A 60948-nucleotide genomic window follows, 5' to 3' on the forward strand; every position below is an offset into this window, starting at 1 on the left:
CGAAAGTATTCGGCCCCCTTTAACTTTGTGACCTTTTGCCACATTTCAGGCTTCAAACATAAAGATATAAAACTGTATTTTTTTGTGAAGAATCAACAACAAGTGGGACCCAATCATGAAGTGGAACAACATTTATTGGATATTTCAAACTTTTTTAACAAATCAAAAACTGAAAAATTGGGCGTGCAAAATTATTCAGCCCCTTTACTTTCAGTGCAGCAAACTCTCTCCAGAAGTTCAGTGAGGATCTCTGAATGATCCAATGTTGACCTAAATGACTAATGATGATAAATACAATCCACCTGTGTGTAATCAAGTCGTATAAGTGCACCTGCACTGTGATAGTCTCAGAGGTCCGTTAAAAGCGCAGAGAGCATCATGAAGAACAAGGAACACACCAGGCAGGTCCGAGATACTGTTGTGAAGAAGTTTAAAGCCGGATTTGGATACAAAAAGATTTCCCAAGCTTTAAACATCCCAAGGAGCACTGTGCAAGCGATAATATTGAAATGGAAGGAGTATCAGACCACTGCAAATCTACCAAGACCTGGCCGTCCCTCTAAACTTTCAGCTCATACAAGCAGAAGACTGATCAGAGATGCAGCCAAGAGGCCCATGATCACTCTGGATGAACTCCAGAGATCTACAGCTGAGGTGGGAGACTCTGTCCATAGGACAACAATCAGTCGTGTATTGCACAAATCTGGCCTTTATGGAAGAGTGGCAAGAAGAAAGCCATTTCTTAAAGATATCCATAAAAAGTGTAGTTTAAAGTTTGCCACAAGCCACCTGGGAGACACACCAAACATGTGGAAGAAGGTGCTCTGGTCAGATGAATCTAAAATTGAACTTTTTGGCAACAATGCAAAATGTTATGTTTGGCGTAAAAGCAACACAGCCCATCACCCTGAACACACCATCCCCACTGTCAAACATGGTGGTGGCAGCATCATGGTTTGGGCCTGCTTTTCTTCAGTAGGGACAGGGAAGATGGTTAAAATTGATGGGAAGATGGATGGAGCCAAATACAGGACCATTCTGGAAGAAAACCTGATGGAGTCTGCAAAAGACCTGAGACTGGGACGGAGATTTGTCTTCCAACAAGACAATGATCCAAAACATAAAGCAAAATCTACAATGGAATGGTTCAAAAATAAACATATCCAGGTGTTAGAATGGCCAAGTCAAAGTCCAGACCTGAATCCAATCGAGAATCTGTGGAAAGAACTGAAAACTGCTGTTCACAAATGCTCTCCATCCAACCTCACTGAGCTCGAGCTGTTTTGCAAGGAGGAATGGGAAAACATTTCAGTCTCTCGATGTGCAAAACTGATAGAGACATACCCCAAGCGACTTACAGCTGTAATCGCAGCAAAAGGTGGCTGTCATGACTTGGTCTTAGTATTTTGTGTTTTTGTTATTTATTTGGTCAGGCCAGGGTGAGACATGGGTTTATTTTTGTTGAGTTTTCGTATTGGGGTTTTGGTAGGCATTGGGATTGCGGCTGAGTAGGGGTGTCTAACATAGGCTATGGCTGCCTGAGGCGGTTCTCAATCAGAGTCAGGTGATTCTCGTTGTCTCTGATTGGGAACCATATTTAGGTAGCCTAGGTTTCACTGTGTGTTTTGTGGGTGATTGTTCCTGTCTCTGTGTTTGTTGTCACAAGATAGGCTGTATAGGTTTTCGCGTTTCGTTTGTTGTTTTGTATATTTAGGTATTTCATGTATCGTTCATTTTGCATTTAAGAACATGAGTAACCACCACGCCGCATTTTGGTCCGACTCTCTTTCAACAGACGAACGCCGTTACAGAATCACCCACCACACCCGGACCAAGCAGCGTGGTGACAGGCAGCGACAGCAGAAGCAGCGAAAGGAGGAATGGACATGGGAAGACGTTTTGGATGGCACGGGTTGTTACACTTGGGAGGAGATACTGGCCGGAAGAGATTGCCTCCCATGGGAACAGGTGGAGGCACTTAGGAGAGCAGAGACAGCCGGAGAGAGGAGCCGACGATACGAGGGAACACGGTTGGCAAGGAAGCCCGAAAGTCAGCCCCAAAAATGTATTGGGGGGGGGCCTCAGGGAGAGTGTGGCAGAGTCAGGGTTCAGACCTGAGCCAACTCCCCCTGTTTATCGTGAGGAGCAGCGATCACAGGACTTCTGGACTTGGGAGGAGATATTGGACGGAAAAGGACCCTGGGCACAGCCTGGTGAATATCGACGCCCCAAAGAAGAACTGGAGGCGAAGAAAGCGGAGAGGCGCTGGTATGAAGAGGCAGCACGGCGACGCGGATGGAAGCCTGAGAGTCAGCCCCAAAAATGTATTGGGGGGAGATCACAGGGAGTATGGCTACGCCAGGTAGGAGACCTGCGCAAACTTCCTGTGCTTACCGGGGCTAAAGAGACCGGGCAGGCACCGTGATATGCTATGGAGCACACGGTGTCTCCAGTGCGGGTGCATAGCCCGGTGCGGTACATACCAGCTCTTCGTATTGGCCGGGCTAGAGTGGGCATCGAGCCAGGTAAGATTGGCAGGCTCGGTGCTAAAGAGCTCCAGTGCGCCTGCACGGTCCGGTCTATCCAGTGCCACCTCCACACACCAGTCCTCCGGTGGCAGCTCCCCGCACCAGGCTTCCTGTGCGTGTCCTCGGTCCAGTACCACCAGTTCCAGCACCATGCACCAGGCCTTCAGTGCGCCTCGCCTGTTCAGCGCAGCCAGAGCCTTTCTCTTCTCCAGTGCTGTCGGAGTCTCCCACCTGTTTAGCGCTGCCGGAGCCTCCCGCCTGTTCAGCGCAGCCAGCGCTTTCCTCCTCTCCTGCGCTGCCGGAGTCTCCCGCCTGTTTAGCGCAGCCAGAGCTTTCCTCCTCTCCTGCGCTGCCGGAGTCTCCCGCATGTTCAGCGCTGCCAGAGCTGCCAGCCTGCATGGAGCAGCCTGAGTTGCCAGCCTGCATGGAGCAGCCTGAGCTGCCAGCCTGCATGGAGCAGCCAGAGATGCCAGCCTGCATGGAGCAGCCTGAGCTGCCAGCCTGCATGGAGCAGCCTGAGCTGCCAGCCTGCATGGAGCAGCCAGAGCTGTCAGTCTGCATGGAGCAGCCAGAGCTGTCAGCTTGCATGGAGCAGCCTGAGCTGTCAGTCTGCAGAGAGCAGCCAGAGCTGCCAGTCTGCATAGAGCTGCTAGTCTGCATGGAGCAGCCTAAGCTGTCAGTCTGCATGGAGCAGCCAGAGATGCCAGTTTGCATGGAGCAGCCAGTCAGCCATGATCTTCCAGATCTGCCAGTCAGCCAGACTCTTCCAGATCTGCCAGTCAGCCAGACTCTTCCAGATCTGCCAGTCAACCAGACTCTTCCAGATTTGCCAGTCAACCAGACTCTTCCAGATCTGCCAGTCAACCAGACTCTTCCAGATCTACCAGTCAACCAGACTCTTCCAGATCTGCCAGTCAACGACTCTTCCAGATCCGCCAGCCAGCCAGGATCTGCCGGAGCCAACTACCTGCCTGAGCTTCCTCTCAGTGCTGAGCTTCCTCTCAGTGCTGAGCTTCCTCTCAGTGCTGAGCTTCCTCTCAGTGCTGAGCTTCCCCTCAGTCCCGAGCTTCCCCTCAGTCCCGAGCTTCCCCTCAGTCCCGAGCTTCCACCTCAGTGGATGGATGGATGGATGGATGGATGGATGGATGGATGGATGGATGGATAGATGGATAGATGGATGGATAGAATCAGCAGATGTTTTTATCAAAGAGACGTAAAGTAATTTGTGCATACATTTCACATATGGGTTGTAGCAGGAACCAAACACACTAACCTGGCATTACACACGCCATGCTCTACCCACTGAGCTACAAAGCACCTGTAACCTTCAACCTAACCCCTAGCCTAGCTAATGTTAGCCAGTTACTCAACGTTATCCAGTTAGCTCAAATTCGTAATATATCATACATTTAGAAAATGTGTAACATATAATACTTTAACAAATTCATAACATATTGTACGTTTTGTAAATTCACAACATATAATACAAATTATATTTCGTAACATATCATACATCGACAAATAAATACATACCATACGAAACGTAACATATCATACTAAATGAAATGTCTCAGATTTACGTACAGAATAATATGACATGCTCTGACACCAGGATGCTATTTGACCACTTTTACTACCTCCGGCCTATTATTACCAGTACAGTAGGGTGATGGGTGAAAACATGTTTCGGTCTCAGCTCATGACAAGACCCTAGGTAGGGTGATCACTGATACACTTGACAAAGTTCATACATTGGTTTAACAAATATATTGTATATCATCTGACAGTGCGTCATGTCACAATCTGAATGGTACCGCCAGTGGTAGGACGGCAGAGCCAGGAGCGCTGCTTGTTTGAGAAGAGGTAGAAGAAAATTTTTAGAGGGGTCCTTACGGAAAATTAATTCAATACCTTCATTGTAATTTGTCATATCCTCAAGGATGTTGCACACTTACACATTTCATCTATGCCTTTACGAGTAGATGCATACAAAAAGCAAATAACAACCACCAAAGTTTTGTTTTGCACAGTAACACAGCCAAACCACCCAAGATCACTGGCAGCTTCATCATTGACACTGATAATCAGGTGGGGGCTTAAAGGAGGAGGTGACATGACATGCGGTGAAACAAATAACTTGGTTATAAAACAACCGATCCCCCACAATGGTGGAATACAACCGCTCCATCAGTCTGACCATCAACAACATGACTGAGTCTTTTCTAGCGCTTATTATTGTACCTCAGGAGTTGATGACAAAACCGTTGTTGGATCAGGTCACATTATTGCATTTGATGGTACAGTATGTTCTCTTCAGCATCCCATTATGGTTTCATATTTGCTTTTCTCAACTATTGACAATTTTGTGTTGCATTTACACAGAGAATCTGGATGAGTCTTCAATATGTCTTCCTGAGTCTTCTGGGCAGTCCTGGGTGCTGACGGCCATTTTGTTTTCTCTCAGTGCTGCTGTCGCTGCTCTGCTCGCCTTTTTTGGACCTGGATGTTTGAGAGAAAAGGCTAAAGTTAATTCTCAAAACTTCAAACACCCTTTATGTATTATGAACATATTTTTTTATCAAATATGTTACAATGTAATTTTTTTTAAACTGGTCAATCAATAACACTATAAGTTTACTGCTATAACCCTAACACCCTAATTAATAATATGTGCATAAAACCTTTTGAATCACATGATGACAACAGTTTCTTTGTACCCACAGGAAAAAATGAATTTGAGCGCCCGAAAAATTTTGTTTTACAGGGACAATGCACAAAATTACTGTAAAAGTGACCGTTTTAGCCAGCAATTTTTTTACTGTAATCCCTGGGCAGGTTATTAAAAACAATTAAAATGACAATACAAACAGACAATGAGCGCCAGCAGAGCAGCACAGAATACAACTGATAAAATAATGTATATGTTGAAAGATAAGGATAAAATAATTCCACTCTGAAACCTTATAATTGTATGAAATTGATTAGAACCATAAAATGATAATCTGATGATGTGTGTAGGTTTAGTCAGAATTAGATTAAACAATGTGTCTGTATAGTGGAAAAACACAGACTGTCTGAGCAAGGCGTAGCTTAGGATTTTAACTTGTATGTGGGTGCCCAGGACAATACCGAAGAACAATTAAAACTGTGTTTGGACCGACCTGGCTAGGCCTCAGAGACTTGGGAGAGGACAGGGAGTACTTCTCAAGGTTTCCCTAATCTCGGGGGAATGGAACTGTCGGCTGGGTAGTGATACACAGTGGTGAGAACTATGGAGATAAAACTCACCTACTGTTTGTGTGGAAGTATGTGCGTAGGATACCCACTGTTTGTGTGGAAGTATGTGCACAGCAATAAAATGGATGTCTTTGCATAATGGACTTTAGAACATTCTCTGAATAAACTGTACTAAACTGTACATAAACTGAGTCTTTGACTAATTATTATTAAACCCATGGTCTTACAAACCTCGGGGATTGGTCAAAGCTATTGATTGATTGATAGTTATTATCATTGGGATTGAAAATTCTCGTGACAACAACAGGACACAATAAGATAATAGCTTCATCATCCCCATAGGGAAATGTTCATTGCCGTACTATGCATATATATATATATATATATATATATATATATACTGTATATAAAAACTATTTAGACAAGGACATACACTGACAATTAAGGAAGAAGATGTACAATTCATGAGGGCACTCTTAGTCAACTACAATGTCACACTTGTAGGCCAGCCCATGGTCATTTACTCATATACATGCTTCTATACCTGCATTGCTTGCTGTTTGGGGTTTTAGGCTGGGTTTCTGTACAGCACTTTGAGATATCAGCTGATGGAAGAAGGGCTATATAAATACATTTGATTTGATCTTCGGCTGACCCCATAGGAAACCCCTTTGAAGAACCCTTTTTGGTTTCAGGTAGAATCCTTTCCACAATGTTTCAAAATGGAACTGAAAAGGATTCTACTTTGAACCAAAAGGATTCTCCTATGGGGACAGCCCGATGAACCGTTTTTTTCTAAGAGTAGTTTTTTTTTTTAATTCAGAAGCTTTATTGTCTCTGGGACAAAGGATTGCCTGGCTCTATTCCTTTTGTACCCTGGTGCCCTGTAAGGTCTCCCCGAGGGGAGTAGCTCAAACTCTCGGTAAAGAGGATGTCTGTGGTCCATCAGTACCTTGTGGGTCGTAGTGAGGGCTCTTTTGTCATAAATGACCTCCAGACCTGTCTGCTTGAACCCCAGCACCTTACTTGTTACAGAGATAACAATTTTCCTTAGCATATTTCTCTGAGAAATGTCCATACCAGCAGATGAAACAAAAAAAAGGAAACAAACTTGTGGTTAATTGTCCCCCACGATGAAATCAGGGAGAGGACTGTGGATCTGTCTCTGGGCGTTCTTCCATTTTAAAGTTGAATGCAAAGGCCTTTGGGTATCTATGTTTAACATATAGTAGCAGAATACACATAATACAATATGCTTGTTTCATTTTAACAGGGAGAGGAGGAAGGAGTGCATTACAGCTCCATACATTTTTCTAATGGAGATCGCAGAGGGAAAGGGAAGAACACGCATAACTAGTGTGATCCTATGTATTTGTTTATTAGCTGCAGTTGTAGATGGAACATGCTGATATGATATTTCTTAATGTTAGTACAGCTACTGGTATAGATATTGTTTATCTGGTACTGTATTGTTGTAGTTAAAATTCCTCCTGTAAAATGTACATCGTTCTTTTGCTATGAAGCCCTTATATGTCTCACACTGTACTGGTTGTCTACGGCATTCAGCAAGGCCCTGTGTTTGTACCGCTATACTTCTGCAAATCATTAGTCATAGCATATTTAGATTTTACTATAATGTCACCACACTGTTGTATTGATTTGATGATGCATTTTGATCGTTTATTTTATATCTGTATCTATATATATATATGTTGTATCTATACACTACAGGTCAAAAGTGTTAAAACACCAAGAGATTACTAGGAGTGTGCAAAGTTGTCATCAAGGCAAATGGTGGCTATTTGAAGAATGTTGTTGTTTAACACTTTTTTGGTTACCACATGATTCCATGTGTTATTTCATAGTTTTGATGTCTTCACTATTATTCTACATTGTAGAAAATAGAACAAATAAAGAAAAAACGTTGAATGAGTTGTTGTTATAAAACATTTGACCAGAAGTATATATATATATATATATCTATACACTACTTCAAACATATTTATTACAGATTGGTAATAGCAAAAATAGATAAATAATGATACTAAATGGAAGACAAACCCAAGTCTATTTCACTGGTCATCTGTTGTTGAATGTGTTACTGTAGAAAAGGTGTGAAACCACATACTGAAATATACTTTGCAACCAGCCAGGGGAGTAACAGGAAGTCTGCTCACATACTAAACTACTATCAAATGTTTCTCAAAGATTTGACACTTTGTCTGAATTTTGTCTTAATGTAAAACTTTATTATTAAAGATTGTATTTACTTGCCATTATTGTCATTATTACAGGTCTAGAACATGGTCCCAGCAATGATAAAGTAAAGCCCCGCCTTATCTCAGCTCACGGGTCACCATAGCAGCACCCACCCGTAGCACGCGCTCCAGCAGGTTTATCTCACTGGTCATCCCCAAAGCTAATTCTACCTTTGGCCGCCTTTCCTTCCAGTTCTCTGCTGCCAATGACTGGAACGAACTTCAAAAATCACTGACCTGGAGACTCATATCTCCCTTACTAGCTTAAAGCACCAGCTGTCAGAGCAGCTCACATATCACTGCACCTGCATATAGCCCATCTGTAAATAGCCCATCCAACTACCTCATCCCCATACTGTATTTATTTATTTATCTTGCTCCTTTGCATCCCAGTATCTCTACTTGCACATTTATCTTTTGCACATCTACCATTCCAGTGTTTAATTGCTATATTGTAATTACTTTGCCACCATGGCCTATTTATTGCCTTACCTCCCTTATCTCACCTCATTTGCATATGCTGTATAATAACTTTTCTACCGTATTATTGACTGTATGTTTGTTTACTCCATGTGTAACTCTGTGTTGTTGTATGTGTCGAACTGCTTTGCTTTATCTTGGCCAGGTTGCAGTTGCATAACCAAGTGGAAAGGTAGTAATTACTAGTTGGGAAGTCATAACTACCAGTTGGATGCATTCACGTGGGTTGAATTAATTGACAATGCAGATTGGTCAATGACCAAAGAGCTGCGTCAACCAAAAATGTTGTGCTTTGTTGTTGTATTTAACTGCCCAAAAATGCTGTTTTAGAGGTCATTTCGTTAGTAGGTGACGTCAAAGCTCAGGGATGATAGAGGAGTTTCCCACTAGTAATTACCAGTCAGAGGGGTGTTCAAGTCGATTCTTCCAAGTCGTATGTGGTAAATACCCACTTGGTTATGAACGCAGCTTAAGAGTGTTTAACCGCTGTTGGAAGGAGTGGAGGACCAAGGTGCAGCGTGGTATATGTTCATCTTTATTATTTGAACTGAACACTGATTAACAACACACACAAAAAACAACGAAGAGCACGAACGAAACAGTTCTGTCTGGTGCAGAAAGACACAAAACAGAAAACAACTACCCACACCACACAGGTGGGAAAAGGCTACCTAAGTATGGTTCTCAATCAGAGACAACGAAAGACAGCTGCCTCTGATTGAGAACCACACCCGGCCAAACACACAGAAATAGAAAACATAGAACCCACAACATAGAATGCCCAACCCAACTCACGCCCTGACCAAACCAAAATAGAGACATAAAAGGATCTCTAAGGCCTCCTGGGTGACAATCAAATGAAATCAGCCAAGACCTCAGAAAACAACTACAGACCTCCACAAGTCTGGTTCATCCTTGGGAGCAATTTCCAAATGCCTGAAGGTACCACGTTCATCTGTACAAACAATAGTATGCAAGTATAAACACCATGGGATCACGCAGCCGTCATTCCGCTCAGGAAGGAGACGTGTTTTGTCTCCTAGAGATGAACATACTTTGGTGCGAAAAGTGAAAATCAATCCCAGAATAATAGCAAAGGACCTTGTGAAGTTGCTGGAGGAAACAGGTACAAAAGTATCTATATCCACAGTAAAACGAGTCCTATATCGATGTAACCTGAAAGGCCGCACAGCAAGGAAGAAGCTCCAAAACCGCCAAAGAAAGCCAGACTAGGGTTCACAACTGCACATGGGGTGTAGCGGGGTGCGTAATGGGCGGCAGAGAAGTCAGGCGCAGGAGAGCAGAACTTGGTAATAACTGGAGATTTATTAAGCAAAACCATCGGCATCCAGAACAACAAGAGTAAATGGTCACAATAACCCGCCGTGCACTCCAAGGGAACGTGCACAAGCACTACAATAAACAATCCCACACAAAGACATGGGGGGAACAGAGGGTTAAATACACAACAAGTAAATGAGGGGATTGAAACCAGGTGTGAGGTAAAACGACAAAACAAATGGAAAATGAAAAGTGGATCGACGATGGCTAGAAGACCGGCGACGCCGAGCGCCGCCCGAACAAGGAGAGGACCTGACTTCGGCGGAAGTCGTGACATGGGGACAATGATCATACTTTTTGGAGAAATGTCCTGTGGTCTGATAGAACAAAAATAGAATTGTTTGGCCATAATGACCATCGTCATGTTTGGAGGAAAAAGGGGGAGGTTTGCAAGCCGAAGAACAACATCCCAACCGTGAAGCACGGGGGTGGCAGCATCATGTTGTGGGGGTGCTTTGCTGCAGGAGGGACTGGTGCACTTCACAAAATAGATGGCATCATCTCAAGACATCAGTAAGGAAGTTGAAGCTTGGTTGCAAATGGGTCTTCCAAATGGACAATGAACCCAAGCATACTTCCAGTTTTGGCAAAATGGCTTAAGGACAACATAGTCAAGGTATTGGAGTGGCCATCACAAAGCCCTGACTTCATTCCTATAGAACATTTGTGGGCAGAACTGAAAAAGCAAGGAGGCCTACAAACGTGATTCAGTTACACCAGCTCTGTCAGGAGGAATGGGCCAAGAGTGAGGGGTAATGTCACGTCCGCTCCCGCTCTTCCCTTCCCCTGGCACTTGAGGGCGCCAGATTACCCTGCATCACACGCTCCTGCCATCTCTCGTCACTCGCATCAGCTTTATTGGACTCACCTGGACTCACTTATTACATGTTAATTTCCTCCCCTATATTTGTCTGCTCCCTTGCTCTGTTCCCTGTTGATGCAGGGAAATTATACTAGATTACTTTAGAAAAAAAATTGGTGTTGACTGATCAGATCAAATGATGACATAAAGAGCCGTTGTGTTGAAACGCTGTGCGATGTTTAACAGTGAGAATCGCAGAATGACTAAATGACTGAGAGTTTGACTGTGTGATATTAGATTGCTTCTTGTGTAAATATTTTCTGTCTGGATTTTAATGATTTGTATGAATGATTTGCGTTGTATTGTTTTTGTCTTTTGAATTTGTTTCTGACACTGTTCCTGTCTCGTCTCTGTCCATTATAACGAAATGTTTTACTCCCCATACCTGCTTCGTCTCTCCAGCGTCATTCCGCGTGACAAAAAGCTGAAGCAAATCATTCTCTCTACTATTATTCTGACATTTCACATTCTTAAAATAGTGGTGATCCTAACTGACCTAAAACAGGGAATTTTTACAAGGATTAAATGTCAGGAATTGTGAAAAGCTGAGTTTAAATGTATTTGGCTAAAGTGTATGTGAACTTCCCACTTCAACTGTATCTCTTACACTGTACTGGTTGTCTATGGCATTCAGCAAGGCACAGTGTTTGTACCTCTATACTTTTGCATATCATTAGTCCGAGCATACTTGGATTTTACTATAATGTCATAAAACTGTTGTATTTTACAATCCAGTTAACCTTCTCTGATGATGCATTTGATAATTTATTTTATATAATTGTGTATATACACTAAAATATAAACACAACATCAAGTCAAACTTTATTTGTCACATGCGCCGAATACAACATGAAATACTTACTATGGTCAGGGGTACTGCCCTGACCATAGAGAGCTGTTTATTCTCTGTTGGTTGGGGCGTGATAGTGACTAGGGTGGATCATCTAGGTGATTCATGGTTTATGTTGGCCTGGTATGGTTCCCAATCAGAGACAGCTGTTTATCGTTGTCTCTTATTGGGGATCATATTTAGGCAGCCATTTCCTCATTGTGCTTGTGGGATCATGTCTACAGATAGTTGCCTGTGTGCACACCAGTAGCATCACATTTCATTTTTGCTTGTTTGCTTGTTTGTTTGTTTGTTGTGACAGAACAGCATATTTTATAATTATTATTGTCCCCAGCACAAGGTGCACCTGTGTAATGATCATGCTGTTCTTGGCAACGGGGGAAATGTTCACTAACACGGATATAAACTAATTTTGGAAAGCCTTGTGTGTCACGCCCTGATCTGTTTCACCTGTCTTTGTGATTGTCTCCACCTTCCTCCAGGTGTCGCCCATCTTCCCCATTATCCACTGTGTATTTATACCTGTGTTCTCTGTTTGTCTGTTGCCAGTTCATTTTGTTCCTCAAACCTACCAGCATTTTTCCTCTTGCATTGTCCTCAGCATTGTCTATATTCCTGTTTTCCCGGTTTTGTCCTTTTTGCCTGCCTGCCGTCCTGTACCTTCGCCCTCTTCTCTGGATTACCGACCTCTGCCTGCCCTGACCTTAAACCCGCCTGCCGTCCGGTACTTTTGCCCCACTAGTCTGGATTACCGACCTCTGTCTGACCTGACCCTGCCTGCCGTCCTGTACCTTTGCCTGCCTTTGTTCTAATTAATAAACTTTTGTTACTTCGACATTGCCTGCACCTGGGTCTTACCTTCAAATGTGATATTGTGTGCACATGGAACATTTCTGGAATCTATTCAGATCATGAAACATGGGACCAACACTTTGCAAGTTGCTTTTATATTTTTGTACAGTGTAAATATATATATAAAAAACTGGGAACAGATTCATTACAGATTGGTAATAGCAAAAATGTATACATAATGATACTAAATGGATGACAAACCCAAGTCTATGTTAATGTTCATCTGTTGTTGAATGTGTTACTGGAGAAAAGGTGTGAACCCAGAAACCAAAATATATTTTGCAACCAGCGAGGGGAGCATCATAAGTAACAGGAAGTCTGCTCAAATACTAAAACTATCAAATGTTTCTCAAAGGTTTTATAGTCATTATTACAGGTCTAGAACATGGTCTCAGCAATGATGTCAGTTTAAGGTTTCAGTGAAGATTTTAAGACATGGATTTCCAAAACTTGTGTTTCTCAATTTTCTCTCTTATTCCATTGTAACATCTTCAGGATTAATGGTTTAAATTCAACGACTGTCACAGTTAGTCCTGGGGACACCGTTTTTCTGGACTACAATGTAAAACACCATGAAGAAACCATTTGGTACAGACAGCGATGCGACAAGGTGCCCTTCCTCATAATGTCTACTACCACAAAGACTGGAGGAGGGAATATTCAACATAAAGGTTCTGGAGGTTTTTCTACTAAACATCTCCAAAGCAACAAGTCTGATCATCAACGACATCACTGAATGTGTTCTAGGACTCTACTATTGTACTTCTAATGGAAAGGTTTAGTCTGGCTGCATCCTTAGCTATACTGGTGATGGTATGTACTAAATAGCGTAATTTAACTTTCTTGCTATTTCTCTGAATAGATTGATGAGTAAAGTCTATCAATGGAAATGTATATTTCCTTGAAACAGATCAGACCAGTGGGTCAAAGACATCGTCTCATTCTCAGTCTACTGATGCTCTGTCTTCAGCAACTCCGTCCTCTGATCAGTGCTGGATGCTGGTGGCCATCTTGTCTCCTTTCTGTGTCATCTTTGCTATGGCTGCTCTGCTCTCCTCTGTCGGTGCCTGGTGAATCTATAAAAGAAAAGGTCAAGCTTTTTTACTAAAAGGGATTTGTTATTGGCATGCAAGTGTTGTTCTGTGTTTATTTGGAAATATTGGAGGGTTTACCACTGTTTATTCATGATTGATTGATAGTTCAGAATATTTGATATGATCAAATTAAATATGTATTTGCATATTTACCAATTAAATATATTTTGTAATTCTCTTCAACTACTTTGCTCCATGTTTATGCAAAAGATCTCTGATGAAATAACATCTAATTAGCATAATAAATACATCCTCATACAAATCCATCAGTTTAAGATAGAGCTATTTTTGCATTAGACGCGTCTCAATCCGCCTATGTCGCAATTCCGCATCTGGAGTGAAAGGTGACAGAGCTAGAGCGGTGTTTGTCAGACCATGAGACATCCCGAACATCGGTGTTCTCACAAAATCGTATGCAGCCTCTGAATGGTTTGGCCTCTCACGAACACAACGTTATTAACCGTTTTGCTTTACGACCCCCACAAGCGTCTTGGGGCTCATCTGAAGTCGGTACAACCTATTTGCCAACTTCTGACTGTATTGTCCTAACCAGTTTGGGCCACACACTAATATGACCCCTCTGTGGAAAGGTGAGATTCTCACGACCATGTACATGTTCTGCTCCAGGACACCTACATGGCTCACAGGACTTGTCTGAAGGTCCCCCGGCACCAGTTTAAAAAATGAATGGAAGTATATTTGGAGACAGGTTTAGTGCCAAAAATAAGGGGTTAAATACATGTTAAAAAATGTATTTCCTTTCTTTCAGATACAGGACAGACACCTCAGAACAAACTTGCTTTAGATTTTTTGTAGTAAATCTGTTATTCGATGCATTTGCATGGGCTGATAACAGTAATGTCACGGTTTTCATATGGTGAAGGAGAGTCGGACGAAACTGCAGCGTGTATATTGCGATCCATGTTTAATCAAACAACGTAAACACGAATAAACACAAACACTACAAAACAATACGAAAACAGCCTATACTTGTGTCAACTAACACAGCACAAGGACATCAAGACACTCAGGACAATCACCCACAATACAACCAAAGAATATGGCTGCCTAAATATGGTTCCCAATCAGAGACAACGATAAACACCTGCCTCTGATTGAGAACCACTTCAGACATCCATAGACTCTCCTAGAACACCCCACTAAGCTACAATCCCACTAAACTACACACCACATACAAAAACCCATGTCACACCCTGGCCTGACCAAATACATGAAGAAAAACACAAAATACTTCGACCAGGGCGTGACAAGTAAGGACAAAAATCCTGAATATTTTTGTTCCTTTTTTGGGGGGGGGATACTTCAAGGGGTCTTAAAATTCATAATCAAATAGCAAAATTATCCTTCCTATGACCTTATTAAAACAATTCTATTTAGCTTAGTGGAAATCCCCCCTGCGCTATTTGATGCTCTGTGAGAGAGGTTGGCATGCTAATGCTATTTTGGTTGAGGTTGGGATTTCAGGTCCTATAATATTTGGAATATAGTTATTTATGACAACAGTGGTTTATATTCAATGCGTTATATTCTCTTCCGGTGTAATTTCCTACTTGACACAGTTTTTTTCCCTTACAGACAGAGGATGAGGAACTGACCTACAGTACATTACACTTCTCTAACAAAGGTCAAAGAGGCAAAGGTAGGTATCCGATGCAACACATTTTAAGGGTAGAGCGATGTGTGGTCTGACTCAGAAGGTGCCAACAGTTTTACCACAAGAAGTAAATATAAAAGTACTATTCTAATATTAAAATAAGAAAACGAGGCAGATCTGTTGATAATAAACTAATATTCAGGTATCATGGGGGCTCGTTCCTTAAATGTGTTGCAACGTACTGTTGTTGGGAAAATGGTGGAATGGTAAGTCACATGTGTTAGTTACAGTGCTTGGCAATAAAACCCTGTTTGAATTCATTCTGCTTCCAGTGTTGTACTTGCTATCCACACCACCTTGCTATTACTTAATGTACTACTACTACTAAATATTAGACCACTTTAAATTAGACTACTTTTGAGGACCAAAAACATCTTACAAACTTTGGAGTTCATTATCGCTGAGAAATGTACATAATTAAGAAAAATATGACTATACAGTGTCTATTGTAACGGATTCTTCTTACATGTCATCCTTGCAGACTATATCTGTATTTCTGTGCATGGGTTTACCATGAATGTGAGAAACCACATTTCCAACCACTGAGAATCACATAGGCTGGTGTCAACAGCTGGCTTCTCACATCTCTCAAACATAGGTCTTCTCATAAAGACACTTTTCTCATAAAGACGCTGTTTTCTTCACAATTGTGAAGTACAGGATGTTATTTCCAACCACAACAGCTTTTGTTAGACAAAGAGGTTGACATAGCAAGCCACACAAGGCCAGCATACATGTACAACATGTATATGAATATATACAGTACCAGTCAAAAGTTTCATTCAATGGTTTTTTTTGTTTCTACAATTTTCTACATTGTAGAATAGTGAAGACATCAAAACTCTGAGATAACATACGGAATCATGTAGTAACCCAAAAAGTGTTTGTTTTTTTAAAAACCGAAATATATGTTATATTTGAGATTCTTCAAAATGTCCAACCTTTGCCTTGATGACAGCTTTGCACACTCTTTGCATTCTGCTAACCATGTTCACCTGTAAAAAATAAAAAACCTGTAAAAAACCCTTGAATGAGTAGGTGTGTCCAAACTTTTGACTGGTACTATATAAATAAAAGAGAGGTACTAAATTACTGCTAGAGTACTCTCATTAAAAAAAAACAATAAGTGTAATTTTAGATTTAAAAAATAACCACCCACAACTGACAGTGGGAAAACAGGCTACCTAAGTATGGTTCTCAATCAGAGACAACGAAAGACAGCTGTCCCTGATTGAGAACCATACCCAGCCAAAACCTAGAAATACCAAACCTAGACATACAAACAATTTACGGTAAGGGCGTGACAGTAGTGCATCACTATTATCCATTTACCAGGACTGGAGGAGTTGGAGATATGTTACAACAACCTCCCTGACATATTACTTAAGATTAAATTACATTAAATGATAGCTTTGAAGCCGGAGAATGTGGAGGCTTGTGTGAGAGCGATCTGTGCCCTGCACAACTACAACAAGAGGAAATTCCAGGGCAAGGGGTCGCAAAGGTCAACCCTGGTGGAGGAGAGGCGTCCAAGAGCAGGCCTGCAGGTCACCCAGGCAGGGGGCAACAACACAACCAGGGTGGCAAAATTAGTGAGGGAGACACTGATGGAGTACCTCATCTCTGAAAACGGGTGCGTTCCATGGCAGAACAACGTCTGATCCTACTCTCCTTCGTAATGTCACTCAGAAATCAAACTGCTTTTTCAAGAGACACCCACCACTTACCAAAAAGAACAAAGTAAATTCCATTACATCACATTGTGTGTCTTATTTCTCACCTACATTGCATTCCCCAATCAGTAAAAAGTGAAGCTTATCCAACTTCATGGATGTTTGGAAACAAAAGTGACAAAAATGTACATAAGATGGATAAAATAATATAAAAAAAAATACACTACTACTGAGCCAATTACAAGGGCCACCAAAGTCATACAGATGTATCCATTGAATTATTTATATTCATAAGGAAGTAGAGTCTGTGCATAACAACAGTTGACATGGAGAGATGTAAGCTGTCAGATGTGAATCGTTTCCCCAGTGACATTTAATAGTTCATGTTGAATTGTAGGCCTGTTATAATAACATTGTTAGAACATAAGATGAAAAAAGTTGTGATAAATAAATAAGCTAGATATGTTAGGCTACACTATTATAGCTGTAGTTTAGTATATAGCCATTAGTTAAAATTAGAGATGGAAGCCTATTGGAGGAAACTGAAATAAGACAAACTTTTCAAAAAGTCACAGAAGTCACATTGGGGAACGAATCAGTACAGAGTTCTCTAGTGTGTACATCAACCAATGTTAATTTCATATACAAACTAAAACCTACAAAAACACCCTGTCTGTCAGTAGAAGATGTTTTCATTTTTCTCCACCATTGAAGATAAGCTCACTGATTACTAACGCACCACAAACCACAGGAACACTAATAGTAGAGAAATAGATCTGTTCCCTTTTCATAAGACCACATCATTCAGTGAAGACAAATATTAGAAGTGTAGGAACAAAAGAGGGCACTGTAACACAAATAAACATTTGTGGCCAAAAAAAAGTTGGGCTTCACAGCTAGGGCTTGATTCATTTAATACAGGGATGGGTAACTGGCGTCCATCAAATTAAAGGTTATTGGTCACATACACATATTTAGCAGATGTTATTGTGGGTGTAGTGACATTCTTGTAGGCCCGCAGACTAATTTCACAAACAAATGTATTAATATATGTATATGTACAGTGCCTTCAGAAAGTATTCAGTCCCCTTGACTTTTTCAACATTTTGTTACGTTACAGCCTTATCCTAAAATGTACTAAATATATACAAATCCTTAGCAATCTACACACAATATTCCAGAATTTCAAAGTGAAAACCTTTTTTTTTTTCTTTTTTTTTTTACATTTTTGCAAATTCATAAAATAATTTGAACAGAAATACATTATTTACATAAGTATTAAGACCCTTTGCTATGGGACTTGAAATTGAGCTCAGGTGCATCCTGTTTCCATTGATCATCCTTGAGATGTTTCTACAACTTGATTGGAGTCCACCTGTGGTAAATTCAATTGATTAGACATGATTTGGAAATGTATTATTTCTGTTTTTTATTATTTAATAAATTAGCAAAAATGTCTAAAAACGTCTTTATGCTTTGTCATTATGGGGTATTGTGTGTAGGGGGAAAATAACAATTTAAATTGTGTGGGGGGGAAAATAACAATTTAATCAATTTTATTATAAGGCTGTAACCTAACAAAATGTGGAAAAAGTCAAGGGGTCTGAAATACAGTGCATTCAGAAATTATTCAGACACCTTGACTTGTTTGGTCAATCTACACGCAATACCCCATAATGACAAAGCAAAAACAGGTTTTTAGAAATCTTTGCTTATTTATTACAAATAAAAAACTGAAAAATCACATTTACATAAGTATTCAGGCCCTTTGCTCAGTACTTTGTTGAAGCACCTTTGGCAGCGATTACAGCCTTGAGTCTTCATGGGTATGATGCTTCGAGCTTGGCACACCTGTATTTGGTGAGTTTCTCCCATTCTTCTCTGCAGATTCTCTCAAGCTCTGTCAGGTTGGATAGGGAGTGTCGCTGCACATCTATTTTCAAGTCTCTCCAGAGATGTTTGATCGGGTTCAGGTCCGGGATCTGGCTGGGACACTCAAGGACATTGAGAGACTTGTCCTGAAGTCACTACTGTGTTGTCTTGGCTGTGTGCTTAGGGTCGATGTCCTGTTGGAAGGTGAAAAAGGTCCTGTTTGTGGAAAAAGTCAAAGTGTCTGAAAACTTTCCAAAGGCACTGTATCTGTGACCAACAGATGCTTATCTGTATTACCAGTCATGTGAAATCCATAGATGGAGGCCTAATACATATATTTAAATGTTATTATTTCCTTATATGAACTGTAACTCAGTAAAATCGTTGCATGTTGCGTTTATATTGAGAACAAGTGAAGTTTTCCATAAACTTTTAATTAATAATTTAGGATTTTATCACTTGACATATCAATCCTATAGTGGGAAGGATCCTATAAATCAAAACTGAATGCCTGTAACACTCCGAATAAATGAACAATGTGCTGAAGATTTGTCTCTGGTCATGCAACTATAATACAGGCTGGATGTCTAAACAAAGTCAATTCTGAATATCAATAGATTTTTAGATTAATTCTCAATGACAACGGTCTCGGACTGATTTACCACTCAACTGTCTAGTACCCGGGTCAATGATTATATCATTGACTAAGTCTCTTTCCTTGTAGAATGTTGACAGCTGAAAAGAAGACATTGTATTGCTATGATGCTCAAACTTAACTAAATAGCTACATTCACCGACACAGGATAAACTTTAACCCTCATGCTGGCCCTGACCAAACAGGTAAGTTGCCTCTCACTTTAGCTGCATTTCTCCACATGGACAGACAAACAAAACTTGGGGAAAACACTACCCAACAGGCGGGGGCGAAGGACACCGTCTACCAGCCGCCCCCCGCGGACTAGCTAGGTTGCTAGTTAGCTAGCACCCGGTGTCACCCCCTCCTGCTCTGTACCGGAGAAAACCGTGGCTGACAGATGGGGGCGAGGACACGGTGTACTAACTAGCTAGTTTGAGTTAACGACATCGTGTTCTAGCTAATTAGCTAACATACGGTTGCGCCCCCGTCTGCTGTGAGTCCTCCTTGCTAGCTAGCTGGAGCGACAGTGCTCAAGAAGCGGAGCAAAGGAACACTGTCTACAGTGTATGTCTAGCATGCTACCATTATCGCCCCAGACTCTTCGTCTGTGGTTTACCTAACGCCACCTACTGTACTGGAGGCATGCCTGTACTAAATTTATATTTGACCAAATGAAGTATAAAGAGGGGTTCCTACAAATGCAGGAATGCCCCGAATGCGGGCCGCAATTGCACCCTTCTCGAAAATCTTGTTTATCTTGACCTTCGGCTCCAAAAACTGCTCAAACAGACCAGTCGATTTGCACTGACGTGCTCGAACGTGCGCGTCCTCGCTATTTAGTGACAAAGATGGCGGCCGCCGCCGGATCAGGTAATCTAATTTCCCGTCCACACATATGTGATATTCATTTGAGGAGCTTGTATTTTACGTTTAATTGAATAGCTATATTACATTCCGTTATGAAACATTAATATCAAAGATATTCCACAATTTCCCGAGACATGTTTACTAGATGAATGTGGGTGAGTTCGCTCAGCCAGTATTGCTAGCTACTAACTAGCTAACGTTAGCGCAGTTTGTTCTTCTCCGACTATTTGTAACTCTCGACCAACTCACTTGGTGTATTTAAAATAATAATTGATTCTGCCATAATTTGTATATACAAATTGTATTTGTGGTTCCAGTGTGGTTCAGCCATCGTCTGTGTATTCGTCTAACTTACTAGCTAGCTTATTCAACTGCAGCGTCATGTTTCTGCGCAGCTAACGACGCTAACATTACTAGTAACGTTAGCTGGTACCAGTGGCAGCTGAACCAGAGACAACTTACAAATCGAGCTTGACGGAACTAGTATACATGTTTCGAATAACTGAAATACCTAACTATAGCTGGCATCTGTCAAAATGCATGTCTCCAACTGTTTATTAGCGGTTAATTAAGTCAACGGGGTGGGTATAATTTGTGGAACGTTCCAACAGGAATCTGTTCCAAAAACGTAATAAAGTACAAAGTTGCCAACAAACAACGCATACAAAGTAACTTAGCACGATCAATTCACCTAGCTAACTAGCTGCCGCATAGGCATCAACTCTAAACTTAGGCCATACCCGGTCGCTATACAACTTTGGATGCGTTGTTTGTTGGCAACCTTGTTATTTACTTAGTTATTGGAACAGATTCATGTTGGAACGTAACACAAATTATACCCACCCAGTAAAATGAAAAGTAACGAGAACTAGCTAGTTATCTATTATAGATAAGAGTAGTTTTACATTGTTAACTAGGTAGCCCCGCACCTCTGATTCAGAGGGGTTGGGTGAAATGCGGAAGATGCATTCAGTTGCACAACTGACTAGGTATCCCCCTTCCCTTTTCGATACCTAACTAGCAAGTGCACTTTGGCCATCAGCTACACACCCACAACTTGAGAAAGTGATGGCTATGGCAATGGCATGTGTCAGATTCAGAGGTGCGTGAATAATATAGGACAGCTAGTTACTTGGTTCCTACTAATAGTATTTGATTAGCTAACATACAATTAGCAGAGGAGGGTTGTGTTAAATGAATCGCTATCAAAATTCATAGAATTAGGCCTGGCTACATGTTTGCCTAACATTTTGATGAAAGGAATGGAACAATCTAACAGAGTACTGCAGTTTTGCTCCACACATTATAGATCCTAAGTGACTTAAAACCTCTCAAGCATAATCCGGTTTTTACATTTCATGTCTTTCTGTATAAACTGTATTACAATGAACAGTATTTTCAACCTTGCTCCACACTTTGCATTTTTTATGAACAATTCAACAGAACCCATTGAGTCAACTTGGCACCCAGAGCAGTGAATTTTCAGTTTACGTTGTAGTAACTACTAGAAATGTGTGGTTGAAAAATGTCTGCTTTGAACCTTGTATGTTTTAAAAGTCATCAAAGTTCCCCGTAACTTCCGGCTACTGGAGGAGCTGGAAGAGGGCCAGAAGGGTGTTGGAGACGGGACAGTGAGCTGGGGACTGGAGGACGACGAGGACATAATGCTGACTCGCTGGACAGGCATGATCATAGGGCCTCCCAGGGTAATGGAAAACCAATGACTCGCACACACAAACGCCATAAGGCCTCTCAGGGTGACAGACCAAACACTGTCACGCCACAGAAATCCTTGCTTTCTCAGTCCTGGTTTCCTCAATTCTTCTGAAGTGCATTGTATTTCCTTGTCTAAATTATAAGCATTGAGGAAGTGAGAAAACAAGGATGTCGCAAATGGATTTGACAGCTAATGCCATTTTTTTCTGACACAGCAACGTCACTTTTCACATCTATAGCCACAGTTGACGATCAATATGGAGTCACCTCTATTTTAACCCCAATTGAGGAATGGAAACATGGAACATTTTAGAGGATGGGCTGCTGCTCAATCATAGCCAAGAACACTGCTTCAGCTAAACCATGCACACCGCAGGTCAGCTCTAAACCATGCTCAAGTAGCAGGTGAAATCGCTAGCTAGTTAGTTAGCTGTTTGCACTAATAGCAGCCATCATTGTGTGATGTCACCCACCCTGAGACCTAAAGTAGTGTTGCCCTCGCCCAACCTAAACCATGATTTTGTCAGCTTATGAAGTACATGTGTTTTTGTTGTTGATGCTTGTGAGCATGAACAAAGAGGATAAACATAGCATAAATCACCTTTCTCCCAGTGGAGGAACCAATAATTTACAGTGCCTTCTGGAAAGTATTCAGACCCCTTGACTTTTTCCACATTTTGTTACGTTTACATCCTTATTCTAAAATAGATTTTTTTTTTTAAATAATCCTAAATCTGCCCACAATACCCCATAATGACAAAGCAAAAATAAGTATTCAGATCCTGAGGTATGTGATTCGATATTGAGCACAGGTGAATCCTGTTTCTGTTGATCATCCTTGATTGTCGTCCACCTGTGGTGAATTGATTGGACATATGGAATCACGGCAGTCTATATAAGGTCCCACAGTTGACAGTGCATGTCTGAGCAAAAACCAAGCAATGAGGTAGAAATAATTGTTCGTAGAATTCTAAGATATGATTGTCGATGCACAGATCTGGTGGAGGGTATCAAAACATTTCTGCAGCATTGAAGGTCCCCCAAGAACACAGTGGCCTCATTCATTCTTAATTGGAAGAAGTTTGGAACCACCAAGACTCTTCTTAGAGCTGTCCGCCCAGCCAAACTGAGCAATTTGGGGAGAAGGGCCTTGGTCAGGACAGAGTTCCTCTGTGGGGATGGGAGAACCTTCCAGAAGGACAACCATCTCTGCAGCACTCTACCAATCAGGCCTTTATGGTAGAGTGGCCAGACAGAAGCCACTCCTGAGTAAAAGGAACCTGTTAGCCAGCTTGGAGTTTGCAAAAAAGGCACCTAAAGGACTCCGACCATGAGAAAGAAGATTCTCTGGTATGATGAAACCAAGATTGAACTCTTTGGCCTGAATGCCAAGTGTCACGTCTGGAGGAAACCTGGCACCCCCCCTACGGTGAAGCATGGTGGTGGCAGCATCATGCTGTGGGGCTGTTTTTCAGGGACTGGGAGACTAGTAAGGATCGAGCGAAAGATGAGTGGAGCAAAGTACAGAGAGATCCTTGATGAAAATTTGCTCTAGAGGGCTCAGGACCTCATACTGGGGAGAAGGTTCACCTTCCAACAAGACAATGACCCTAAGCACACAGCCAAGACAATTCCGGGTTGGCTTCGGGACAAGTCTCTGAATGTCCTTGAGTGGCCCAGCCAGAGCCCAGACTTGAACCCGATCTAACATCTCTGGAGAGACCTGACAGTAGCTGTGCAGAAACTCTCCCCATCCAACCTGACAGAGCCCGAGAGGATCTGCAGAGATTCATTTTTAGAAATAACCCATATACAGGTGTGCTAGGCTTGTAGTGTCATACCCAAGAATACTTGATGCTATAAATCGCTGCCAAAGGCACTTCAACAGAGTACTGCGTAAAGGGTCTGAATACTTGTGTAAATGTTATATTTCCGTTTTTATTTTTATAAATTAGCTGAAAATTCTAAACCTGTTTTTACTTTGTCATCGGGTGTTGATTGATGATGGAAAAAAGCTATTTAATACACTTTAGAATAAAGCTGTAACGTAATAATGTGAAAAGTCAAGTAGTCTGAATGCTTTCCGAAGGCGCTGTGTGTATTTCAATCACACAAAACATTGGGAGGAAGATAACGTGAGTGCGACAGGAATATAATTGAAATAGAAAAATTCTAATTCTATTGGGGGCGTTCTGCAAACAAAGGAAGAAACATCCATGAGTCAAAGAACCACATGCTTTCTGTCCCAGATGCATCTCTGTTTTGCAGGCTCTTTTTAATTAACAACATAGGCCAATACTAAACTGGAGCCAGCAGGCCAATCATAGGTCTTCAACAAGCTTACTTACTGTCGTGGCTCACCGCTCATGATGATAACCAAGACAGCTACCCACTACCACGTGACAAATAAACTTTGATTTGATTTGACAGCTACCCACTATCATGCAGGCTTTATCTTTAACTAAAACCTGTTTCAGGAATTAAATAATTAAATCTTGCCTTCTTTCTGATGTCTTTCTTCCAGACAATCTACGAGAACAGGATGTACAGTCTAAAGGTAGAATGTGGACCCAGATATCCTGAGTCTCCCCCCTTTGTCCGATTTGTGACCAAGATCAATCTGAATGGCGTGCACAACTCAAACGGTGTGGTAAGTCTCAGGTCATAGATGTCCTGTTGTTCGGGTTGGATTCAGAACCTTTTTTGTATTTTGGAGTATGTGGCCTGAAGGCCTTCAGCTTGCAAAGCACAGCGGATTCATTACCTACAGACGCAGGACTGGTTTTCCAGACCCAGATGAAGTCCTAGACTAAAAAGCACTTGAAACTCTACTGAACATGGGTTTTAGTCCAGGAATCTGTGTTTGTTTGAGGATACTTTTGTCCTTGTCTGAGCTGAAGGCACCAATGAGCATTAAACAAATATAATAAATTAGCCAAGGTTTGAAACCCAATTTTCTTCTACGGAGGCCATAGCGGTCTTAGAATACTCATACTAACCATACTATTTGCGATGTAAATTGAGTGTAAAGTAAGCTTATTGGTCATAATATGGGTAAAGTTAGTATACCCAGAACTACATTCGCCAAAGTATACAAGCAGTGGACACTATTTCTGTGCTCTTAGGGACCATAATGCAATTCTTCATAAAATGGGCGTGGCTTCACAGCGGTCTCGGATTTCAAGAAATGCTGGAAAATATTCAGCCGAAGTCCGAGAGCGGATACAAATTCATTTCTTTAATTAATTATGACAAGTGTTAAGAAAATGTTGAGCAATGTAATAAAGTACTTTTCAAATTAGTTTCCTTACACGTTATGTTGACTGGGAATTTGTTTGCTACTCCATCCTTGCGACCCGCATATCATTACAGCAGTATGTGCCAGTAAGTTAGCTAGCTACCTAATGTTAGTTGGCTACTAATACATAGAACTTGCCAGTATATTAACTATATGCTATCTAACTACCCAATATTTATTGACTTGATTATTCCCATTTTTAGCGTTGCTAAATGCTATAGTCGTGCGTTCTCAATGGACGTTCGGGTGCGTTCGTACATTCACTCTGGCTTTCTACTCTGATTTCAGAGCACTCTCGTCCGTGTGTGCCAGTGCACAGAATGACTGATGAATTTACCAACACTCAACACCAGTTGAATATGGCCGGTGTCAGTTATCGTTGGCAAAAAGGCGTAATTAAATTGTTGCCAGTAACAGTTTGTCACCAAAGCTCTAGATAACATGAAAACAGCCTAACCAGCTCTGCTTGATTGATTAAAATGGTCAGAGTGAGGTATTCTCTCACTTAAGTCTGGAAGTAGCTAGCAAGTTAGCTTGGGTGCTTGACTGACGTTGTGAGGTCAGAACGCTCGGATTAACCTTACTCCTCGGCCAAAGTGTTTAGTGACGCCTGGCAGAGTGCGCTCTGAACGCTCCGAGAGCGAAACACTCAGAATTACGAACTCTGGCACTACGGATTGAATTTAATAACACACCTGAAGTCGTAGAATTTCTAGCTAGTAATTTAGGCTAACAAGAGGTTGCGTAGCAACAGCATCAACTTGTCCAGTAGACAGGCGAAGCGCTAGTACGCTTAACTGAAGGTATACCGTTCGTTTACACTATACTAAAATTAGCTGTGTGTGTGTATATATATCTCACACTCATTAAGTTTGTAGTATGTTAGTATGAGTATTTGAGTACAGCTTATGTATTTTCCAAGTTGTGTGCGAGTCTCTTACATGGCTGTAACCTCCCCTCAGGTGGACACGCGGGCGGTGGCGGCACTGGCTAAGTGGCAGAACTCGTACAGCATCCGTGTGGTGCTGCAGGAGCTCCGGAGGCTCATGATGTGTAAAGAGAACATGAAGCTCCCCCAGCCGCCCGAAGGCCAGGTCTTCAGCAACTGAGCCCCCTTGCCCTGACAAGCCCTGCTATCCCTACTCTCCCTCACTATCTCCATCGACACGCACACACACACACAGTACATGCACTCGCACTGATTCAATGCTTCCTCACATCTGCACACTCACACGAACCCCCCCACACACACACAGCGTTACGTACCCCTTATTTTTCTGAGACTCTTGAATACTCTGTCCTCACGTAAGCTCTCTTTTGCCAGGCCCCTCTCACCTTCTGTCCTAAATGCCATGCCCACTTTCTCTCGCTCTCTCTCTCTCTCATTAGACAGAGATGGTTGCACAGGTGAACTCCACCCCCCCCCATCATCTCCCCAACTGTGCAGACCAGACGTTACGATACAAATTACTGTACATCTTACTAATCTTTTTTTCCCCTTATTATTATTTGTGTTCTACATCCAGATTGTAAAATAACATAAATTATCTTATTGAGTGTACCTATCTTATGTGTGTGCTGGATTCTTCAACCCAAGGGTGGTGGCATTTACTCTGTACTGTAGTGTGTAGCAGGGGTGGAAATCAAGATGACTTGCTGCACCGCAAAAGAAAAGTAGATCCCGTGGCCCCACTGAAATGTGGACAGTTAAAGTTGTAACTGTTCTGCTCTTAATGTCGCTGCAAGACTCTAGTTTTTATCTGATTCTGCTTGCCCTGTTAAACTATGCAGTGGCTTAGGATACACTGCATAGTCTTGCCAGGGTCTGTTTCTGAAATCAAACAAGTGAACCCCCCCCCCCCTTATGTCTTATTTTTTGAACCACTCTTGGTGAAACGGCAAGGGAGGAAATTAAAAAATGTATTGGTGTTTTTCAGGCCAGCATTGGTCTAACCAGCTTCTCAATCCCGATTATGTGAATTTCTGGGCCTTGGCACATGTACGGTACATGGGATTAGGCATTCAACACTGTGTGTATCAACTGGGCACTCTCGGTTCATCGCCCACTCCTATTTTAAACCTCTGGCCTCTCTGCCATGTGGATTGTTACGCTTTGTGATTGAATGGGGAGGAAGTACATTTTGAGGGGAGGGGTTAAATTACATTGGGTTTCAAATACTTATCTTATGTGCTTGGCACCTTTTTCAGGTTCACATTACTAGGTGAAGAATGAGTTAGTTTTTTGTTTCATCTTTAGGGCTGACTTGTGTATGTTCGTTGAGGTTATCTCATACAGTGGGCCCACTGAATGCAATGTATGGCTTTAGATGTTTATTTTTTAACCGGTGTGATTCTGTAGTCTGGGTGATGGTGACCTGTGCATGGTTTTATTTGAATTAAACATAATTACTTTTGCATGTGTTTGTCTCCTTGTGATTCTCAATCCATTTCGGCATGGGCGGCATTCCGTCGCACAGTGGAATGATAACATTGTATTTGAAATATCTAAAATGAGTATGTGTTATCACATGTCTTACAGAATGTGTATTTTTATTGTACAGGAACAATGTTAAGACGCTAAAGAGGTATCATTCTGATTTTTTTTTAAGTATAGTTAATTTAATATATTTACCCTAATCTTAAATTAGCATTAGCATATTCTAAATATTTTTCATTAGCAGTTCAATTTTATAGAGAGAATTGAGGTGTAAACTACCAAACTTGAGGGTTCTGTTTTTCACTATCAAATTATATACAATGCATTCGGGAAAGTATTCAGACCCCTTCTATTTTTCCACATTTTATGTTATAGCCTTATTCCACAATGGATTAAATAAAAATATAAAATCCTCATCAATCTACACACTACCCTATAATGACAATGCAAAAACAGGTTTTAGGACATTTTCACAAATTTACAAAACTTATTTACGTAAGGTATTTTTCTTTTCCATGTGAGGTGCATCCTGTTTCAATTGTTGATCCTTGATGTTTCTAAACTCAGCAAAAAAAAAAATGTCCCTTTTTCAGGACCCTGTCTTTCAAAGATAGCTCGTAAAAATCCAAATAATTTCACAGATCTTCATTGTAAAGTGTTTAAATACTGTTTCCTGTGCTTGTTCAATGAACCATAAACTAATGAACATGCACCTGTGGAATGGTTACGACACTAACAGCTTACAGACGATAGACAATTAAGGTCAGGGTTATGAAAGCAGGACACTAAAGAGGCCTCTACTGACTGAAAAACACCAAAAGAAAGATGCCCAGGGTCCCTGCTCATCTGTGTGAATGTGCCTTAGGCATGCTGCAAGGAGGCATGAGGGCTGCAGATGTGGCCAGGGGGATAAATTGCTATGTCCGTACTGTGAGACGCCTAAGACAGTGCTACAGGGAGACAGGACAGACAGCTTATCGTCCTCGCAGTGGCAGACCACGTGAACAACACCTGCACAGGATCTGTACATCTGAACATCACACCTGCGGGACAGGTACAGGATGTCAACAACTGCCCGAGTTAAACCAGGAACGCCTATGGGCACAAACCCACCGTCGCTGGACCAGACAGGACTGTCAAAAAGTGCCAGTCGGGGTTCTGTCTTACCAGGGGTGATGGTCGTATTCGCGTTTATGGTCGAAGGAATGAGCGTTACACCGAGGCCTGTACTCTGGAGTAGAGGTCGACCAATTATGATTTTTCAATACCGATACAGATTATTGGAGGACCAAAAAAAGCAGATACCGATTAATCGGCCAATTTAAAAAATAATATATATATTTTTTATTTGTAATAATGACAATTACAACAATACTGAATGAACACTTATTTTAACTTCAAATCAATTTAGCCACAAATAAATAATGAAACATGGTTCAATTTGGTTTAAATAATGCAAAAACAAAGTGTTGGAGAAGAAAGTAAAAGTACAATATGTGCCAAGAAAGAAAGCTAACGTTTAAGTTCCTTGCTCAGAACATGAGAACATATGAAAGCTGGTGGTTCCTTTTAACATGTCTTCAATATTCCCAGGTAAGAAGGTTTAGGTTGTAGTTATAGGAATTATAGGACTATTTCTCTCTATACCATTTGTATTTCATTAACCTTTGACTATATTGGATGTTCTTATAGGCCCTTTAGTATTGCCAGTGTAACAGTATGGCTTCCGTACCTCTCCTCGCTCCTACCTGGACTCGAACCAGGAACACAACGACAACAGCCACCCTCGAAGCAGCGTTACCCATGCAGAGCAAGGGGAACAACCACTTCAAGTCTCAGAGCGAGTGACGTTTGAAACGCTATTAGCGTGCACCCCGCTAACTAGCTAGCCATTTCACATCGGTTACACCAGCCTAATCTCTGGAGTTGATAGGCTTGAAGTCATAAACAGCGCAATGCTTGAAGCACAGCAAAAGAGCTGCTGGCAAAACGCACGAAAGTGCTGTTTGAATGAATGCTTACGAGCCTGCTGATGCCTACCATCGCTCAGTCAGACTGCTCTATCAAATCATAGACTTAATTATAACACACAGAAATACAGCCTTAGGTCATTAATATGGTCGAATCCGGAAACTATCATCTCAAAAACAAGACGTTTATTCTTTCAGTGAAATACGGAACCGTTCCGTATTTTATCTTAACGGGTGGCATCCATAAGTCTAAATATTCCTGTTACATTGCACAACCTTCAATATTATGTAATAATTACGTAAAATTCTGGCAAATTAGGCGGCCCGAACTGTTGCATATACACTGGCTCTGCGTGCAATGAACGCAAGAGAAGTGACACAATTTCACCTGGTTAGTATTGCCTGCTAACCTGGATTTCTTTTAGCTGAATATGCAGGTTTAAAAATATATACTTCTGTGTATTGATTTTAAGAAAGGCATTGATGTTTATGGTTAGGTACACATTGGAGCAACGACAGTCCTTTTTCAAGAATACGCATCGATTATATGCAACGCAGGACACTCTAGATAAACTAGTAATATCATCAACCATGTGTAGTTAACTAGTGATTATGATTGATTGATTGTTTTTTATAAGATACATTTAATGCTAGCTAGCAACTTACCTTGGCTTACTGCATTCGCGTAACAGGCAGTCTCCCCATGAAGTTGCAATGTAATCAGGTGGTTAGAGCGTTGGACTAGTTAACTGTAAAGTTGCAAGATTGAATCCCCGAGTTGACAAGGTAAAATCTGTCGTTCTGCCCCTGAACAAGGGAGTTAACCCACCGTTCCTAGGCCGTCATTGAAAATAAGAATGTGTTCTCAACTGACTTGCCTAGTTAAATAAAGATTAAATAAAGGTGTAAAAATATATATTTTTAAATAACATTTAAAAATTCATCCAAATCGGTGTCCAAAAATACAGATTTCCGATTGTTATGAAAACTTGAAATCGGCCCTAATTAATCAGCCATTTGATTAATCGGTCGACCTCTACTCTGGAGGGGGATCGATTTCGAGGTGGAGGGTCCGTCATGGCTGAGGTGGTCTGTCACAGCAACATCGGACTGAGCTTGTTGTCATTGCAGGCAATCTCAACGCATATGGTACCCTTCCTGCAGGCTCATCCTGACATGACTCTCCAGCATGACAACGCCACCAGCCATACTGCTCGTTCTGTGCATGATTTCCTGCAAGACAGGAATGTCAGTGTTCTGCCATGGCCAGCAAAGAGCCCGGATCGCAATCCCATTGAGCACGTCTAGGACCTGTTGGATCGGAGGGTGAGGGCTAGGGCCATTCCCCCCCAGAAATGTCTGGGAACTTGCAGGTGCCTTGGTGGAAGAGTGGGGTAACATCTCACAGCAAGAACTGGCAAATCTGGTGTAGTCCATGAGGAGGAGATGCACTGCAGTACTTAATGCAGCTGGTGGCCACACCAGATACTGACTGTTACTTTTGATTTAGACCCCCCCCCCCTTTTCTTCAGGGACACATTATTCCATTTCTGTTAGTCACATGTCTGTGGAACTTTTTCAGTGTATGTCTCAGTTGTTGAATCTTATGTTCATACAAATATTTACAAATGTTAAGTTTGCTGAAAATAAACGCAGTTGACAGTGAGATTTTCTTTTTTGCTGAGTTTACAACTTGGAATCCACCTGTGGTAAATTCAATTGATTGGACATGATTTGGAAAGGCACACACCTGTCTATATAAGGTCCCACAGTTGACAGTGCATGTCAGAGCGAAAAACCAAGCCATGAGGTCAAAGGAATTGTTCTTCGACCTCATGAGACAGGGGACATGATTGTGTCGAGGCAGTAGGGTACCAAAACAATTTCTGCAGCATTTTCTGCAGCATGGAAGGTCCTCAAGAACACGGTGTCCTCCATCATTCTTAAATGGAAGAAGTTTGTAACCACCAATATTCTTCCTAGAGCTGGCCGCCCTCACAAACTGAGCAATTGGGGTAGAAGTGCCTTGGTCAGGGAGGTGACCAAGAACCCGATGGTCACTTTGACAGAGCTACATAGTTCCTCTGTGTAGATGGGAGAAACCTCCCGAAGGACATCCATCTCTGCTGCACTCCACCAATCAGGCCTTTATGGTAGAGAGGCCAGACGGAAGCCAGTCCTCAGTAAAAGGCACATGACAGCCTGCTTGGAGTTCGCCAAAAGGTACCTAAAGACTCTCAGACCATGAGAAACAAGATTCTCTGGTCTGATCAAACCAAGATTGAACTCTTTGGCCTGAATGCCAAGCATCATGTCTGGAGGAAACCTGGCACCATTCCCACGGTGGATCATGTTGGTGGAAGCATCATGCTGTGGGGCTGTTTTTCAGAGGCAGGGACCGGGAGACTCGTCAGGATCGAGGGAAAGATGAATGGAGCAAAGTACAGAAAGATCCTAGATTGAAACCTGCTCCAGAGCACTCAGGACCTCAGACTGTTGTGAAGGTTCACCTTCCAACAGGACAACGACCTGAAGCACACAGCCAAGACAACGCAGGAGTGGCTTCGGAACAAGTCTCTGAATGTTCTTGAGTGGCCCAGCCACAGCCCGGACTTGAAACCGATCGAAAATCTCTGAAGACACCTGAAAATAGCTGTGCAGCGATGCTCCCCATCCAACCTGACAGAGCTTGAGAGGATCTGCAGAGAAGAATGGTAGAAACTTCCCAAACACAGGTGTGCCAAGCTTTAGCATCATACCCAAGAAGAGTTGAGGCTGTAATCGCTGCCAAAGTTGCTTCAACAAAGTACTGAGCAAAGGGTCTGCATACTTATGTAAATGTTTAATTTCAGTTTTTTTTATAAACTTGTTATTGGTTTGCCATCATGTGGTATTGTGTGTAGATTAATTAGGGAGAAACCCAATTTAATACATTTTCAAATAAGGCTATAATGTAATAAAATGTGGAAAAAGTCAAGTAATATATGCCATTTAGCAGACGCTTTTATCCAAAGCGACTTACAGTCATGTGTGCATACATTCTACGTATGGGTGGTCCCGGGGATCGAACCCACTACCCTGGCGTTACAAGCGCCATGCTCTACCAACTGAGCTACAGAAGGACCACAAGTGGTCTGAATACTTTCTGAATGCACTGTAAAATACATTTAACAACAATATAAAAATGCTATAGGGACACATATTAGCTTACATCATTGTGTTTTTGTAACCATTTATAATTGAGCAATAAGGCCCGAGGAGGTGTGGTATATGGCCAATACACCACTACAAAGGATTGTTCCTTTTTTTCTCTCTCTCCTTTATTAAACAGGTTTTTCTCATTGAGATAACATCTCTTTTCCAAGAGAGACCTGGTCCAATAGCAGCACAGGGAACAACGTTTCAGACAAAACAACTTACATACACTAACACAACATTAAACAAAACTATTAACACACATACAGTACAACAAAAACATTTTACGTTAAAAACACGAAAGTCTTGACTAAAAACAGCTGTCCTAAAGATAATTGCACTCTTCTATGATATATACATCGATCAAGTGTTTAAACTCCACCGACGAAACAAGATCATCAAATGTTCAAATGTTCAGGAGAGAATTCCAGGACCACGGAGCTGAGTAACAAAAACTATTTCTACCATGATCTGTTCAAATTTTTGGTGCTGTTAGAAGCAAATGAGAATGGGACCTTAATTGATATTTATTTATTGACCTGGCTGAAAAAGAACAGAGATAAAATTGCATTTGTACCTAATATGGCCTTACAAATCAGTGTATACCAGTGTTTAAGCCTACGCAAGGTCAATGACGACCAGCCAACAGCATTGTAGAGATCACAATAATGTGTTAGACGTTTTTGATTTGTAATGAACCTGAGGGCTGCATGATACACTGAATCAAGTGCTCTCAGGGTAGTGGTTGAGACCTGCATATATATAACATCACTAAAATCTAATACCGACAGTAATGTACATCGTATCAGCTCCTTCCTGGCCTCAAAAGAAAAACAAGCCTTATGCCGGTAATAAAAACCTATTCTCAGATTGAGCTTCCTTATCAAGTTCTCTACATGCACAGTGAAGCTCAGCTTGTCATCAACCCACACACCCAAATATTTGTACACTTTAACTTGCTCTATAGTATGTCCAGCCAATTCAGCAATGACATTATTAGTAACATGCCTGGCATTTGCAAATACCATGCATTTTGTTTTACCCGAATTAGGAACCAGCTTTAAATCATACAGATTAGGTTGTATGATGTTAAATGCTCTTTGGGCATTTTCAAAAACTAAAGATAAACTACTACGACTTGAATAAAGAACAGTATCATCTGCATAAAAATTAACATCCGCTGTTTCAATAAGATCCCAATGAATGAACAACAGTGGGCCCAAATTATAACCTTGCGGAACACCTGAGCACATCTCTACGGACACTACGGATTTACAACCATCCGCCATTACACATTATGTGCGATTTGATAGGTAATTTATAAACCAATCTAGAGCATGACCAATAATTGCACAACATTTTAACCTTTGCACTAACACAGCATGGTCCACAGTGTGAAAAGCCTTCGACAAATCAATAAAGACAGACACACAATGTAACTTCTTATCAACAGCACAGTGGATGTCATTTAAAACCTTCAATGTTGCTGAAACAGTGCTGTGGCCAGACCTAAAACCTTATGCGCAACATGGAGTTCCTGGACAGCCCTTAGCCATGGTATATTGGCCATATATCACAAACCCCAGAGGTGCCTTATTGGTATTATAAACTGGTTACCCAATGTAATTAGAGCAGTAAAAATAAATGTTTTGTTATACCCATGGTATACAGTCTGATATACCACAGCTGTCAGCCAATTTCCATTCAGGGCTTGAATCACCCAGTTTATAATTAAACACAGCAAATGTGGCCCAATATGTAATCCCTATGCTAATTTGATTAAAAAGATTGCAGACATCTGCAAACTGAAATCTCAGGATGTCCAACAAGTTCCCCTGGGTCTTTCTGTGGCAAATGTCAAATGTGACACTAGGCTTTGACGGAAAGACTTCTGTAGCGTCATGCAGATTTTCATGATACTGGAAGGATGGACGTCCTGATTTGACACTGGTCTTTCTCATTTGTCAAAGCCAGAGAGGGTGAAGTAGCCACCCACCCAGAGAGAAGATTTGGGGAAGACCAATTGGGGGAGAAAAGTCCTTTATGAAGTAAGTGGTCATCCGCTGAGTAGGAAACATGTCTGCTCAGAAAATGGGGATTGTTCTCGTCCATCTTGGTACAGTGACTTGCAAGGTGCAGCATCTCTATGGGAAGCAGACCACTGGTCCTCATTCAACAGCTGTTCCCCTTTGGCCGCCGGGCTCAGCCACCGCTCCTCTCCTGCGAGGCCAACGTAGAGATGGAACAAAGAGTTACGTGACCTGGGCGGTTTTTAGGGGAAAGCAGCACAAATTCATCACAATGGGAGACACAGCTGGGGGTGCCCCAGTCTCCTATGGGCTATGTCACACAATATGGAGAACTCTGTGAACTCAAAGGAGTGCCAAAATTAGAGTACACCTCATTATATCAGGGCCTGTATTTATAAAGTTCTTCATAGTAGAAGTGCTGAATAGGATCAGGTCCCTCTTGTCCATGAAGTCTCATTCTTTATGATCTAAAAGGCTAAACTGATTCTAGATCAGCAGTCCTATTCTGCAATGGTTTATGAATATGGCCCCAGCAATATATAGGTTTTCAATCAGGATTTTGGGGGGGTATTGTGGTTTAGGCAATCATTCACATCAACAGCAAATACTTAGAATCACATGATTTAAGATCAGCTAGGCTTATGTGATTTTCCATCAGAACATCTCATTGTAAAAATTATAAGGAAAGTAGACTGTTCTTTTTCATTGAACCATTGGGTAACCCTTTACTTAAAGCCTGAATGAATAATGCATTATGATGCAGGTATTATGCATTGTAAGACCTGTTATGAGCATGTATGACCCCTGTATAATGTCTTATAATGTCTTATCTTATAATCAGTCAATCAATCAATCAATCACATTTTATTTATATAGCCCTTCGTACATCAGCTGATATCTCAAAGTGCTGTACAGAAACCCAGCCCAAAACCCCAAACAGCAAGCAATGCAGGTGTAGAAGCACGGTGGCTAGGAAAAACTCCCTAGAAAGGCCAAAACCTAGGAAGAAACCTAGAGAGGAACCAGGCTATGTGGGGTGGCCAGTCCTCTTCTGGCTGTGTCGGGTGGAGATTATAACAGAACATGGCCAAGATGTTCAAATGTTCATAAATGACCAGCATGGTCGAATAATAACAAGGCAGAACAGTTGAAACTGGAGCAGCAGCACAGTCAAGTGGAATGGGGACAGCAAGGAGTCATCATGTCAGGTCGTCCTGGGGCACGGTCCTTGGGCTCAGGTCCTCCGAGAGAGAGAGAGAAAGAAAAAGAGAATTAGAGAGAGCATATGTGGGGTGGCCAGTCCTCTTCTGGCTGTGCCGGGTGGAGATTATAACAGAACATGGCCAAGATGTTCAAATGTTCATAAATGACCAGCATGGTCAAATAATAGTAAGGCAGAACAGTTGAAACTGGAGCAGCCGCCAACCCAGACAGGATGACCACAACAGTGAATCAACCCACTCAGGTGACGCACCCCCTGCAGGGACAGCATGAGAGAGCCCCAGTAAGCCAGTGACTCAGCCCCTGTAATAGGGTTAGAGGCAGAGAATCCCAGTGGAAAGAGGGGAACTGGCCAGGCAGAGACAGCAAGGGCGGTTCGTTGCTCCAGAGCCTTTCCGTTCACCTTCCCACTCCTGGGCCAGACTACACTCAATCATATGACCCACTGAAGAGATGAGTCTTCAGTAAAGACTTAAAGGTTGAGACCGAGTTTGCGTCTCTGACATGGGTAGGCAGACCGTTCCATAAAAATGGAGCTCTATAGGAGAAAGCCCGCCTCCAGCTGTTTGCTTAGAAATTCTAGGGACAATTAGGAGGCCTGCGTCTTGTGACCGTAGCGTACGTGTAGGTATGTACGGCAGGACCAAATCAGAGAGATAGGTAGGAGCAAGCCCATGTAATGCTTTGTAGGTTAGCAGTAAAACCTTGAAATCAGCCCTTGCTTTGACAGGAAGCCAGTGTAGAGAGGCTAGCACTGGAGTAATATGATCACATTTTTTGGTTCTAGTCAGGATTCTAGCAGCCGTATTTAGCACTAACTGAAGTCTATTTAGTGCTTTATCCGGGTAGCTGGAAAGTAGAGCATTGCAGTAGTCTAACCTAGAAGTGACAAAAGCATGGATTAATTTTTCTGCATAATTTTTGGACAGAAAGTTTCAGATTTTTGCAATATTACGTAGATGGAAAAAAGCTGTCCTCGAAATGGTCTTGATATGTTCTTCAAAAGAGAGATCAGGGTCCAGAGTAACGCCGAGGTCCTTCACAGTTTTATTTGAGACGACTGTACAACCATTAAGATTAATTGTCAGATTCAACAGAAGATCTCTTTGTTTCTTGGGACCTAGAACAAGCATCTCTGTTTTGTCCGAGTTTAATAGTAGAAAGTTTGCAGCCATCCACTTCCTTATGTCTGAAACACATGCTTCTAGCGAGGGCAATTTTGGGGCTTCACCATGTTTCATTGAAATGTACAGCTGTGTGTCATCCGCATAGCAGTGAAAGTTAACATTATGTTTTCGAATAACATCCCCAAGAGGTAAAATGTATAGTGAAAACAATAGTGGTCCTAAAACAGAACCTTGAGGAACACCGAAATTTACAGTTGATTTGTCAGAGGACAAACCATTCACAGAGACAAACTGATATCTTTCCGACAGATAAGATCTACACCAGGCCAGAACATGTCCGTGTAGACCAATTTGGGTTTCCAATCTCTCCAAAAGAATGTGGTGATCGATGGTATCAAAAGCAGCACTAAGGTCTAGGAGCACGAGGACAGATGCAGAGCCTCGGTCCGATGCCATTAAAATGTAATTTACCACCTTCACAAGTGCCGTCTCAGTGCTATGATGGGGTCTAAAACCAGACTGAAGCATTTCGTATACATTGTTTGTCTTCAGGAAGGCAGTGAGTTGCTGTGCAACAGCCTTTTCTAAAATTTTTGAGAGGAATGGAAGATTCGATATAGGCCGATAGTTTTTAATATTTTCTGGGTCAAGGTTTGGCTTTTTCAAGAGAGGCTTTATTACTGCCACTTTTAGTGAGTTTGGTACACATCCAGTGGATAGAGAGCCGTTTATTATGTTCAACATAGGAGGGCCAAGCACAGGAAGCAGCTCTTTCAGTAGTTTAGTTGGAATAGGGTCCAGTATGCAGCTTGAAGGTTTAGAGGCCATGATTATTTTCATCATTGTGTCAAGAGATATAGTACTAAAACACTTGAGCGTCTCTCTTGATCCTAGGTCCTGGCAGAGTTGTGCAGACTCAGGACAACTGAGGTTTGGAGGAATACGCAGGTTTAAAGAGGAGTCTGTAATTTGCTTTCTAATAATCATAATCTTTTCCTCAAAGAAGTTCATGAATTTATCACTGCTAAAGTGAAAGTCATCCTCTCTTGGGGAATGCTGCTTTTTATTTAACTTTGCAACAGTATCAAATAGGAATTTCGGATTGTTCTTATTTTCCTCAATTAAGTTAGAAAAATAGGATGATCGAGCAGCAGTAAGGGCTCTTCGGTACTGCACGGTACCGTCTTTCCAAGCTAGTCGGAAGACTTCCAGTTTGGTGTGGCGCCATTTCCGTTCCAATTTTCTGGAAGCCTGCTTCAGAGCTCGGGTATTTTCTGTGTACCAGGGAGCTAGTTTCTTATGAGAAATGTTTTTAGTTTTTAGGGGTGCAACAGCATCTAGGGTATTGCGCAAGGTTAAATTGAGATCCTCAGTTAGGTGGTTAACTGATTTTTGTCCTCTGGCGTCCTTGGGTAGGCAGAGGGAGTCTGGAAGGGCATCAAGGAATCTTTGTGTTGTCTGTGAATTTATAGCACGACTTTTAATGATCCTCTTGGTTAACCCAGAACTAAAATGTCACGTCAGCTGCATGATTAAGTTCGGGAGCCACTTGGGTGGGGCTCCCGAGTGGCGCAGCAGTCTAAGGCACTGCATGTCAGTGGTTGAGGGCTAATTGCTCAATCACCATATTAGGATAGGAATTCTCAATAATCGGAACCCATCTCTTGCTGCTGGATCAAATGGGTCCAACTGACAAGCAGGACACAGGTGTTTGTAGGATGCCGTTAGGAACTACTGGTAACCTCATGGGTACACTCACAAATACAAAGGAAAGCACCAGCCGAGAGCTGCCCAGTGACACGAGCCTACCAGACGAGTTAAACTACATATATGCAAAAAACACTGAAACATGCATGAAAGCACCAGCTGTCTGTAAGGCTGTGTGATCACGCTCTCCGCAGACGATGTGAGTAAGGCCACTGGGCCAGAAGGATTACCAGGACGTGTACTGTGAGCATGCACTGACCAACTGGTAAGTGTCTTCACTGACATTTCAACCTCTCCCTGTCCGAGTCTGTAATTCCAACATGTTTTAAGCAGACCACCATAGTGCCTGTGCGCAAGACCATTAAGGTAACCTGCCTAAAGACTACCGACTCGTAGCACTCACGTCTGTTGCTATGAAGTGCTTCGAAAGGCTGGTCATGGGGGCGGCAGCGTAGCCTAGTGGTTAGAGTGTTGGACTAGTAACCGGAAGGTTGCGAGTGCAAACCCCCGAGCTGACAAGGTACAAATCTGTCGTTCTGCCCCTGAACAGGCAGTTAACCCACTGTTCCCAGGCCGTCATTGAAAATAAGAATATGTTCTTAACTGACTTGCCTGGTTAAATAAAGATAAAATACATATAAAAAATGGCTCACATTATCCCAGAAACCATAGACCCACTCCAATTTGCATACCGCACTTACAGACCCACAGATGATGCATACTCCACACTGCCCTTTTCCACCTGGACAAAAGGAACACCTATGTGTGAACTACAGCTCAGCGTTCAACACCATAGTGCCCTCAAAGCTCATCAATAAGCTAAGGACCCTGGAACAAAACACCTTCCTTCCTCTGCAACTGGATCCCAGTTCCTGACGGGCCACCCCCATCTGGTGGGACGGCAGCATAGCCTAGTGGTTAGAGCGTTGGACTAGTAACCGGAAGGTTGCAAGTTCAAATCCCGAGCGAACAAGGTACAAATCTGTCATTCTGCCCCTGAACAAGGCAGTTAACCCACTGTTCCTAGGCTGTCATTGAAAATAAGAATTTGTTCTTAACTGACTTGCCTGGTTAAATAAAGGTAAAAAATAAAATAATAAAAAGGGTAGATAGCAACACATCCGTCACGCAGATCCTCAACACAGGGGCCCCTCAGGGGTGTGTGCTCAGTCACCTCCTGTACTCCCTGTTCACTCATGACTGCATGGCCAGGCACGACTCCAACACCATCATTAAGTTTGCCAATGACACAACAGTGGTAGGCCTGATCACTGACAACGATGAGACAGCCTATAGGGAGGAGGTCAGAGACCTGGCCATGTGATGCCAGGACAACAACCTCTCCCTCAATGTGATCAAGATAAAGGAGATGATTGTGGACTACAGGAAAAAGAGGACCGAGCACGCCCCAATTCTCATCGACGGGGCTGCAGTGGAGCAGTTTGAGAGTTTCAAGTTCCTTGGTGTCCACATCACCAACAAACTAACACGGTCCAAGCACACCAAGATAGTCGTGAAGAGGGCACGACAAAAACTATTCCCCCTCAGGAGACTGAAAAGATTTGGCATGGATCCTCAGATCCTCAAAGGGTTCAACAGTTGCACCATCAAGAGCATCCCGACTGGTTGCATCACCACCTGGTATGGCAACTGCTCGGCCTCCGACCGCAAGGCACTACAGAGGGCAGTGGGAACGGCCAAGCTTCCTGCCATCCAGGAACTCTATACCAGGCGGTGTCAGAGGAAGGCCCTAAAAATGGTCTAAGACTCCGGCCACCCTAGTCATAGACTGTTCTCTCTGCTACCGCACGGCAAGCGGAGCGCCAAGTCTAGGTCCATGAAGCTTCTAAACGGCTTCTACCCCCAAGCCATAAGTCTCCTGAACACCTAATCAAATGGCTACCCAGACTGTTGTTATCATCTATGCATAGTCACTTTAATAACTACATGTACATATTGTCTCGTCTCAACTAACCGGTACCCCCGCACATTGACTGTACTGGTACCCCCCTGTATATAGTCTCGATATTGTTATTTTTCTTATTCATATTTTTTTAAAACTGCATGGTTGGTTCGGGGCTCGTAAGTAAGCCTTTCACTGTAACACCTGTTGTAATTCAGCGCATGTGACTAATACAATTTGATTTCATTATTCTGATGCAATAATTCCCATGGCGATGTAGAATGTTCATTCAAATGATGTTAACTGATGTAGCTTATGCTAGGCAGGGCTAACCCGTTTTGGAATATGAATAAGAATATCAAATAGAATATGACTCCAATATACTGTACATACAGTGAGCTCCAACACATTTTTGTTGTTGTTTAGGCTCTGTACTCCAGCTCTTTGGATTTGGAAATGCTACAATGCGACTATGAGGTTAAAGTGCAGACTGTCAGATCTAATTTGAGGGTATTTTCATCCATATCGGGTGAACCGTTTAGAAATTACAGCATGGTTTGCACATAGTCCCACCATTTGTAGGGGACCAAAAGTATTTGGACAAATTCACTTATATGTGTGTTAAAGTAGTAAAAAAAGTATTTGGTCCCATATACATAGCACTCAATGACTACGTCAAGCTTGTGACTCCACACATTTGGTGCATGCATTTGCTGACTGCTACTTCTCTAAATAGTTCTTGCAGAGTTTGGATCTGTGCATTGGGTCATTGTCCTGTTGTAGGAGGAAATTGGCTCCAATTAAGCGTTGTCCACAGGGTATGGCACGGCATTGCAAAATGGAGTGATAAAGCCTCCTTCTTCAAGATCCCCTTTACCCTGTACAAATCTCCAATTTTACCACCACCAAAGCACCCCCAGACCATCACATTGCCTCCACCATGCTTAACAGATGGCGTCAAGTACTCCTCCAGGATCTTTTCATTTTTTTCTGCATCTCACGAATGTTCCTCTTTGTGATCCGAACGCCTCAAACTTAGATTCGTCTGTCCATAACACTTTTTTCCCAATTTTCCTCTGTCCAGTGTCTATGTTCTTTTGACCGTCCTAATCTTTTCTTTTTATTGGCAAGTCTGAGATATGGCTTTTTCTTTGCAACTCTGCCTAGAAGGTCAAAATCCTGGAGTCGCCTCTTCACAGTTGACGTTGGTGTTTTGCAGGTACTAATGAAGCTGCCAGTTGAGGACTTGTGAGGAATCTGTTTCTCAAACTGACACTCTAATGCACTTGTCCTCTTGCTCAGTTGTGCACCGGGGCCTCCCACTCCTCGTTCAATTCTGGTTAGGGCCAGTTTGCGCTGTTCTGTGAAGGGAGAAGTACACAGCATTGTACGAGATCTTCAGTTTCTTGGCAATTTCTCTCATGGAATAGCCTTCATTTCTCAGAACAAGAATAGACTGATGAGTTTCAGAAGATAGTTCTTTGTTTCTGGCCATTTTGAGCCTGTAATCGAACCCACAAATGCTGATGCTCCAGATACTCAACTAGTCTAAAGAAGGCTAGTTGTATTGCTTCTTTAATCAGAACAACAGATTTCAGCTGTGCTAACATAATTGCAAAACGGTTTTCTAATGATCCTTTTAAAATTATAAAATTGGACTAGCTAACACAACGTCATTGGAACACAGGGGTGATCGTTTGCTGATATTGGGCCTCTGTACGCCTATGTAGATATTCCATTTAAAAAGTCAGCTGTTTCCAGCTACAATAGTCATTTACAACATTAACAATGTCTACACTGATATCTAATCAATTTGATGTTATTTTAATGGACAATTATTTTTGCTTTTCTTTCAAAAACAAGGACATTTTTAAGTGACCTCAAACTTTTGAACGGTAGTGTATATCTGATATTTATTAATTTAATGTCGTAAACTTGTGTTCATTAGACCAACTGCCTGATCATCAAATTACATATCTGTAGTCACACACATCTTCATGATTGACTCCACTCTCTGATTGCACTCCATTTGTTGCGTTCAGATGTCAAACACAGACAGAGAGAAGACCAGTTGTGGGAGGAGTCACATGATCCACTGACACACATAGTCCCACACCATTCTCCAGCATGACCCGATGTGTATGAGGCTGCACCGAGCAGTTTTGAGAGGCCCATCTGCTCGTCAATAGTCACACACACACACACACACACACACACACACACACACACACACACACACACACACACACACACACACACACACACACACACACACACACACACACACACACACACACACACACACACACACACACACACACACACACACACACACACACACACACTCGCTCAAAGAGAGTGAGACCCACAACTAGAGTGCCAATTAGCTAAATGAGACAGGTTGTTTACTTTGTGTTTCATTTCGAAGGACGGCGCACATACAGTACATGTATCATTTTGGGTTTGCTTTGAGATTTGTCCCGTTGATTGAAACGGCTATTGATTAAGTTGATCATACTCTGTCATATGTCCTTTTGGACTTTCTCATTAAATAAAAAATGTGTTGATTTTGTTTAGATTCTTGGACATTGGAGAATAGTGGAAGGTGAGTTTTCCCTCCCTTGATAATAATGACAAATAAACAGAGGGAAACTGAGGGCTAGTTCAGCTTACTTGGGGGCTGCAGAGGAGCTGTTGACAAGGTTGTCAGTCTTCTATCTAGCATAGCTCATTTATAATAAAAAAATACTTACCAAAGGCACCCATTCTAAGAAGATAAAGTTATATGTTATATGTTAGTAATCCTGACTTCCCGTCAGGTTTGACTGGAGCCAACTGCTTTGTTAGTGCCGTCGTGCCATACGTGTCGAACCCAGATATTTCCCCCCTTTATTCTGAAAAAAAAACTACAACGGCTGATAAACCAATGCAACTGATAAGGTAAATGGAGAGTCATTTCGGCAAGGTCACTTGGGCCACTGTACATCTCCATCTCACGGCGCCAGGCTTCGGCCCCAATAGCCTGGTCCCAAGGGGAGCAGCTGAGTTGCTGGCTGTCGCATGGCTTTAAGGTGACGGAATGTAGCCCTCTACCAATATCCCACCCCTTACACCCCCTCACACTACTACACGCCCCATTACGAAACCCTGAGCAGATGGCCCCGGGACAAAGAGTGTGAGAGGGTGAGAATTCCCTCCCCCCTGAACACACCCACACCACTTCCCCCCTTAGACCCCCTCCCCTCTAACACACAGCTCGTGGTCTCAGCACTACAGCTGGCCACTATCACACCCATTGTAACCTCTCCTCGAACCCCCCAACACAGACACAGACACACACTTTCCTGCACGTGCCACGTGCCCCTCAATTAGGCCGAATTGATGATGCGTTCTCCCAACATTCCTTTTTCAGCTCATATACAGATACAGTGATCCTCTGGTAGGTAATTCTCCTGCAGGTTAATACTACCACTAATAATTAATAATACTCCCTTTGACAGTGCAATTGAACCGCGAGCGCTGAAGGGCTATCTGACAAAGAGCCATTTAGTGTAAGTGCTCTCAAGGCCACCGGATGACACTTGTATAGACAATGTCACCCCAAGTGGCACCATCAGTTGATTGCATATTGAATAGGGACAAGGGAAGTGATATGTGCTATATATGATATATGATTAGGAATATGCAGTATTATTGGCAAGCATGAAGTCCCAAGGCCAAGTGTCCTCCTACGAAAGTTCATTCACTCTGGATGTGTCCCAAATGAGACCCTACTCTCCACATTTTAACCAGAGCCCTATGGGTCCAGGTAAAAAAGTAGTGCACTATATAGGGATATGGTGACATTTGAGGCGCAAGCCCCTTTATCAATATCAGGAGCCAAGGACAACGGGATGCTATTGGGACATTTAGCCAATAAAATCGGGTTATTTCAGTAATGCGATAGACATAAATGGTGCGACATAATCTTTTTTTTTTATGGCTTATCAGTGTAGTGGACACATGTTCTTTTTCTGAGACACAATAGAATGCACCAAACAGGCACTCGTCAGCATTTTAAACATTGTGTAATGTCATTGATCTACTGTCTGGAGCTGACCGTTGCATGTTGTTTCTATATTTATTTTGTATTTTTATACAGGGGGTTGTTTGAGCGAAAATGGCCACAGTCCACGTTTTAGCGCTATAAAAGAAATAATCATGTTCTTGTGTCCTGTGTTCCTGGTTTGTAATGTATCATTATTGATCAATAAGAACACAATCACAAGTACTATTGAAATGAATGTCTCATGCAGTACAGTACATTTCTCCTATTGTCTGCACTAGCATCCATCCAGATCAGGCATCATGTCACAGCTTTCTCCTCCTAATGCACCTTATTCTCTCTTCTTCTGCCTTCTGTAGGTCTCAGTTCCCAGGAGACCTGGTCCTCCTCACACCACCACAACGGATGGACATCGTGGACAAAGACCGTTGGGAGGGAGGGAGTGACACGTTTGATTGATGACCACCGAAATGGAGAGGAGAGAGACGGACAGAATCCTTTTATCAGGATTGAGGCCCGACTAGATTAAAATGTAGTTGTACAACCCCCGTTGTGCCCCCCAACAGCTTTCCACCCTACTCCATCTCTCCCCCCTTATCACAACATCTAATGGGTTGATGTTTTTCTCGTATCTCTTTCCGTGACCTCTCATCAGACCTTCTTGTTAAGGTCTTTCTGTGGGATAGGGATGGTGAGGATCGAGTTGATTGTACATGCCTTTTCAAGTCACCTCAAAATTCAAGTGGCGTTTTTGTCATGTGTTTGTCCTATGCAGAATCCCTGTGGTCCATGTAGCATTGTTTTCCCGAGCAGAAATACAGCTGAAGTCAAGAAAATGTTTATGTGCATTATGGGTACTGTATGTATAAAGACTACACAAAAAGTATTTTTTTTAAAGAATAATTCTTCATTTTGAACTCGGTACATACTCAGAAATAAGTGAGTGAAGGTGAAAACAAGTTAATTCCTTTCTTTTCTCAGATTCACTCACTGGTTACTGCCGATTAATGGACAAGACAATCAGGCTCATTCATTGGCTTGCAGCTGTCTCATTGTCAGGTGCTGAAGAAAGCAACTTTAGCGAAGCGCTGAAAAGACGTTCTTTGTGAAAAGGACCTGCATTTGTTTTGCAGAGGGCCCTCCACCAATGACTGGATGCGATTAGCACAAATTATCTCAATTATCTCTACTAAAACAGACAACAATAGCCCCTCCCTACTAACACACTGTATGGCCTATTTGCTATGCGGTTAGCTAGTCACATAGTGCATAGTCGCACACAAAATTAATCAATGTTGTGTATGGAGTAAAAACACACGTTGTACTTTATGTGTAAGTAGCTTTACAGATTTGCAGGATTGCACATTTTCTACCATTACCTTGTTCCTTGTATGAGTAAAACACTTGTTTCCCCCAAAAGAAATTAAACACAAAAGGAGTGAAATTAGGCGTATCACTTTTCTTGTTGTTGGAGAGGGTTTTCCTTCTGTTCGTGCCTTAGCAAAAATACATCCAAAGACTTTTCAAGGCCCACGATTTAGTCCAACTGTACCTTTAGAATCTATAAACCCACCTGTGTGTGTGTATCCTCACTGTCCAGGCCTTGGTAAAGCCGAGTACCAGCCGCCAGACCAAAAGTCACATCCGGTTGACGTTGGGGTCAAGATATTCTTAAGTGGACATAAAACTGCCAGAAACCTACAATCAGGGATGAGAGTGAACAATAGCAGCTGTGGTCTCAGCACTGATTGCAGTATCTCTGAAATGTCAACAATGTAAATGTAAAATGTGGAAGTGGTTTATGCTGAGGAGATACACATCGCAATGTAATGTTCATTACATCCAATTCAATATGTACGGCTGATGGCTACATTCACATTTTACAGCCTCTGCCACATATATGTACATGTAACTACCAAAATAAAGGAAGCTCCAACATAAAGTGCATTAATAAGGCGTTGGGCCACCACGAGCCGCCAGAACAGCTTCAATGCACATTGGCATAGATTCTACAACTGTCTTGAATTTTGGTGTTTTGTTGATGGTGGTGGAAAACGCTGTCTCAGGCGCCGCTGGGTTGAGATCTGGTGACTGAGACACACAAACCCTTTACACCCTCTATGCTCCCTCTTTCAAAGTCACTGAGATCTCTTCTTCTCGTCATGGTAGCCAAAATAATGGGCTGCCCAGCATTTTTTATACATGACCCTAAGCATGATGGGATGTTTTAATTTCTTAATTAACTCAGGAACCACACCTGTGTGGAAGCACCTGTTTTCAATTGACTTCAATATACTACCTCATTTAAATGTTTCCTTTATTTTTGGCAGTTGCCTATATATTACCTTTGGTTAAAATCCATATCCCCATTTACAGGAGGTTGGTGGCACCTTAATTGGGGAGGATGGGCTCGTGGTATTCAAATCAAAATCAAATCAAATGTATTTATATAGCCCTTCGTACATCAGTTGATATCTCAAAGTGCTGTACAGAAACCCAGCCTAAAACCCCAAACAGCAAGCAATGCAGTTGTTGAAGCATGTTGGCTAGGAAAAACTCCCTAGAAAGGCCAAAACCTAGGAAGAAACCTAGAGAGGAACCAGGCTATGAGGGGTGGCCAGTCCTCTTCTGGCTGTGCCGGGTGGAGATTATAACAGAACATGGCCAAGATGTTCAAATGTTCATAAATGACCAGCATGGTCAAATAATAGGTCTGGAACAGGTAGCAAGTCCGGTGAACAGGTCAGGATTCCATAGCCGCAGGCAGAACAGTTGAAACTGGAGCAGCAGCACGGCCAGGTGGACTGGGGACAGCAAGGAGTCATCATGCCAGGTAGTCCAGTATTGGCTGGAGCAGAATAAGTGGAATGGTATCAAACACATGGTTTATATGTGTTTGATGCCATTCCATTTGCTCAGTTACAGCCATTACCATGAGCTGTCCTCCCATCAGCAGCCTCCACTGCTACTTACACATACTTATAAAAGAAGATTAGCATTATGAAATCAAATTCCATTAATCAGCATTTAGCTGTTAAATATTCTAATATCTGCAGAAGGGGGTAAGACAATAGGAGACAAGATGTTGTGTGTAGTGTCACCCACGTGTTTCAGCCATGCTATTGTCTGCTCTCTCTCTCTGTGTGAGCGGAGTGATGAAGGGGTAAAAGAGTGGGGGTGGGAGGGGAGGAGGGGGAGATGGCTGCAATGTGCATGTGCACTGTGTGTGTGTGTGTGTGTGTGTGTGTGTGTGTGTGTGTATGCGCGCTGGCATGCACAGACGGCTTGTGGTAATTTGATGTGTGTCCCCGGGGATGTTTGATGGATTAATGCTAAGCAGGCTCCCTTTTCCAAAGGCACCACCTGATCTTAGGGGACTCGTGTTCCATATAAAAGCCTGTGCGAGTGCTGAGCTCAGCTAGTCTAGCCATCTCCTCTTCTCTCACCCTCTGTCTCTCTACACTTTATTTATTTCTCTGTGTTCTTTCTCCTATCCTTTGTCTTTCAATTTTCCCTTTCTCTTCTGTCCTTTCTGTTTCTCTTCCTTCTGGCATTCAGACTGAGGCTTTTCAGGCTATTCAGGCCTGGGAGTTTTAGCAGTGAGGGAAATCTCAGAGCATCTTTAAGCATCGTCCACCACCATTTTGGTTTTCTTTGACTTGAGGCCTTTTCTAAAGGGTGCAGGTCTTTGACTTTTTTCCTGTGCAGTTTTGTTCTTCATATGTGGCATTAGGAACAGCCCGTCAAGAAAATGCCACGTTCCTTTTTGGTGAAGCAACTGAAGGTCCACGATTTCTCCTCCTTCAATCATCCTCATCAGCATCACAACGATGGATCGTACACACTCACACGTGCCATCACTGAGTCCACCACCAACTTGGCGGTCCATTTGAGTGAAAATGGTGGGTCTAGATTACTTTAAAATTCTGTCTACACATTGAAAACAAAAAGTGCATTTTCATCATTAATTTGCTTGCTGTATATTTGTTATTAATTTATTTTTATTTAACCTTTATTTAACTAAGCAAGTCAGTTAAGAACAAATTCTTATTTCCAATGACGGCCTACCCCAACCAAACCCTAACGACGCTGGACCAATTTTGCGCCGCCCTATGGGACTCCCAATCACGGCCGGTTGTGATACAGCCTGGAATCAAACCAGGGTCTGTAGTGACACCTCTAGCACTGAGATGCAGTGCCTTAGACCACAGCGCCACTCAGGAGTATATAGATTAGAGTTGTAGGTTTTAGATATTTTTTTTGTTGCAATACTGTATTTGTTCAGAAATGAAAAAATCACAAAAGCATTTGTTTTAAAAATTACTTTTATTTAAAAAAATATTCAGTAAACGGATCAACCTCTTGATCCATGTCTTCTGACATGAAGCCTGTGATGTTGTGTTTTCAATTCAATCCTTTTGTTTTCTAACTCCAGTGATGCTAAATAGTATTCAGGTCACACTGGACCAATCAATTTAATACTGCGCAGATCACACAACAGGCTTTAATACTATTGTGTACATGCATAATGGTATACATGGATGCGTACATTAGGCTTGAAATCCCATCCAAGCCTTTGTGAGGTCCAAACCTCTCCATCACCACCAGAAAGCAGATATCCACATGGGACTGGTTTGTCCTTAGCTGTTATTCTTGTAAGTCGCTCTGGATAAGAGCGTCTGCTAAATGACTTAAATGTAAATGTAAATGTAATTCTTGAGCTTTTCCCCTTATCATCACCAACCCCCCTCCATATCTCCATCTCCTCATCCTCCTCCATCCCATCTGATCTTACAGGATGCTAGATACCCACAGGGGGTCGAATTGCAGAAATTAAATCCCTCTCTCTCCCCCTCTAAAATCCATTGACAAAATATAATGTTTCTCTGATGAATTGACAAAACTCAATGTTAAATGGTGAAAAAGAGCATACATTAGAACATATTACCTTAAATGGAAAAGGGCAACATGCTTTATGTAACATCATTTGTTTATGATGTCACAAAATGGATTCAAAAAAATGAGAGGGGAGTACAAACAACTTTAGATGTACAGGTTTTGTCAACTCATACTGTGATTTCAGGGCTAAACACTTCATCGAAAATTTGTGGTGTGTTTTGTTCTTGTTGTTGGTGGAATGTCCTTCATAACCACAGAGCTTTGGCTTGCCGGATAATCTGTTCCCAGATTTAGGATGCCAGCTGTCTGAATCCCTTTGTGTTGCAGGGGGAGCTTAATATACTGCTGTCAAGATCAGACTATAACTCCTCCTTTCCATCCCCATCCTCAAATGACACTGCACGTGTCATTCAATCTCTCTATTACCATACTCACAGGCACCTTCAACACGCCACTAATGGAGAATGATCTGCTTGAAATGAATTAGAGCTTTGGGGAATTTCTCTTCTTAGACATTCTATTTTGGCCCAGATTTATATATGGTGGCATTGGATGGGAAGGTGACAGGTGGATCGGTTGTGGAGAACTAACAAGTGTGTTTAATTTTATGACTGTTGTGTAAATGCATAGAACTTGTGTTTCGTATGTGATGGTGTTTTTGATGTAGCTAGCAATGATTGTCCTTAGATGCGTCCCAAATGGCACCCTATTCCCTATGGGCCCTGGTCAAAAGTAGTGCATTATATAGGGAATATGGTGCCATTTGGGATACAACCCTTGTTCTGAGCCGGATGAGTTATTGATCGCTGAAAAACGGTGCACTGAAGAGTCATTCATATTTAATTCGCAAATCTTGCTGAACCAAGTACTTGCTTTTGGTTTCTTGTATAGTTTCATATTGATTCGCAACGCATGGAAGATCCAGCTCACTGGACACACACTGGTTGAATCAACGTCGTTTCCATGTAATTTCAATGAAATTATGTTGAACTAATGTTGAACAGACGTTGAATCGATGTCTGTGCCCAGTGAGAGGTTTTTATTCAATGTCTCAACAAAAAAAACAAAAAAACAACAAGATGCTTTCAACTGGCATCAGAAAGAGTGCTGGAATCATAAAACCATAACATCCTCGACCCCAAAACCTATTTTGTAACAAATAATTTAGTAAATATGTGTATACATTTTTATAAATGTATGCCCTTATTTATTCAAAATCTTTCTCTTCCAACCTGCTACAGGCTACATCCAGGATTATGTCATCCCCTCAATATGCCAGAGCACAAAGGAGCTGGGTTCGAAGCGGCAGACCGGGCTCTCTGTGGGGCCCCTGTACTCTCTGGGGAGCACGGGGAGCAGTGGGGGGGAGGACTACTCTGACCATGACATGGAGCAGCCCGACAGCCCCCACTCGAGCGTCACCACCGAGTCGGAGAGCAGCATCTACTACCCAGTGGACGCTTTCCTCATCTCCGACGGCCGCTCTCGAACAAGGGCCAACCACAGGCACCAACACAAGGAAGGTGAGGAGAGAGATAGCAGTACAGAAGAAAGCTCCACAGGAGCCACAGCGGCTAAGGCTGCCAAAGGGAAGTCCGGGAAATCCAAGGGACCGGGCCGCCACACGTGTGGCGAATGTGGCAAGACCTACGCCACTTCATCCAACCTGAGCCGCCACAAGCAGACGCACCGCAGCCTGGACGGCCAGCAGGCCAGGACGTGCCTCACGTGCCACAAGGCCTATGTGTCCATGCCGGCGCTGGCCATGCACATGCTCACCCACGACCTGCGGCACGAGTGCAGCGTGTGCAGCAAGGCGTTCAGCCGGCCGTGGCTGCTGCAGGGTCACATGCGCTCGCACACGGGCGAAAAACCATTTGCCTGTGCCCACTGCGGCAAAGCGTTTGCGGACCGCTCCAACCTGCGTGCCCACATGCAGACACACTCAGCCTTCAAGCACTATGAGTGCAAGCACTGCGGCAAGAGCTTTGTACTCAAGTCCTACCTGAACAAGCACTACGAGTCGGCCTGCTTCAAGGGCTCTGGAGACGAAGAGGACTGCTGCTCTGAGGACTGATCAGGGATCAGTTTATTTTCTATTTCAGCTTATTTATCCAGGTTGGTTTCACTGAGATAACATCTTCTTACAAGAGAGACCCGGGTTGTGTTCATTAGGGCATATAACAGAAAATATTTTAAAATGCTTCGTAACTGAAAGCGAAAATGAGGGTTTCTTATTGGACAAATCCAGGTAGTCCCTCTCTTTGTTTCAGTCCCATTTCTTCCATTCGGTGCCTAATAAACACATCCCTTGTCAAAGAGAGCACTCCTCAACACTCGTCTTCCTCTTCCTGCCTTTTGGTAGAGAGCAATAATAATGGCATTGAGGGTTGTTCAAGAACATAGAAGATAACTGATGATGAGGACTGAATAACTTCTTAAAATGTCAATATTTTTTTTTCAATATTTATTTTATGAATTCTTATTTATTTACTTGCAATAATTTACATTCCAGTATTATTTTTATATGCCAATTAGCTCTTAATTCCCCTTAAACATGTCTTCCACAAGAGACATATTTGTTTATTTATTAATCTTTTCATTTATGTATTTATTTATTTATCAAATGATGAAATGATTGGTTATGTTGTGAATTGATTTGATTTATGAATTGAACATCTTATAAAATGCTGTAATATATTTCTGAGACTAAGTAGTGCTATATCTGATCTCATTCACAATAGTTGTTGATATATTTGTGTTCTACGTAGGAAATTATTAATATGCCCCTTTGGTTTTGAATCTATGCAAAGGATGTAATTGTAAGCTACAATGTGATAGTCAGACATGTAAAGACATGTAAAGTCAATTTTTTATACCATTATTAAGGATTGGTACCATTAATTATTTGCCCTATGTAGGTCTACAATACAGCTGTTGAATTTGAATTGTACTCAACTTTGTCATGAAAAGCCTTGAAAAAATGCCTTGAACTTTTACCAAGTAATATTAATTATTAAAATATCATATTTTCACTAAGTTGTTCTCTGTGCCGTGTTCCATTTTCAAGGGGTCAACCATCATCAACTTAACACACATGTTCACTCGAGGTAACATTATCTGACACATAAACCATTAAGAAAACAAAAGTATCAACGAATTCAGAATACATTTTGTTCGAATCCTTCTTGCTTCACACAACAACTTTGAGTTAATTCAACTAACAAATAACAGACAACCAACCATCAGTTATTTACTTTAACTGTAGCTCTTCTCTTGACCAGCAGAGGGGGCTACCACTTTTATGAAAAAGGATCCATCAAACAAACATGGTTTGTACGACCAACCAGTCAGTCCTTAGTATACAGTACATAGGGAAAACCACCATGTAGGGTGTGACAGCAGTGTGTTTCCCCCATGCTTGTGCCTCCAGAGAGACAGTCAGAGAGCCAGTCAGAGTGCCATCCGGATCTAGTTTGGGTCAGAGGCTCTCCACTGGCCCGGCTCGGCCCCCTAACCACACCACGCTGTGGGGCTGAGGACAGGATGTGGACTGGGTCAGGTGTCATGAGAACCAGGCCCCTTTCCCCCCTCTGGCCCAGACAGGGGCCCAGAAACTTCCCTTTTCGGCCCCCGGCCACTGGGTCCCCCATGGGAAAGTACAGCTATGTGTCTCAGTGCACTCCAGACTACTATTTTTAGACACAATGCGGTCCGTACACACAAACACCCATCCCACATACACACGCTATTCTAAACCACAGTCCATGAAAAGGATGTACCTAGCTATTAAAAACAGCCAAACCCCACACACTATACATAAAAAAACATCAAAACAATTAACAAAAGAATCCGTATCCCCACTCCAGGTCCACTCTCAGCCAATCGCGACTGAGGATACAAGCGGCCCAAATCAAGAGCACGTTACGTCAGAGGGATATAGCGGAAGAGGCCTTTTATAGCCTACCTTTATTAAATCTGATCAAATCTTCAACCTTGGAAGTAGGATCATAAAAGAGGAGCTTTCATGGCCCGCCTTGTAGGTTCTTGTAGATTCTCCAGCCTGATAAACTAGCCGGCCCGTGAACACCATGGAGTTGAGACAAGGGTCCCGAGGTCCCATGCGGTCCAAGAGGAAGCTGTCTAATGTGGGTCAGAGGAACCGCAGGCCCAGCCAGGCGACCATTAAGGCCTGTTAGCAGGCTTCTCCAAAGAATCGTCGCGTGTGAGAACACTTCCTGTTGTGATCGAGGGGTGGACCTCCAAACTGTCTGGGAGAGATGAGGGTCTCAGAGGAGATGATGATGACATGATAGTTAGTTCATCAAACCTCGGCACCTTCCCCGTTTGGATATCCGTCCGTCCCACCAAAAATACCACCCAAATGTCCCCAGGTCAATACTTGACCCAGCAAGTGTAACCTTGAGAGACTGTCACCTATAATAGGACATGTTTGCTGTTTTTAATCTATCTAGCAATGTAACAAAATACACGGTTATTATATTGGAAACATATCTAAGTACTATCTCAAACCAGAAAATCTGCTGTTCTGGGAAAATCTGCTGTTCTGCCCCTGAGCAAGGCAGTTTAACCCCCACAACAACTGCTCCCCAGGCCCCGATGACCTCGATAAAGGCACCTCTCTGATTCAGAGGGGTTGATATTAGCCACTTTCAATGCAACATACCGAAATAAAACTAACTATGCAAGACTTAGTATGCAAAACCTATGTAAGAGATTTTGCAAAGAGCATCACATTAGGATTCTATTGCATTAACAGGCACCAGCAGACGTGAGTAGATGTGCTTGTTTTGAGATCAACTCGAGAGCTGCATGTAGCCACGTGTACACTTACTGTATGTTCATATTCATTGCTAGTTGTATGGAGTTATTGGGCCTGTTCTCTCTCATTTTTGGTCAACATTGGGAGAGTGATTGCTTCCTACAAGAACACAAAACATGTACATTTCTAGGCATCTTTTAAAAACAGGTCAGGTAAAGAGCGTTTATGTCTTAAAGGGGCAGTGTTGTATTTTGAGATAGCTAAGTAGCTAATAGGCAGAGGGTAACATTTATTTTATTTTGTAAAGTGTTTTCTTGCATCAAACACAATACGTCATTTTCACTCACCTCCATTTCCAGTCACCTCTGAAGGACAAGTGAATAAACAGGTTAATGTCAAGCCCTGCATGTTTTTTCAAAAGTCGCATGGAATGTAGGCCTACATTGAACACCACACATTGTCTGCTACTGTAGGCTGAATGATAGAACAACTGTTTCCATGTTAAAATGTTATGGGATGCATTTTCTCCATTGTTTTGGATGGTAGGCCACTCTGGTAAACCTACATTATGATTTTTATAATAATGTTTTAAGGGAACATTGGACCTATCTCATTGGACCAGTCTCAAACATGTACATTTTTCATAATTTGTTCATGAAATCCTCAAATCAAGTGAAACCAGAGTAAATAGATTGTGGTGTAGTCAGACTACTGAAGTATAGGGCCATTTAGTGCTGATTTTAACTGACACTCACTCCCACTCCCACCTGTCCAGATAACTCAGCATGTCGAAAGCTGTGTAAGATGATCAGTATCTTTGGAAGGGCGGGAGAGAGGGAGGCAGAGAGAAAAAAAGAGGGGGGAGGGTTAGATTGAAAGCCTCATCTTTAGGTCACATTTAAGGGGTCAAAAAAGTATAGTATTGCTACTTTATAGTCCTACCAAGTTGCATGAACTGAAGGACAAACTGGAAATAATGGTATTGATAGACATTAAAGTAGAATAAAAAGTGTCATGTTCTTATATTTAATACGTTATATAATAACAATTACAACTGATGTGTTTCAGCATTAAATAGTCCCAGTCAGTATTCCCATAATAATAAGGAATTTCCCTCGACCACGCCCACAAATTGGGGGAAAATAATATTTCCCATGTAGGGAACAGAGCCTGCGAGAAAAGCCTTGTGGTTTCAGGCTTTTCGGGGTGGGAGAGTGGGAAAGGTGGGACCCGGTGCCCAAGTAGACTACACGTAGCTAGCTATGTGTATGGGAAACATTTCATCACAGGTAAGGCTTGTTTAGTATAGTCCGTTTGTAACTCCACTCACTATTTCTAGCTGACTGTATAGTCCGTTTGTAACTCCACTCACTATTTCTAGCTGACTGTATAGTCCGTTTATAACTCCACTCACTATTTCTAGCTGACTGTATAGTCCGTTTGTAACTCCACTCACTATTTCTAGCTGACTGTATAGTCCGTTTGTAACTCCACTCACTATTTCTAGCTGACTGTATAGTCCGTTTGTTTGTGTTATTGGTCTTGTCTATAGCTTAATGTTCCAGTCAGTAGCTAGCTAGCACTCACACACGTGGCTGCTAGTGTAACAGTATAGCTTCCGTCCCTCTCCTTGCCCCTACCTGGGCTCGGACCAGGGACCCTCGAAGCACTACTTCAAGGTCTCAGAGCGAGTGAAGTAACCGATTAAAACGCTTTTAGCGCGCACCACCGCTAACTAGCTAGCCATTTCACATCGGTTACACTAGCACCGTAATGACAAGGGGCATGAGAGAAACTACAATATTAGGTTTTTCTAAGTAGTGAAAATGCTCTGCAGAAGGCAATGTTGAAAAGTCATCTTTAGACGTACTTTTCTTAAATGTAGTTTTGTCATTGACTAAAACAAGCAGACAACATGAAAATTGTGTTTGAAAAATGTCATGTTTTTGCTGTGAGCCAATGGAGTAACCTAGTTAACCTTGTTTTCCCCACAGGTGGGAGGGGCAGCGACGTTCTGGTTAATACAGACATCATGATGCACCTCCTCCACAAAAACAGTGTGATGTTTTTAGCAATAACCACTTCTCTAAATGAGTGATATAGGCATCTGAAATGTTATTCAGACCTCATATCCTACCACTGCATTTACCTTTCTGTACAAAAACCTCATGCTGGAAGTATTGTCAATATTAAAATCTATTGTATGCCCACAATATTATAGGAGAGCTGCAGCTGGCAGGGTGATATTTGGTGTAGCTACTCTAGCCTGGTTCTATATCTGTCGGTGTTGTCTTGCCAACCCCTACACTCTTAGAAAAAAGGGTTCCAAAAGGGTTCTTCAGCTGTCCACATTGCAGAATCCTACATAGAACCCAAAATGGTTCTAATAAGTTTTCTTCAAAGGGTTCTCCTACGAGGACAGTCGAAAAACCCTTTAAGGTTCTAGATAGAACCTTTTTATCTAAGAGTGTGTGATGACTTCATGATCACAGGTGTTGGCAAGACAGCACAAACAGATCTGGGACCAGGCTAGAGCTGCTCTGGGTTAGGGTTTTCTCCAAGGCATCCATGAGTCAACACCACTGACTACATAGAGTATCTAACCCTAGCGGGTCATCATGGCAGCGCTCTGCTGGCTCTATTACAATATTGGGTCTGACTCACGATGTGGTCACCATAACATCACTCAAAACAGTGCAGGAGTTGTCCAAGAGAGAAAACAGTCAGGAGGAGTTGGTGTATTGTCCTAAAGGGGGCTATTTGTCAGGCCTGTTGTGACACACTGTTCAGCTGCCTGCCTATACAGACATCACTTAAAAACGTTATCTTGTTTTTCCACTTTCTTTTGTCATGTAATGGTCACAACTCGTGGTTTCTTGCTAATTTCGTTTTTTATTTCTTATTTTTCTGTGCTAAAAAATTACCAATTACTTTTTGCACCATGGTCTATAAATTGCACTTAAATACCACCTTCTCATTGTACACCTACAAACACTACTTTGGAGCACACTGACTGCAAACTAAATATCCCTTAGTTAATCACCTCAACAAGTTTTAAGTGGTATTCCTTGGTGCGGGGGGGGGTATTTACGGTTCCAAACTGTGAGCTGGAGGAAAGTGAGCAAGGGGTCGTGTTGCTGGTCGGCTGAGGAGCAGTAAAAATAACCTTGGCTTGTGGTGTCCCAGTTTATGAGTGGGCACCGGGTCTTCTGCAGGTCACCATTGTTGGTGCAGCTGAGCTAGTGCCAGAGCCAGCAGGGTCTGCCGGTGGTTCGATGTGTCAGAGGTTGTTTGTAAAGCAAGCCAAACAGACCTTTTGATGGCACACACCAGAGAATCTGGAAGCCATTTGCTTTTCCGCACTCTGTGTGAGCATCCCAAACAGCACCCTATTCCCTTTATAGTGCACTACTTTTTTTTATCAGGGTCCATCAAAAGTAGTGCACTATATAGGGAATAGGGTGCTGTTTTGGGCCGCAACCAGAGAAAGTGGAGGGCTTGATCACCTCCAGCATCTGCTGCCTGTTTATTTACCCAGCTCACTTAACCCTTTAAACAAACTAACCAGGGCTCACCGTTGTGCCACTCTTAGATTGGCCTCTGAGGACAGAATCTGTCAAAGGGGCTTTAGACTAATACCTATAGAGAGACATAACATATACCTTGTTATAAGACATTGTAATGTTGTGAAGTTATACATAACTTATAAAGCATCATACTTGGATGCTTTAAGTAAAGTGTTATTTTTAAGAGGAGATGGAGTTTAGAACCCCCTTGTCAATGATCCTAGGCCTACTTTAGTTTGATTACATGATATTAAACTGTAATATGTATACTTGGGCCTACATAATAAACAATCTGTTGTGGTTTAAGATTGCTAGCAGTTTTGGTAAGTGCACTTACCTTTCTATATCTTATGTAGGTCCTTGTTGACCAAAACCTAACATTTTTATATAAAGGATTTGATTTGAGTGCCACACCTCGCATTCGTTCTGCATAATCACACTCATTACATATTTTGAATATCCAAAAATGGTAGTAGGCCAATTTAAATTAGTGCAATGTTGGACAAAAGGTTTTTCTCATAATAATAGCTTCTTCTTTTTTTATTGTGGTGCATAATTAAATGGCAAAAGCAGCCTCCAGTGTCAAACCGTGTTTAAGGGGAATTCAATAAATAATTTAAACTCCACCATATCATGTAAATTATGCTTAATTTTCTGAAAATGATACTGACCTATTAAAATTATAAAAGTTGTTTATAGTCTATAATATAATTTCGGAGGGAAATAGTTTCTTTTGGACAGATTGGTTTGCCTGAACAACCCCTCCCCTTCTGCTGAAGAGCTACAGTAGGCTGGCTATAAGAGCTCACTCAAGCACGTTTACACACACTCACTGTTGACCATCCGGGCCACACCATCCTACGGGGATATGTCAAAACATTTTTTTCTTATTCGAGGGGGAATTCTTATGCACGTTCTGGTCTCCACGGCTGTCCATGCCCACAAATTAAACTGTTGGCTTCTCTAGGGAATAGTTTCATTATACTTTAGTTTATCATGGCCTTTACCATGCTTCGGCCGGTGGCAACTTACCCCTTCTCCTCATATCCTCCTGACTTCAACATGATGTCGGACGACGAGGGAAACCGCAGCGAGAGCGACGCCAGCTCGGACCAGAGCTATGGATGCTGTGCCTCTTCAGAGAAGACTTGTCGGCAGATTTCCCGCGTGGTGGGAGTCGGTGGGGTTGTTGTGGTCAAACAGCGCAACACAGCCAACGCCAGGGAGCGAGACCGGACCCAAAGCGTCAACACCGCCTTCACCGCGCTCCGGACACTCATACCCACGGAGCCGGTGGACAGAAAGCTCTCCAAAATTGAAACGCTCCGGTTGGCGTCCAGCTACATCTCGCACTTGGCCAACATTCTTGTCCTTGGGGACGGGTGCGAGGATGGGCAGCCGTGCTTGAGTGCAGTGTATCGCGTGCAAGGAGATGGCGAGGGGAAGCAACCCAGAACAATCTGCACCTTTTGCTTGAGCAACCAGCGGAAAGGGGTAAGCGTGCATGACAGTGCTATGTCAAGTATGAATTTCAAATATATTTAACTTATTTTACGTAGTAGACAGGCAGTAGCCTATGGTTCTGAAATGGGCGAGTGGCACATTTGACAGCTATTATTGCATCATGTTATTATAATCTACTGTTTCTGTGCATTCAAAGTCATTTACAAAAATAGTAATTTCACAATGATAGTATGGCATCAAAACAATACTAGGCCTATTTTGTTAAATACTTTCTTACCATGTCACTTGAAGATTCATCATAATGGGCATCCGTCAGTTAAGGGACATTTGTCAAACATGCTAAAATCTGTCAAACAGCTTCTTGAGAGAGAACACACACATGGAAAATGATCCCTGTTGGGACATCGTGTATTTATTAATATCATTTTCAGTCTGCTTAGATATCCTTTAAAGGAAAAGCCGAGGAAGGGTTTGTTGATATCAATGACATTAGATTTCACTAAACTATTTTTTATTATCCACAAGGGAGAATGAGCATGGATTTAAGCCAAAGACGAAGATGCATGTAGTTAGTATATGTTGGTCGCAGATGGTTCCCGCTTCAGAATTTTCCAGCAATCAATTCTGATGTTAATGAATAACATTGACCGAACATGACATTTATTTTTGCAGGGGAAAGATGGTCGGGGTTGTCTGAAAATGCATGCAACCCGTGCACTACGAATGAGCCGAAGATAGACAACTCTCAAATTCCAAGGATGGTTTAGTTCAAGTCCGCACCTCAGGGAAAAACTCCAGCTATCACACCTACTCCTACACAGACCGACACATAGGCCAGAATGCCTTCGAACTGCGGAAAAAGACTAAAAAATATGACTGTCAAAAAAAGAATGTTCCTCTCATAATGCTGGTTTGGTGAAATGTGATTTTGGAGGAACAAATGAGACTATTTGGTTGCCTTTTCAACACCATTTTGTATTTTGCGTTGAAATTAAATATATTTTTACATAGTTGTTGTTGTCCCTAGTCTAATTTCAGCCCCTCATACCAACACATTTGTGGTGATGTTTTCATATGGTTAACCCCTTACACTTGTGGAAATTGGTCCATATTGAAATGTTTCTAACATAAAAACAATAAAAAGCGTATGCATGACCATGGTAGCAATTGAAAGAAAACACTTGAGATTATGGGGAAATGAACACACCAAAGGCTAAGACAACAGTTTACCCGACACAAGACTGAATCCAAACATTACACGGTTCATTTTACATTTACTGTACTTTTCACAGCATTTGGCAAAAATGAAATCTCAAAATACTCTGTATACATTCAGTAACATAAAAATAATATTCATTGAC

General features: G+C 42.2%; 3 protein-coding genes and 1 long non-coding RNA gene across 7 annotated transcripts; 3 read left to right on the plus strand and 1 right to left on the minus strand.

Annotated features, from left to right (window-relative positions):
* Positions 1 to 12525: 12525 nt before the first annotated feature.
* On the minus strand, positions 12526 to 19929 carry LOC127910380 (uncharacterized). 3 transcript variants are annotated; one of them, XR_008074617.1, is made up of 3 exons: positions 18602 to 19929; positions 16119 to 18225; positions 12526 to 13484 (listed from the first exon to the last, which is right to left on the minus strand). It is a non-coding gene; the product is annotated as an uncharacterized LOC127910380 (long non-coding RNA). The 3 variants fall into 3 exon arrangements; XR_008074618.1 differs by lacking the exon at positions 12526 to 13484 and having other exon boundaries at positions 14404 to 18225; positions 18643 to 19929; XR_008074616.1 differs by lacking the exon at positions 12526 to 13484 and having other exon boundaries at positions 14404 to 18225.
* Positions 19930 to 20071: 142 nt separating this feature from the next.
* On the plus strand, positions 20072 to 27657 carry LOC118400587 (ubiquitin-conjugating enzyme E2 variant 1-like). Of its 2 annotated transcripts, none has more exons than XM_035797581.2 (4): positions 20072 to 20229; positions 21784 to 21932; positions 24467 to 24592; positions 26203 to 27657. In XM_035797581.2, exons 1-4 carry the CDS (start codon positions 20208 to 20210, stop codon positions 26347 to 26349), a joined length of 444 nt encoding a protein of 147 aa, XP_035653474.1. In that variant the 5' UTR covers positions 20072 to 20207; the 3' UTR covers positions 26350 to 27657. The 2 variants fall into 2 exon arrangements, with proteins under 2 accessions (XP_035653474.1, XP_035653475.1); XM_035797582.2 differs by lacking the exon at positions 20072 to 20229 and adding an exon at positions 20236 to 20381.
* A 20479-nt stretch (positions 27658 to 48136) lies between these two features.
* Positions 48137 to 52807, plus strand: LOC118399816 (transcriptional repressor scratch 2-like). The gene is made up of 2 exons (XM_035796049.2): positions 48137 to 48777; positions 51016 to 52807. The coding sequence occupies exons 1-2, from the start codon at positions 48627 to 48629 to the stop codon at positions 51849 to 51851; spliced, it is 987 nt and encodes a 328-aa protein (XP_035651942.1). The 5' UTR covers positions 48137 to 48626; the 3' UTR covers positions 51852 to 52807.
* Positions 52808 to 55685: 2878 nt separating this feature from the next.
* On the plus strand, positions 55686 to 60597 carry LOC118400588 (transcription factor 15-like). Its single transcript, XM_035797583.2, has 3 exons — positions 55686 to 55846; positions 56552 to 59617; positions 60260 to 60597. The coding sequence occupies exons 2-3, from the start codon at positions 59120 to 59122 to the stop codon at positions 60323 to 60325; spliced, it is 564 nt and encodes a 187-aa protein (XP_035653476.1). The 5' UTR covers positions 55686 to 55846; positions 56552 to 59119; the 3' UTR covers positions 60326 to 60597.
* Positions 60598 to 60948: the final 351 nt, after the last annotated feature.

Source organism: Oncorhynchus keta, chromosome 21, assembly GCF_023373465.1.
Source record: "Oncorhynchus keta strain PuntledgeMale-10-30-2019 chromosome 21, Oket_V2, whole genome shotgun sequence".
Lineage (NCBI taxonomy): Eukaryota > Metazoa > Chordata > Actinopteri > Salmoniformes > Salmonidae > Oncorhynchus > Oncorhynchus keta.

What these genes read in the sequence shown, in the direction of transcription:
- LOC118400587 (XM_035797581.2), top strand. Translation starts at nt 20,208, where the DNA reads ATGGCGGCCGCCGCCGGATCAG. An exon ending in TGATCATAGGGCCTCCCAGG is followed by an intron (nt 21,933 to 24,466) that starts GTAATGGAAAAC and finishes TCTTTCTTCCAG; the next exon opens with ACAATCTACGAGAACAGGAT. An exon ending in TGCACAACTCAAACGGTGTG is followed by an intron (nt 24,593 to 26,202) that starts GTAAGTCTCAGG and finishes ACCTCCCCTCAG; the next exon opens with GTGGACACGCGGGCGGTGGC.
- LOC118399816 (XM_035796049.2), top strand. Translation starts at nt 48,627, where the DNA reads ATGCCACGTTCCTTTTTGGTGAAGCAACTGAAGGTCCACGATTTCTCC. An exon ending in GGTCCATTTGAGTGAAAATG is followed by an intron (nt 48,778 to 51,015) that starts GTGGGTCTAGAT and finishes AACCTGCTACAG; the next exon opens with GCTACATCCAGGATTATGTC.
- LOC118400588 (XM_035797583.2), top strand. Translation starts at nt 59,120, where the DNA reads ATGGCCTTTACCATGCTTCGGCCGGTGGCAACTTACCCCTTCTCCTCA. An exon ending in TGAGCAACCAGCGGAAAGGG is followed by an intron (nt 59,618 to 60,259) that starts GTAAGCGTGCAT and finishes TTATTTTTGCAG; the next exon opens with GGGAAAGATGGTCGGGGTTG.